This window comes from Nicrophorus vespilloides, unplaced genomic scaffold (genome assembly GCF_001412225.1).
Source record: "Nicrophorus vespilloides isolate i.1.1-1 unplaced genomic scaffold, Nicve_v1.0, whole genome shotgun sequence".
NCBI classification, from domain to species: Eukaryota; Metazoa; Arthropoda; class Insecta; order Coleoptera; family Silphidae; genus Nicrophorus; species Nicrophorus vespilloides.
The window spans coordinates 1-53576 of NW_017095789.1; the positions used below are offsets into that span (position 1 = coordinate 1).

Sequence of the window (53576 nt, forward strand, 5' to 3'; positions counted from 1 at the left end):
TGCATTTCCAGACGTTCTTTTAACAAATAGTATTACTAATGGTACAAGTTAATTGATTTATTAAATACTCAACTGTGTAACGTTTGATAATCTTCCTGAACTGTAGTACAAATTTTGTTAAGTTCAAAAATAAACATTCCATCATCTTTAATCGTCGTATCAAAGATCGTATGAAGCTTCAATTCGGCATTGATAGTATGATAAACAAATAAACCGCTGTCTTTGCTTTCATAATGACTTCGCACTTTTGAAAGTGCTTTGTGCTTTCTTAAGACAAAGCGACTCTCCTCAATTTTGTCGACGATATCGAAAGAGTATATTGAGAAATTAGCGAATACACTACTAACATTATGTTTTACCATGAGATTACAAAACATTTTGCTAAAAATATCTTTACTATTGTGTAAATACACCAGAAGAGGAATCTCCTATAAAGACAAACTGATGAATGTTGTTACTGGATATGATTAAATCAAACCTCAGAGACAGCCTTCTCAACTGCATCATCAAAATTATCATAAATATTTGTGCCAAAAGATGTTGCTTTGAAATGATTCCAATCCAGAACTGCAGGAATAATATGATCTGCATCATCATCAAGTATTTGTTGTTTGCTATCTTGGATCACAGATTTTAATACAACAGATGGATCAAATCTAAATATGAATATGCTTGATATGTTGTTAGCAATAGCATTTACTACTTCAGGACATTTTAAATTCTTATTACAAATATCAATTAATGGCTCTATTAGTGATTTGTCACTGACATCCCATAAAACACTGTTATAAATCTTATAACCCACAGTGGAATCTAATAGATTGCCTTTTCTAAGAGCAATGCCATACTCATCAGATTGATTTAATATGCACAAGAGTAAATCAGTATTCTGGAAATTTATAAAACTTTATAGATAAATAGTTCAATTTGAAAAGTTAAATATTTACAAGTAGGTTACAAACTGTTATAGCATCTTCCAATTGATTGAATTGAAATTTACCAACCCCATCAATTGTTGATATGAAATTATCAAATGCTTTTTGTTCTGCCATATTTTTCTTAAATAACTTCACTTTATTACTTCTTCTTCTTCTCCTTCCTTCCCTTCCCACAGCTTCTTCCAATTACACCAAAAATTTCCCTCTTCAAACCAAATAATCAAAATAAACGACTTCTTCTAACGAAACTAAAAAATAACTATTAAATCCAACTTAAACTGACTTCTATAAAATATGTACATACGAGAGATACGGCAAGACAGGTAAAAACATGAAAAAACAGTTCAGTACTCAGGTTCTTGGAGAGACCTCGGAAGGGCACTTTATTATTACTGCACTGAACAAATTAACTAAGTCGGACTAATCAAACTGAACGGAACTCCGTACTGCTCCGTACCCGTAGGAACAGGGACGAAACGAACACAGTAGTTTATAAACAAGGGATTCCCCTGTTCGAAGCAAAATAGAAATAAACAAATGACAAAGATTGAATTTTGTCCTTCTTTGGCGTGTTGTTTTTAGTGCTTTTCTGGTTTGTTCGGTCATCGATAAATTTAACCTGATCGATTTCTGACGCAATTCTAGTGATACTGACCAGGGGACCGTCAGTTGCTAGTTAAAAAACTCGTCCTTGGGGGGAACTAGAAAATAGTAATCCGTTAATACCAACCTTAAATAAATAAAGTATAAAACTTTTTTTATATATATATATTATTTATATATATTAAAATATAAATAAATAAAACAAAATTTAACTAAAAAATGTTTTTATTTAAGAATATTACATCATAGATGGTCCTTGTGCACATACTCCATCATCATAGAGGGTCCACATCCTATACTTCATTCTCATAGATGGTTCAAACATGAGTATTTGATCCATCGAGTCTAAAAAAATAACATTGATTAGTTGTGATTTTAATGTATTGAACAATAGATTAATTACCTCTCCAATGTTGTCCACATACTCTCTACTCATAGATGTTTCACGTTTACTCGTGTATGATCCATCGAGTCTAAAGAAAATTAATAAATTTTCTCATCTTTATATTCTCGCCGCTTTTAGTTTTACATCCTTGGACGCAACAACTATAAACCATTCTAATACACAACTATATTAATTAAATTGTTCTTAGACCATACATATAAAAAGAATAATAGAAATGTTACTTACTTGCTTGTGTTCTTGACAATAGCGAAACAAAAATGGGCGAAATAAAACAAACTTACGCATAATCACGGATAACTTGAAAAAGTTTTGTAATCGAGAAACAAACGGAAGTAAACATTTGAAATAGTTCCGAGTGGTTCCGAACATCTCGAGTTCAACCGATTCGCTCTAAAAATCACTAAAAAAATCTTCTTCTCTCTAACATATGGTAAGAGCTAATACCAACTCAAAATAAATGGACTAGTTTTTGCCCTATCCTGTGCAGGCCCCCTCATACTGACGCAATCAGGGGACCTTCAGTTACTAGTTAATTCAATGGTCGCTAGTAGTCGCTTTGGGAATAAAAATGGATGCCATGGAAGTGCTGCCACTACAATGAATCTAGATATTCGCTATACTAACCGTAAATAAAAAATATATATTAAACACACGCGCGTTGGTATATAAATATAGTGGTATAAAAAAAATTAATAAAATAATATATATATAAATATAAAATGTTTTTATTTACGAATATACTATATAGTAATTAACAATTTCAGTGGACGCAATTCTCCAATACAGAGACGTAGCCACATGCCGGTGTATATAAGTGCTTCAGGTTTTGAGTTCATGTGTAGAATAGAATTCGTGCATATTTTAAGATTTCGTAAACAGATGGCACTAGAGTGGATCTGAAAAATATCCATATCAACCCATATCACCAAATTGGGTCTATATCGCAAGCCCGACAACCGAAAGACCGTCTATTGAAATCCCGACGTCAGAAATCCCTAGTGTATCGAAATCCCGTGTGTATTGAAATACCGACGTTCGAAATCCCGACTACCATAATCCCGACAATCGGGTTTTGATTGTCGGGATTATGGCTATGGCGACTATATCGAAATCCCGAATATATAAAAATCCCGACTACCATAATCCCGACAGTGTCTCTTATTATTATAATTTCTACAATAACATTTTTAAATTATTTTATTATATTTTAAAAAATACTGAATAAAATGGCTCTTTTGCCCGATTATTAATTGTTGTTATTTATTCTTAATAACAATAAATAATATTAATTATTATTGTATTTTTTTTGTAGACTTATTCATTATAAAACTTAAGAATAAGAAATATTATATAATAAAATTAGTTTATTTTATTAACAATAAATAACAACAATCAATAATCTTATTAAGTTTTAGATTGTCGGGATTATGGTAGTCGGGATTTTGACATAGTCGGGATTTCGATATAGTCGGGATTTCGAACGTCGGGATTTCGATAAACGGGATTTCGGTTGTCGGGCTTGCGATTGCCACCGCACCAAATTGTATGGGTATTTTCAGATCCACTCTAGTGCCATCTGTTTGAGAAATCTTAAAATAATCACGAATTCTCTTTTGCACAGTTAATACAAAGTTCGATACTTTTGTTGTTTGAATCGACATCCTGACCATATTTCTAACTCTAACAAATCAGTCGGTGTTCCATTAAGTTAATATGCAATCAGATTTGCTACCATTTTTAAATGGGAACTTTGCTGTTGTTAATCAATTTTATTATAGTCAACATATGTATTTTTTTCTACTCACTGTATGTTAAGTTTGTTGATACTGCGACATAGTTTATGCACATCAGTAGCATTTAGAGCGCATTGCAATCTATTCTGATGCCTAAGGAAATGGAAAACGTAGGCGCAGTGGACCTTGTGACCTATTTTTTCCATGTCCACACGGCTACGGTCGCCCTTTAAGTACATTCCATGGAATGTTCAGAGACTTATACTTATCCTTCCAAAGCCTTTCGATCATGATACAAGTATAGAAGGTAAAATTGAATTCATGGGGTAATGAGGACGAACGTCAGAAATTAAAATTATATTTATGCATGGATGCAAAAAAATGTGTTCCTAATGGATAAGACAACACTGGTCAGGTGTACTTTATTTTATTGCATCATGTAAAGTTGCATACTTCTATTTTCTTTTAGAATTAAGAAATCAATAATATCTCATCGGTTCTGGATTATTAGAGTAAATGACTTGATGAAATTGTTTTCCAAATTTGTTCTTTAAAATTCGTTAAGCGGAATTTTACTTTAATGCATATAATCCATTTAAAAACTATTATATTGATGGTACGTGAGTAATTCAGTTCTTTTCTGATGCATTTCTTAACCGCGTTTTTAGGCAAGTAGTAAACGTGCAACAATTTATTATTAATATGATGTTTATAATTGGTCTATAATGTGTTCATAATCTGCGTGTTATTAGTTAATTAGTGCATTATTTTCTCTTCCTTAATGACAATTTACGAACAGTAAAGCACGTAACGTCCAGTAAATTGTATTTTAATTACAGAGTAACCGATCTAATTAAAAGTAAACTGCACCTATTTGCTATCAAAAATAAGCAAAAATAAGATTAAGTGGAACTTGGCTCTCAGTTCTACATCATTTATAAAGCTATTAATAATATGTATATCAATACGGATTTCATTTCGTTTACTGCTATTCTCCATTTTTTTAAGCCATTCTTGTAGCTTATCTAAATTTACCTGTAGATATTCAGATGCTACTGCTGGATTCTCATCTGATGCCAAGATTGCTGTATCTTAAGCGAATGTTGCAATCGTAGTATTGCTACTTTTAGGAATATCTGACGTATATGGAAGGTAAAGCAGTGGTCCTAAAACACTTCCCTGTGGCACTCGTGATTCTATTGGATATATATCGGTGTATTCTTCTTCTATTTTTACCTGAAACATTTTTAAATTTAAAATATTACATAACATCGAGTCGGTTATAGATAGAGCGAGGATCAACACATAAACAAAACAAGAAATAATAATTTGAAAAAAAAAATGTATTTTTCCTATATATAATCGTTAAATTAAAGCGGTTAACCCTTGAAAGGCCACATGTACGCCACCCCTTAAAAAAAAATAACTCTATATATGCATCTACTCTTAATAAATACTTTAAAATTCAACTTCCTTGAAAGGCTCAAAAATATTTGAATATTTAATTATTTTGTTAGTTGATGAAATAATTTGTAAAAAAAATACAATCCAAAACCAAATAAATGGATTTTTATTTTTCATACTTTTTTTTTTATTTATTTTAGAACTTTCTGCACTCAATTTGAAATTTCTAAGTACATATTATTAGATGAGACAAGTACGCAAGGTACATTCGACCGCATATTGCCGTAATAATTTAATAAGTCATGAAATTATATAATTCATAATATTAGTTGTTTTATGATGTTTGTCTTGGAGAGTCTATATCGCAAGCCCGACAACTGAAAGACCGTATATTGAAATCCCGACGTTCGAAAACTCGACAACCATAATCCCGACTCTATTAAAATCCCGACTATATCGAAAATTTTTACAATAACATTTTTAAAATATTTCGGAGCGTAGTCACTTCGTGCTACACTTTTATTATTAATAACAATGAATTATTATTAATTTATTTGATTTTGTTGAATTATTCATAATAAACCTTAACATGATGAAATAATCTCAATTACAATTATATTATTAATTGTTATTATTTATTATTAATAACAATTTAAAAGTCACTACGCTCCGGAATAATTTAAAAATGTTATTGTAGACATTTTTGATATAGTCGGGATTATGGTTGTCGGGATTTCGATACAGTCGGCATTTCAAACGTCGGGATTTCGAACGTCGGGAATTTGATTGACGGTATTTCGGTTGCCGAACTTGCGATTGCAACCGTGTCTTGGAATATTGTTACTTAACGTTTGTCAATCTAACGATAAAAATAAAGCGGTTATGGAATATAGTATAATATGCGAATTTAAATAAGCAGTCATAAAAATAATTGCTGTTTTTAAAACGTGATACTAATTATTAATAGTTTCTTAATATCCTGCTAAATTATTTCAATTCAATTCAATTTCAAAATTATTTATTCAATGTAGATACATATACAATGGTGTTATTATTAAATTATTTATATTGTACATCATTACATAGAAGGGGAATCCCCAAATTATTCCTGTGACTTATTAGATCTTTGGCTTTGCCATCTGTCGGCGTCGAGTGGACGGTACAAGTGCGTGATCTTCTCCGAAAGATGTCGCGTTTGTTTGACGTTTATGTGGATGCCAGCGAGCAGCTGTGGCCTAACTAGTTAGTTATTAGTGGGCATAATAAAAATTTGACGTCACAGAGGACGGAACAGCAGGCAGAAAGTTTAATGTGCGCGTATAAACCTATTGGTAATATAGGAAACACTTGTTCCATTGTATTGATGATTTCGTGCCGCGCGAGTGTGTGCTGTGCACGGTGCTTCCGAAACGACCCTACCACCGACGCGAAGGAGAAGACCCTTCGCCAACGAAGACACACAATCAGTTAATTAGTGCGCGCTAGGTGCTGTATATCACTTATATACTTCCTTAGCAGTGACTAAGAAGTATCAATTGCATAAACAATGGTTACGGCCGTCGCAAAGCAGAAGCCCCAGCGGGAGAAGAAGAAGTGAGTACCATACCAACCAACATCCAAGAATAACAAACCATCCTTAATGCAGCCATCCTTAACCCGACGTCTCGCTGTTGTTTACTTTCTTGCTTTCGGGCGATCCGAGTTTCGTCATTTGGGTTAAATGAGGTTACACAAAAAAAAAGAACATACGCGTTCCCAATCCTAATGAATCGGAATGCGTCCGACAGAGACGACCGTACAACTCGTGGTTGAGCCACAGCCGCATTCAATTGTTATAACCTATTTAAAAGAAAAAGTAAAATTAAAGTCCTGATATTAAATATATATATCATAATCATCCCTCTGTTTTATTTAAAACGAGATGCATCCAGATTGATCTGTACGGTATTTCCTTTCATGATTTTTTTTCCACTCTTGAGTACTAATTAAAACGCACTCGAGAGCTTTATCTTACTATAATCCCATTGGCTTTGCGAAAATGATACTAGTCACTCGGACTAACAATCATCGTATCACTTAATTGCAATCCAACAAAATTTCGCTCTTTCATTTTCTAGAGTTTGCATTTCGCTCAATCCACAGAACACACAGATTTGTATTATTATTACCTTTCAACCTAGGATCATTGAAACATATTTGCTTCGGAATCGAAGATACCGTTATTATCTCTCCAATGTACAAATATTTGAGTCTTAATTATTGTTATTGTCTTTTTACTTCGTTAATTTTCTCATCACTTTTTAATTATCATACACGACTGTATTTACTATGATTGTTAATATTGGGGAAGTTGTCTGTAACTATCAGGTCCTTATGAATTGCATGCTATGTAATTAAGTGAATGAGAAATGAGCTCATAATTAACAAAATAAACAATATTTGTCATTTAATTTATAGATAAATAATTAATATTTATCAAGATCATTATCTTTATTAAATTTATTTGGTATAGAAAGACTGTATAAATTTCATTTAACAATAAACAATTGTTAAAAACTTAATAATGTTTCATGTCTTTTAATTATCAATTATGTATTTATTCTTTTTAAGTTTTATTTGTTTTCCAATCATAGTAATTTATGAGATTTCTATCTAATTTAACGTAAAGATTTTGTAATTCACAACATTAATGATAACACATTTTTTTACCGCCCTTTTTATACCACCATTTCGATGCTTATCTACCACACAATGGATTTTTATTATTGGTGAGATTCGAACATGTAACTTTACGTAACATATACAATTTGCTTTATGTTTAGTTTCTTAATACGAGTGGCGGGAAATAAGTAATTTGAATACGTTACTATACAATTAATATTGATATTGCATTTGAAGTTTAGAGTAATATTATTTCATGATGATCATACAATAATTGTCACTATCTAAATACTAAGCTATGTCCAAAGTATGTTGTTACAATACCATCGACTACTGTGAAGAAAAGCTAACAAAAACAGATACTACTATCGTCTCCGTAATTTTATCCTTAACAGCAAAGTCTATAAGCCTTATCTTATGAAATTCCAAAAACAATAGATTAAAAGCCGTATGTAATTGAAATAAGTTAATATTCGTAATGTCAAAGGATATATCCTAAGTTTTATCTAGAATACTCACTTTCTCATGTATATAATAAAATTAATGTTCTTAGTCGTAGGTAGAAAGCAACATGAGTTCAATGAGCTTATAAATATTTCAGGAAATATAAACCCATTGAAATCCTCCAAATGTAAATTCAATTATATCTTCAATTGGCAGCATTTGATGAATTACGCGCTCGCCTCATAATTTTTAAATCGCTAATTATTTTCGGAGGTTTCCTGTTTACGTGTCCACTGAGTGCGGTAGAATTCCGTTAATTGAATTTCACTACTGATTCATCAAATATCTTCAATGTTCTGAGATTTGCTTTATTTCATCTGTATTGCGTTTTAGCGAATACGTCGAGATAAAGTACCACTGTTATCATGCGAATCGAAATCATTTTTCGATAATAGTTTAATGCACCCACGACTTTTATTTTTCTCGAACTCTCCCGTTTCTGATTGCTGCTTCCTTGTGTCGAGAACGAAACTTAGATTGGTTAGTGCAAACAGACACATTAATTCGTTTCTGTTTTTGTCTGCTGCTGATAATTAAACGCATTCAATATACAATGCACATAACGTTAAGACGACCTTTGATTTGTGTCCATCCAAGAAGTTTAATGTTACGTAATTGTAATTACAATGATGAATCATCGTGCGCTAATGCCAAATTCGAAATTAATTTCAATAATTTGAGAATATCAATAAAAATATGTTAAGGCAATTTTTGCATAAGACTTATTATAATCACCTCATGTTATATATCAAACTAACATGATTGTCAATGTTGTTCCATTTTTGCACACGGGTATATTATTGAACTTGACACGTTATCACGCTGATATTTTTGGATTGTCATAGATTAAGTCGAGAATAATAAGTAAATGTCCTGTATTTGTTTTGCAGCGCGAATCAATTGCAAATTTTTTATGAAGTCTGGCGCTTGCAAGTGAAATGTATCATTTTATAATTCATTATTGAGTGTACCTTGGCACGGATTCAATCCGATTGAATATAGTTCAATGACTTCGTAACCACAAAATAATCGTTCGAAAGTCTAGAAAAGTAGTTATAGTCTATAATGATTGCTAAAATAAGAATTGTATATTGTAAATGTGTGATATGTATATACAAAAGCAGTTACGTAAATCAATTTTGAGCCGTCTGATGTGAGGATACGCCAACTTGTTTCGCGAATGACTTCGATTCAAATACCGCGACGATGAGTTTGTCCTCGGTCAATGTCGAACTGATTGTTATATCATTTCGTTATATATAGTATAAATATATATTAAGTTCGTTTATAGGGTCTGCGATATCAATATTTAGTAGATACTATTAATTGGGAGAGGTTGTAGACCCCGAACATTTATTATTCTGAATCGATTTACACGCAATTCCTATTCAAAGTATACACGTGCGAATCACGACACGCATTTGTATTTTAATTGTCTCTCATCTCATCAACGTAACAAGTGTTTTTTTTATATCTGTCGATGTAGGATAGGCAACTATCATCAATTGTCACCATATTGGGTTGCTGATATTTTATTACACATATAATAATTTCATAAACTAACAAATTCCATGATGGCTTTAATTTTTCATTCCATTAGCGTAGCAATATTATGATATTGTTATTCCTTTCTTTAAATCGACAAGGATGTGTGGCATCAATTGAAAATTCTAGCCGAGACTTTCTAATTTTATTTATAAGCCACGAAATGTTTTTCGGAAGACTGGAATAGACCGGATTGTTGTGGGGACGGGAAGATTAATGTGAGATGAAATTGGTAACCTTCAGAAGGGATGGAATACATATGTGAGATACCTAAAAGACCTTTCAATTCCTAAGCTCTCTGTGAATCCAACAGATTGAATTTACAATGCATTCTCAAGTTTGTTGTTTTTTTGAGACGCAATGAACAATGTTTATTATTCTGACCTAGATTCCAGCTATTCGCCGCGGAACGAACTTATTAATATTTCTCTTTAAATAACAGAAAAATAACTTTACATCATAACAAACTTTAAATTTAATTTATTACAAATATTAGAGCCTAATTCATGTTAATATAATAATGACTTATTATTTGACGTGTTGCACGAATCAAATGTACTTTAAACCATAATTGGATTTTGATTACAATTGAAACTAGACGATTAATAAATAATCAAATGAGGAAATTGTTAATGTTGCATTTGACTAGATTTCCTGGAAACGAGGATAAACCTGTGATAGTTGAATAATGTCACACGTGTTGCAATGTCAAAGTATTTCAATTCCAGGACATTCTACGATGTATGCATTTTTATATTTTTCTTTCTACGTAAATTTTATTTATATATTTATATACGGAATATCCGATTAGTCAAAACAAATGTTAAAAAAAGCACTAAGTCCAATCGTGAAGAAATTGCGGTTTATGTTTTCGGTTGGGATTTCGGGTAATTAACTGTAAAAGTTTGAATTAATGAAGTCGAAGGCCATCCAGGCTGGTTGTAAAACGGTTTCTCTCGAATGCGGCGAGCGTAAAACTGATATACGTATTTTTTTTCTTCTCCATTTAACTATTGATCAATTATTCATGCTAAACACTCGTACTACTTTATTTGTTCAATATATTGTTTCGTTCCTTTTCTTCTACAGATCTGTAATTGCATCAGCTCTGTAATTAAGTTTTTTGTACTATTCAAAGCTACAAAAAGCAGTTTTTAGTTAATGAAAGTAACATGTAATCATTTTTTTTTTATTGTATGCAGGTTTCTCAATTACTTAATTACATAAAGAACTTTGAGTTATTTGTTTAAACATGTTTTAGTGAAAATGCATTCGTAGAAGTGGACTATCGCAGGATGAAATTCCCGGCGTCCAAAAATCTAATAAAAGAAGTTTCGGATTCGCGGAATTTCGTAATTAAAGAAAGCTATTGGATGGCGAGACAGTCCACGGATCGTAAAATGCATCGCGCTGAAATAGCGTCTATTTTGAAAGCCCAAAACCACTGAACCCAAACTCGGTATTTTCCATAAATTATCTTTGGCTCTTGAATTCCTTGAACAGGCAACCGCATTGATTAAAAAAAAGAACTTTACATTATACGTTCTTATCTATCGAAGATTTCTATTTATACGATTTTCTGGACATTGGCTAAGTGAGCGATAAAGTGAGTAATTGTCTCTGTAGTATCAGACATCAAACGATCTCGACGACTTGTAACTGCTCTGTTCGGATTTCCCTTCCGACAGCGAACACCCGGATTATACTACACTTAATAGTCGTATTTAGTTACGCAGTCTATGCAAACTATGTTTGTCTGACGTAAATAGGAAGCATAAATAAAACAATAACATCATTAGACTTGATGCCGTAACGAATGTAAATTCTAATAGCTATTTGGTTTCTTAATTTAAACGAAAACATGCCATTAAGAAATCTAATAATTGAATGTATTATTAACATTTTATTTACTGCATCCACGGTGTGGATACTTCTAAAATTGCCACATTTTCAAATTCAATGAACTTTTATTTAAAAATAAAACAAGTGATCATCTTAGATCTTTCCACTCCAAAGAAATCTTTTTGTTTCTATTTGTTTAGTTATTTATTTTAATGTTAATATTGATTTCCTTAATTGATAATGGTAAATGATAATATTTGTATGCATAGATATCAAATCGCTATTCTCAGAATCATACAGTCGTGATCATTCTAGAATATGATGTAATTCTAGTAAGACGTAAAAATGATTGTTAAGATGGATAATTGTAGGAAAAAAAAAATTTAATGATTGTAGTATGTGGTAAGATCTATTAAAAAAATCAATAATTGTAGACCGATGCCAAATATTACGTAATTAATAAATTAACGTATACTTCTAAAAAGTGTATTAAAATAACATTTGTATTGTATGGAAAGAAACTGCAAATACAGATTTCAGTATTTCTGTATCCAATTAGCAACTAAAGTTAATAAGTCTTAATTCATTTAATAAATTGCAATATAGCAGGGGTGGCCAGAGTTTTTGCAGCAAGAGCCACACCTAAACTTTTTGGTATAATAATTTTTAAAAAAATCTTAATCATAATATAAAATATATATAAAATTTGTGTTTTGTTGTGGCTCAACAAGACTCTTGAAGAGCCACAGTTTGGCCACCCCTGCAATATTGTATAATTAAAATTGAATCACAAAAAATAGTTTAGTCTTTAGCCATTTTCTCTCCAATATTAAGAATGTATTATTGTTTATTTCTTGTATTATTTCGTTCATTTAACCAATTGGATCTGGATGTGTAATACTGAAATCAAACTGAATGAAGACAGAGAAACAATAAGTCAATTACGAGGAAGTGTAGTGACGTTAGTATCGAATTATAATAAAGTCAAAGAAAAAGAACAGACGTGTTTCCGCGAATTTTAACTAAAATTGCGCAAGAGAGATATGCAGAGAGAGAGAGACATGAAAAAAACTTTCTCGAAACCGCCGCCTCCGCCATTATACACTATACCGCCGATCCTGTTCGTTGCGTTTAGTTGTAAACCGGTTCTACGCGTGTTAAAAAGAGAGAGCTATACGTATGTGGCGTTAATTAGTTCATAAAGAATTATCAAATTGCTATACGGTGAAGTATCAGCAAGAGAAGGATTAGAACAATGTGCCTAGTTATACACGAAAGGGATTTGGGATCCGACAAGAAGGGAAAGGTCCAGAACCATAAAAGGTACGACTTTCCATTATACTTGTTTTACCTAAGTCTTCCAATATGAAGGAGATCATGGGACGTTTCGTGGAATGGTAGTCGGTATTTTAATCCTCTCAGAACGTGACGCACTCTTCCTCTCAGTTTCTGCATTCATTTGATGGAAACCTCTTGAAATCTACCTGAACGAACAATAAACAATTGCACATCCATCAGACTGGAGAAGAGCGCGCCACTTGTTGATCACGAAACCCTGAGTTTTGTTTTTTTCCGTCCTCTCTCTCTCTCTCTCTTTGAAAGTCTTGGTAACACGTGGATTGCGTGCGAATTCAAATTGCAGCATTCATAAATAAATATACGGATAGATTAAATGAGTGCCCGGGGCAGCATTAGAATGTCAATTATCATTCGTGTTACGTTATCAGAGTTCGTAGAAGACTTTGGATCTGGTATTCGCGGAAACAGCTGTATAGTTATGCGCTGATTTTACATAGAGTTACACTCCAATTAACTGATGGACGAGATACACGGCACGTCCTGCGAACGGTTATTTCTTCTTCCTACCGGACTTTCAGAAACAGCACAAAAAAAATATGTTGTAATTATATAAGTTCTGAGTATTGGACACGGGACTCCGGTCTATTTCTGGGGGTCCCGGTAGAAATGTGATTTTCCGCGTGATCCCGCCGACACAATCGGAGGAAGAACTTATTTTTAGCTGGTCTTCTGAAAATATATCAGCAGACATTTCATGGAGATGATCCATTAGTTTGCGATCATTGAGCAATGTACAATTATTACACAATTATTTAAAGGTACGAATGTATGCAACCAAACATACTTGGATCAGCCGATTGCGGTTTGCTCTAAATATGAATTAAATATGAAATTGGAGCACATGATTTATATGAACTACATTGTGTGTTATTATTTCATTGAAGTTTGTCTGACATATTTTATATTGATTATTAACAATTATAAACTTTATATGGCCATGGAATCTCTAGTTGTGCTTTTAATATTGTATACTATCAAATGCGTAGTTTATACCATTTCCTGCGTACAATGAATTTAAATGTCATTTCCGTCTTAAAATAAACGCGATTATATGATTAATCCTATATATTTTTTGCACATTTTATAAGAGGCAAAACACTGACAGCTAAATATTCCCTATTAAAGATTATATTGCAATTTAATTGCTCTATTTTTATACCAAGACTATAAATATTTTTATTAAAAATTCTTCAAGATTTTTTTTTCTTCAAACACGTTTATTAAAGTAATATAGTAACTTAATAAATAAATAAGATTGAAATACGTACAATTAATACAATATGATCTTACTTTTCACTAAAATTAGAAAATTCACTATTGCTCGAAAAAAAAAACTATTACATCACAGTTGCGAATATCATAAGTATACTTTTTGTAAATAAAGTATATGACAACAACAAAAAAGTTGTTCATAACATTTAATCAAAATCAAATATAATTGAACAAATGTTATGGTTTATTATAAATTGAAGTATCGTTGCTGTGTAAAGTGGTGACCCCAAATTGACCTGAAAAGATTCCAGCGAATCGGATTCCAGTTTTCAGTATCGGTTTTTCTAGACATTTTCTCTGCGTCAGACTTTCAAATCATATAACAATATTCCTATTGTGTAATACATTTAGTAAATTGCAACTGTCGCCATCTCTAATTGACATTGCCAATAATAGAAGTATACAAGTTAATCGAGTATAATGTATGCTCGTATCGAATTTATCTTTGACTTATTGTAATCAAAACCTGATAGAATTCGGTCGATAATTCGATCGATTGACTTTCATGGCACATAAACAGCATACATATTTTCCTTGCCTTTGAGTGCATGTGTGTATATGTGATTTGCATTCAATGGAGCGGCGAAGCCATTTTATATTTCCGTTGCATCCAAAAGTGTTGTAAAATAATAATGGAAAAGAATGATTCAACAACAGCATTTAATACTTCTCTAGACCATAGAGTCAAAAACCATGCAACCCACATTATAGATAGCCAATCTATGGCGCGACTCACAGTTTGGAAAACGCTGCTCTAGACCAGCGGTCGTCAACCGGTGGTCCACGAACCACTGGTAGAAGATTCATTCAATTTCGAGTTAAATTAATATAGTTACGACTCTAATTGAGGAGTATTCCATTAACTGATTGCATATTACCTACTGAATAGTCTAAAATCAGAGAATAATGTTTTCATTTACTTACTTATATCACATGTATTATTAAAAAATACAAAACAATTTAAATGGATAAAAAAAGAGGATAACGTATTTTTGTTATTGTTTGGTGCATTTATATTTATTTTAAATATCAAATATAATCCTAAAAAAAAATTGGAAACAAAAATTCTTATCGATCAACGATAAAACGATCGTCTGAGACGCTCTGAATGCAAACAAAAGTATTGAAATTAATTCAAACATAAAACATAAATAAATTGAAGCGTTCGATTACATTGAATTCGAATTATATAATGAATTGATTTGGTTCCCATCTGGACATAAGCGAGTTTATATTTTTATGGGACTATTTTAGGAACTATTCGTATAGCATATTGCAACAGTGTTGAAATAAACTATAATCTATTTTTTGATAAGTTATTCGAATCACATCAAATGAAATTAAAAAGTTATTCTGATATCAATAATATAGTTACAATAAAAATATCTATAGTTAATTATAACATCATTATAATTAATTTATGTTTGTGTTTAATAATTAAAAGGCTGAAAGATTTAAGTGTTATTTTATATATGAAATTAAATTGGATATGAAATATTTGTGATTTACTTAATTCGTTTTTAAATTAAAAAATTATGCTTCTAGTTTGTTTACTGAATAGGATAGGAATTACATATATTTAATTAAGATATTATTCATAATGTTAAAACCAGTTTTTATATGTGATAAATCTTCCCGAAAGTAATCATTTCGTAGAACGTACTTTTGTTTGTTGTTGTAACAGCGTATATCATCTGTTTTTAAATTTAAATTTTTATTTTACTTTAATTATTCTTATCGTTTTTTTTTTCTCTTGGAACCAAGACGCCGTCACTCTGTATGTCAGACAGAGGCGGTCATTAATTTGCTTCACGTGCAGATTCCGTCTAGTTCCAAATCGACGCGTTCGTCGGTCAGCAGTACACGACTTAGCGTTTAAGTCATATTACTTAACAGGACGATAACAGTAGTTACCACGAAATCGAATTAAGAGACAATAATACGAACTCGATGTGTTTGAATTGCCCGACAACGGTGTTAGAGATTCCGAGGAATCCTCGAAAAACGTAAGTCACCTGTGAATTCTATATTTAATCTTTTGATATATTCATCAATACTCGAAATCTGTAACTTTGATTTATCATTGGTTAGTATGTTTTCTTAGGGGTTGTTTTAACTTAGGGAGGTTGTTGTGGTGGTCGGCGATCGCACTTTACGATATTAGATGGTATTTGAATATCTGGCGACAGATACATTTTAAGAACATACGTTGTCGTGAGATAAGATAGTGATAAAGAGAGACGACTGGCACGAGCGAATAGAAGGCAGCAATCAAGCAGTTCGTGTTTCGGTCGTGCGTTGAGCTAGGGGAGGTTGATCGGAAAACCTGCGGATGAAAACTTTGAGGGGAAAGCGAAAAAATACTCCGAGAGAAGAAAATCTAAGTGGAGTAATTGATTGCTTATTTAAGCGATGCTATAGTGTTTGCGGATTACGAAGTCCAGATTATGTGATCGATTGATCTTTGTTGTTATTGTTTTTTTTTGTTTTGGATTGTGATTTCGCTTGCGAAATCTAATCACGTGTGCTTTGAGCTCGGGATGAATTGTAACGAGAACGTGGACTTTACGTACCACCAGCCAGCGCCATCTGAATGCTGGTACGGTCATAATGATGATTTCCATGCTAACGAAGTTTATGGCGACCATCGTCAGCAGCAGCAACATCAGGAATTCGTGTACACGGCGGCGAGACCCATGGGTCCCGTCGCCGCCAGCCTCAGCCTCCCATGCCAGTCTTATACAAACTGGGATTATGATAAACAGTGTTACAACTACTACGCCGAGGGATGTTACACTTCTTGTCAATTTGTAACTGTTGTCGATATGGAAGACTTCATGTAAGGAAGCGTGCATCGTTTACCACTTAAGCCTTAAAAAAATCGAAAAACGCTCTGACCAAGATTATTTCGAAACGCTTTACGTCAAAAGTGGAAGCACGTGAAACCAGTCTAATCTCGCTATTATAAAATCGAAAAACTCTAATCGGTTGTCCACAATCCCGATATTCTTGTTTTCCCCCAAAATGTAAGTGAGACATTAAAGGAAATGTCTGAACGTAATTTTTTAATATTGCGACATTTCCTGTTGGCCATTTTCCATCTTATGAAAATGTTGTTTGATTTGTCTACAGTTTATGATTGAATGATTCTTTCGCGAATTCTTTAAAAACATATAAAAAATGAACTCATTGATTTAGCCGAGCTCACGAATAAACAGAGTTGCTGCAAAATTGGCAATTATTATTGCTTCGTAAACCATAAATTAGAATGCGTTACAGAATGCGTTGCAATTTGTTAATGTCTGCGTCAGTAGAAAATAAATCAATCATTTGCTTCATTTGTAGGAAGTTTTTAAATATTAACTTTGTTGATTATAATATAAGTATTTGTTGCAATGATAATGTTTTAAAATGATTTATATCTTAATATAAGGATGACTTAAATTTGTAATTAACTTAATTACGTCTATAATAAATATGAGCTTGGAGTCATTTTTAGAACTTAAATCATAATTAAAATATTTTTACAAAATTTTCCAATAGTTAAAATTCACAATGTGTGTCCATTTGGAGTTGTTTTTGTCGATTAAAAAAGGAAAACACCTTGGAATTAAAGAAGAGTTATTATAAACTGTTACTCACCAAATGAATTTGGGATAGTTGTAGTGGGATATAATAATATATATTTATACAAAATTGAAGAAGTTTAACTTTGATTCTCTGACTATTTGAAATCAACATCCTAATGAATTGAAAGATTTAAAATAGATCAATGAGTCCGTAGCTACTCGATCTTGTATATTATAAATTCCAGACTAAAAATAGACGAGATTCTTGTTTGAAAGAATGTATTTCCTGGCGATGTTCTACATTTTTTCGCGTTTTTTTAAAATTTCGTTGAATTTGTTATCAATAATAATAATAATTTCTAATTAATGTTTTTGATAATTACTGAGACAACTGAGACCGGCGCCCGTGTTTCCGGTTCTTATTTTTCCAACGGCGTTTCTGGAAAAACCTGAAACACCGAATTACGAGAACAGCGAATCAATATTCATCAAAGTCGACCTGGATGTGGTCAATGGCGAGAAACGACAGCATGTTTAATTCATGATTTTCCAAAGCAAACACCATTTTTGTCGAACTACATAATTATATCATCCGATAAACTGTAGCGTTTCCATGGTAACTAACTAGTTAATAATAATAATAATAATTACATGCGAAACGAATGGACTTATTACTTAATTGTTTCCAATGCAGCGAGGTGAAGCCTTGAATAATGGATCTAAAATTAAACTGTTTGTTCGTAGAGGCTTGCAGTTTATTTGTGCCGCTATTGGGATAATGGGATAAACAAAATACGTTCCATTATGTTGTTTATGTATCAGCTGTAAATTGAATCGAAGGTTTCAGAGATACAATTGCTTCTTTAAATGCATTCATCAGTTCTCTAAAATGTTCAACTAACTGCGCTGACCTAAATAGTACATTAACAGCAACAATCGTTCTACGAAAGGAAAGCAAAAAATTATAGTTGTAATCCAGAGTCGTACAAGGATAATAAAAATGTCGTTATCTGCCGGATAAGTATATCGAAATAATACAAAAAAAAAACGTATTAATGTGGATCACTTGAAAAATTCGTCAATTATAGGTATTCTGAAAGACGATTGAGTGAAATAGAATGGAAACGGTTATTTAATTCGCGATTATATCTACACGAACTTCTGATAAGGGTAAAATATAACAACAATCGCCGATAAATCGACGCGATCTATATATATAAGTTTTTTTTTGTTACATTATTCGTATTGACGTTTTTATTTATTTCCATGACCATAAATCACTTGATTTAATGATAAAAGGCAGAGCGCCATTTCGTGGCTTACGAAGCTACCGAAAGAAAAAGTAAAAGTTCTTGTGTGTTGTTGCCATGGAGCGCGTTTAGAAACGTGCCCGAAATTCATTCATTGCAACCATAACACCTGTCGCATCGTCAATTGGAACAGAAATGGCATCGTCCAACATGGCGAAAGCTGACACGGTTGTAAGAACACAAAGAAGAAAAAAACAAAGCAAACAAACGAACATCAGATTTCTATTCCTAATAAATTTGTTTCCACTCTGCGCCTATCATTATACGTTTGGTCTTTCACTTGCTGCTTACAAAACGATTAACGGGACCGGCAATATTCTTGGAACTGCGATCCCCGCCCAAGGCGACTTCAATTTGCGAAAAGTGTTTGCTTGTATCCAAAAACAGGAAGCGCTCCTTTATTTTCTTTCTTGATTTCGACGCCGCGGTTTTGCTTGTTTATTCATACTCTTCGATCGCCGAATCTGTTAGTAAACACAATATATTAAACAAGGAAAGCGACGGTATTATTAACGAGATTTCACCTCGAAATCGGTCGTTGCCCAAGAGTTTTTTTTACTTCGTAATACTGTAATAACGTAGAAGACTAATATGTCTGTTATTGGGTACTTCGAGTTGAATAATACAAATGTTACCAATTATGTTTATAGTTAATTGTGAGATTTAACTTTTATTTTTATTCTGAATTATTTCATCAAATTTTGAATCCTTTTGAAATAATGTTTTTGTGTTTTGTTTAATGTGTATTGAAATTATATTTCGTTTTACAGGAATAATGAGAAGCGAAAGGAGAAATGTCGCGACGCCGCTCGTTGCCGCCGGTCACGAGAGACAGAGATATTCACGGATCTATCGAATGCGTTGCCCTTGTCCGAAGATAAGGTCTCGCAGCTGGACAAAGCTTCCGTGATGCGGCTCGCTATAGCCTATCTCAAAGTCAGGGACATGATCAAATTAGGTTAGAGTTTAAAGCGTACATTATTTCGTTTTCATTTTAAAGAAACACCGATGTTCGTTTTATGTTTTCAGTACCGGAACCTAAGATGGTAAAGGACGAGACTGAGGCATCCTGTTCCGAGGAATCGCTCGTTCTCAAATCGCTGGACGGATTCGCAGTCGCCCTATCCGACGAAGGCGACTTCATCTACGTATCCGAAAACGTATACTCTTTCCTAGGCATCTCGCAAGTGAGTAAATATAAATTATGCGGTATTAATTACTCTTTGAGTTGTTCCAACCGTAAACGACGTAATTTAATTGAGTTCTTGTTGGTAGGTCGATCTGATGGGACAAAATGTATACGACTATTGCCACCCGTGCGATCACGACGAAATCAAAGACATTTTGTCGGCGAAATCGCAGCAGGTCGGCGAAACATCAAAGTCGTTCTTCCTACGTCTCAAGTGTACCCTCACCAGCAAAGGAAGATCAGTCAACCTCAAATCCGCCACATACAAAGTAAATACTTTTTAATTAATCTAAACAGTAAACTTACCTATATTTCAGACCTAACATGTCTTGAAGTTAAGATAAAAATATAGAAATATGTATTATACAGAACAATAATTCAATATCGTCATGAAATTATATCGTTTCATAATGATATTATTGTATTATGATGTTACTTACACCGAAAACCTAATGCCTGATAGATGACGGATTTTTGTCGGGTGTACAAGGTACAAGTTGTGTATTTGTATTATGATCCGCTATCGTAATTAAAATTATGACATAATATTTGAATCTGAAAATGTATGCAACCAAACTGACACATTATTTTTATTTAGGTAATACATTTTACTGGGCACATGCTTCAAGAAGTGGATGATAGCAAGGAATCGGCAGAAGGATGTAGTAGTAGTAACAGCAGCAACAATACCACAGCGAATGATGGCAGCTTCAAGAAATGTCTTGTGGCTATCGGGCAGCCGATTCAGCATCCTTCGAATATCGAAGCACCGCTCCCCAGTCAAACTTTTCTCACCAAACATAATATGAACATGACATTCACGTATGCCGATGAAAAGTGTGTACATCCAAAAAAAACACTTTTGGACAGCGTTCTTATTCGTTATTTATTTTTCAGAATGTTAGAATTCCTGGGATACAACCCCGAGGACCTCATCGGGAAATCGATTTATTCGTATTCTCATGCATTGGATTCTGAAGTCATCACATCGGCCTACAAATGCTGTAAGTAATGTTACTGTTAGAGGATTTATATCAGCCACTGTGAATAAATATCTCATAGATGTTAATCAACAAAAGCAATGGGGATAGTCATATTCATTTTTCTTGAAATTCATATTCTTTTTTCTAGTATTTTCTAAAGGACAAACTGAGACCAGCAGATACAGATTCCTTGCCAAGACCGGAGGTTATGCCTGGGTTTTAACTCAGGCCACGCTTATCTACGACAAAAACCAGAAACCACAGAGTGTCGTCTGCGTGAATTATGTTATAAGGTAAGAACTTTATTTTATATTTGCGGTATCGCTTGTAAAGGAGTCCAAAATTAAATTTATTTTCTATTTTAAATGGTCACATATATTTCCTCACTCAGTTTCGATATCACTTAAAATTTTAAATTGGCTATAATTTTTCTTGACTCCTTTAATGTTTCGCTTCCAGCTCGATTCACGCGTATATTTGTGATTATATTGAAAAATATGTGCACAATTTAATTTGTACCGTGCCTTTCGGTTACTTCCAATTTTAGAGAGAGAAACAAATATAACGAGAGAACAAAGACACACACCCAAGAACAAATAAACATTCTTTATGTTAGTTGAAAGTATTTATTCTTAAATACGATTCTATACCATGAAGTTAACTCACTTCATTTCGACGTAAGTATATTGAAAACTATTGGTTATATTTAACAGTAACAAACATGGAACCTATGTGACATAAAATGTGAGCAATAGCAAATATTCAATTGCACAAACAAATTTGGTTGCATTCAAAATCTAATACAATAATTATGTTAAATATATGAAATAAAAAATACACATTGTGGGCTATTGACCAAAGGTCTTTCCAACCAATTAAATTGAATATTAAGAATTTTGATAAAATACTATTCAACTCAGTGATTCCTAACAGTGCACAGCGAAAAGTGAAAATTCTGATATATTAACATAAATTTCTTCATGAGATAGACCAATGTTATGACTTAGGACGCCGCGGAAAAATATTAACTGATAAACTTTGAAGTTGTGTTTAGTAGTTTGACATTAAGACGAAAGTTTAGTTTGTTTGCATTTTTGTTGCTGGCTGTGGGTGATGGCAGCTGCGAGGACATTAAACGTTTCGCATACATTGGCCCCGATGGCCTATTTTTAAAATTGCAACAAGCGTACGTTATTTTTATATTTATATTTGGCAAACAGCTTCCCCCGTATTAATCTGAATGCGCATCATCGCGTATCTCGAATTATTTTATTTATTTATTTCCATATTGCTATTGTTGTTTCTAATACTCCGCGCGACGTAACCTTAACCTTATTGCGTTATAAGCTATTTTTTTTTGGTACACCCCGTATTTATAGAGTGTGCGTGCGAGAGAAAAGTGGGTGGTTTATAAAACGGCGCGAGCCTTACGTGATTGGAAAAGGCAACCTCGTAAACAAACATATCTATTATCGGAGGGCTGCGATTTGGACCGTTAATCCGGACTATTCGGATCCGGACGGCCCCATTCGCGGGGTGTTCATTAGCTGGTAATGCGAGTATGACATTTCGAAAAGTGACTCACGTCATTTTCGACGTGGATGGTTTGCTGATGGATACGGAGGAGCTCTACGGCGAAGCGACCCAAAATGTTACTGCCAAATTTAACAAGCAGTTCAGCTGGGAAATTAAGAAGAAAATTCTAGGAATGAACGCAATGGATTCCTCGAGGATTATCATCGATGACCTGCTGCTGCCCGTGGACGTGACGGAGTTTCTGAGACTGCTGCAGGAGCAGTTCGATGTTCTGCTTCCTAAAAGCGAACTTCTACCCGGTGCAGAGCGACTAGTCAAGCATCTGGCCAAGCACAAGATACCGATTGCGGTCGCCACTTCGTCTCGTGAGGCCACCCACAATTTGAAATCGAGTCGACACGCTGATTTTTTCCGGCTCTTCCATCACATCGTCATGGGCGGTTCTGACAGCGAGGTGACTAGGTGCAAACCCAGCCCAGACATCTACCTAATTTGTGCCAGAAGATTCTCGTGCGGCGTAAAGCCTTGCGATTGTCTGGTGTTCGAGGACGCGCCAAACGGTCTGCAAGGCGCCCTTGCCGCTGGTATGCAATGTGTGTTAATACCCGATAAAAGGATGAATAGAGAGCTCTGCAAAGGTGCTGCGTTAGTGCTTGAGAGCCTTTTGGAATTCCAACCAGAGGTCTTCGGTCTACCCGCTTATAAGTAGTCATTGCATATTTTAATGAAAACATCGGGTTACATCTTGAACCCAGTATCAAAGTAACTCTCAAAAAGTCTGCAAAAACTTTGAAGATATATAATTAGTGGATTAATTGATTTAAACAAAAAAAAATGTATCAATAATTGAACAACCGTAAGTTGTAATTTGAACATCGAATCACTTTCTCCCAGTTAATCTTTTTTTATACCGTTATTGCCACACCTACTCTAATCTTATCTTTAGAGTTTTATTTTTTTTTATGGATTACCTGTCGATGATCAATCAATAAATCAAAGAGTCTATTCCGATATCACTAGAAGCACTTTTATTTTATCTTAGACACGACTAGCTCCATACTCAAATTGTCTAAATACGATATATAGAATTTTCCTAACATCCATAATAATGTATCGTTTAGCTAAACTTAAGCAGAATCATTTCATTCTCGTTATTGTTTTTAATAAGAAAATTGCACGAGAACAATTTGCAGCGCGGCTCCGATTGGTGATCACAATTTTAATGTAATTCGCCAAAACTTGTCAAAGTGTATTTTTTTCTATTCCATCAAGGTTTTGATTATTTACGTACTCAATAGATAAAATAAATTAATTATGTAATTCCCACTAATTATTTTGATTGAATTATATCAAACAATTTAATTACGTTAATTAAGATATTTGAAAACAATTTAATTACAAATTTAAAAAAAAATTGTCGAAATACATTGCTATTTTATTAACATTTTTCAAAATGTACTATTATTCGTGAGTTCATTATATTTGATGCATTTCGTGATTTAAAAGAAATACTTGCTAGTGCGTAATTTATTGAACGTGTGATCCATTGATCCACTTGTATCTGCATTTATAAGTTGCATTAGTGAAAGTAAGCATTGAAACGTGCATGTTGTAGCATAATGTTCTTATTATATAATACTTATTATTATTATTATTATCGGCGTCAGCACCATCATTATCATTTTGAAGCAGTTGACCCATCGAGGCGGACGCAATTTAAATCAATGAAAGGTAATTTATCACAATACCGATTTCATTGGCAATTGCCGCAATGCGTGCGTTCGGGGCAATTTGATAAAATACGATGATAATCGCGCTAGCTTGACCCTCTCTTCCTCCCCGATTAGGTCCCCCCAAATTTTTGCCAAGGTCATGTGAGATACCAAAAAATAATGGCACACATTTGCTTGCTGGTTTGTACATGCTTGCACAAAGTGCATGGTTTCGCTCTAGTTTTTTTTTTATCTTATTTCGCTTTCAATCCGAATCCAGAGCTCGCCTCTAAATTGCCTGAATTGACGGCAATCAACGCGAGCTATTCGTTACGCAATCCGCGAACAGAAAACAAGTGTCGCGTTGCGTTGACGACCGAGTGCCGTTGCTCGTTGCGTAACGAGATTATCGCGCCACTGTTTTTGCTTATCAGGGCATAAACCCGAGAGATGCATCTCGTTATTCGTATTACCAATCCTGCAATCGAGATATCACGCACACTAAATGATATTAACTATATACATATCAGTTATAATTTGCCTCAATACTATAAACTAATTTTCTTACTGATTATATAATTGTATATTTTATATATCTATATATATATGTGATATCAATTACTATTACTATTTTTAACTTAATGCAAATTTAGAATTATTAAGCAGATCTTTTCGGAATTATTTTTGATATTTTTCCTTGAGCCCTTTTGACCGCCAACGTATTGAGTAATTCTTGTTAATAAAACACTTGTAATTTTGATCGAAATGGCATGTTATCTGGGGATTGACGCAAGAGTCCCAAAGTTCGGATGTCTGAAAACATCTGAAAATGCATCACTGTTTGATTACGCAATGGTGAGCGGCGAAATGAAACCGAGTTTAATAAACGCAACGAAAGTGAATCTTTTTTTGGCAGATTGCCTTTGACCTCGAGCACGGCTATATTTATACACATATTTAAAAAAAAAAACAACTTTAGAATGTATACCAAAACTCTTTATTTTATTGTGTTATTAATGTAAATTATACATACTTTTTTCTTAATTGCCTTGGTAAATGGAAACAAGTGGAGGTCATGATAGGCATCGAACGATAATCGAGATCAGCCCATCGTTCCATCGGCAACGACGACGACAACAACAACAACGTTATCACTCGAATTGATGCTGATGTTGTTTTGTACGAAAGTGATCTGAGCGTGTTACAAAATAGCATCAAATGAAGATGATTATTTTTCAGTTCGCTGCGATAGTCGTAATCCCGAAGCGAATCTGGAAATTGATTACCTAATTAATTCGAATAAATATATTTTTTTATCACTTTCGGAGTATGGTCTTATCAAATATACAAATATCATTATATACAAAAAAATGATTGCAAAATCTCTGTGGCAACCAAGATTCTCTACTTTTAAGTAGTAACGTTTTAACTAATTTAACAAATTTTAAATAATTAATGGAAACTGTGAGCTTATTCCTTATTTAGTACAACTTCGATTTTCGGGTCTCATTAATGAATGATAAAATTGTATTTTACATTATAAATCTACTTAAATTGTTTACAAATGTTATGTTGTCATTATATAGTGAAACAACCCTTATAGTTAATGGATGGTTTTTAATTATTAAGTCCAAAACTGATATTCAGCAGGATTTGTCAGATGAAAAGGGTTAAAGTATTCAAAAATTATGGACGTTTGTGTGGATTTAATTAGAATATGCAATGCATGCAAATTTGCTGCGGAAAATCACTCGCTTTGCATTGTTTCATAGTTTTTTTTTTATTATTTTAATCGGGGAACGGAATTTGTTTCTGGTTTGTTGCAAGCGACACGATTTGACGGATTCGTAATTGTCGGATCACGAGTTGTACGACCGAGGGAAGGCGACACTCGATCGACGAGCGAACGTACAATCTCACAATAGCTGCGGCAGTCGAAGCAACTGCCTCCGAAAACCTCTCCTTTCTTACATATAATACGTATTAAGATATCGTTATAGTATATCAAGTTGGTCTTGATCCAAGACTGGAACCTATTTACCTTGGGTGTGTTGTATCTCTTGAAAACCGCGAGTGACATTTCTTAACTCTCTCTATCTCTCTGGACAGTCCATTCTACATCTGCATTTAGTTGTGTCGCAATTTTGGAAAACAATTGGGGGTTTCTTTCCAGTGAGATTGAGTGCAAAGATGAAATATATGCAGAGTTCCAATTGGCTAGCGCCAGCATTGCATCTACCCCTGAACCACCAACTGATGTAAAGACGGAGACTACTATATCCGTGCCACAGAACATCAACGACATCGTCGATACAGCCGAATTGGTAGTTCCAGAAGTTATAGAGGAAGAGCAACAAACTTTACCTTCGTCCAACACTGAAAAACCGGAATCTACCACCGAGAGGCTTTTCCATAATATAGGAAACTACCTGGAAGAGATTAGAGGTTCGTCACAATCGCCCAGGCCACTGACGGCCACTTCCAAAATATTCGCTCCCAGAACGAAGGAGATGAGCAAAGGATATATCACATTTTCGGATGAGGAACCGGGCATCACCAGTAAGTATCACTGAAACAGCAGCCGGACAACCAGTAGCAGCATTGACCAAACGTTTTCAAAAGAGATTCAGTGCGTTATATGTGCGGCATTGACATTGAATCTTTCAAGTACAGATCTCAATAATATCCCATGGAGGGCAATAAACACCTGGCTGAAATGTCGCCAATTAAAATTAGCGCACGGCCTCCTTCACAGTATTGCATAATAAATAAATAATACACGCCAAACGACGCAAATGCAATTGATCCAAACAATTCCATACAGTCCAAAAAACAAGGTGCGATGATATAAATCACGGTTCAAAATAGAACAAGGAAAATTAAAGAAACATAATCGCATTGTTTACAAATTATCGGTGTCTATTATAAAAATATTTGAAAGTTCGGTGAGTGCTGCAAATTTCCACCTGATGACATACATCTATCAGTGACACATGTGTAGTATCTAGAGATACAAGAAATCATCGTATTAATAAATCATGTATTGTCTGTTTACAATTCATGAGTAATTGAAAATCTCATTCGATTAATTTTATATCATATTTACTATTATAACTGTTTCGAATGAATTAAGTGCAAGTGTATTGAGTATCAATCAAGTCTTTTATGAAGCGAAACAAGTATTAAATGTTATTTTTTCCAAAGCTTTAAAATAGAATTAGAGTCAGTAGTAAAGTTTATTTTAAACGACATTTTTCAATATAAATCTCTATGGAATGTCACCGTAAATAAATTATTGAGTTCATTTAATTTCAGTGAAGTATGTTTTTTTTTTAAATCAATAATATCCGTTACTAACTCGTTAGAGACAAAGTAAAGGCAAATATAATAGTAATAGCTTGTTTTGAGAAAACATGTGATTTCACTAGAAATCTTTACATTTCTACTTGCAAATTCAAAAGTCCAAGAAGAAAACGTGTCTTCTGGCACATACCAATTTTTTTAGACTTTGAAATACTGGTAACAGGTATATAATTATCGCATAAAAAACATCGATTCATCCTTGAAACTAAAATCGAGGTTATTCTCGTACATTTTTTTTGCGGTGTTGAATTAATTGCAAACTAAAGATAATAAAAAAAGTGTAGTTTATTGACAAATACGATTATTATTGGTATAGCCTAATTTAGGATTGTTTCTTTTACTCAGAAAATAGTTTTCTTTAGGCAATTTATATGTTCTATTTAAGTTAGTTATATTTTGTGTTTTATGAGAACAGATAATTACTATCACTTATCAATAATAATTTTAGTATTTTCAATGAAAATTGGAACATTTGGTGGAGACTTTGGACAACTGTATGAAGAAAAATCTAATTAATCAGTTTATCTCGAAATAAGCTTATTTACGTTTTAAAATCGGCGATTGTGAAAATCTTATCAACACAAATTTGGACTTGAAAAATATTATTAACGAGTGTTTTATATCGTACAAAAGAGCACATGACTGTAAAAAAGTGTAAATGGAATGATCAAGAATTCCAAGGATATAGCTTCTGTTTGGTCCACAGCATTATAGCTTTTTTTTATCCATTCATTTTCGTTTTCTTTGCGTTGTATAAGTACGCGATTTACAGTTATTTCGAATATTATTACCTAAGCCGTAATTATACTTCTACGGACAGGAGTGTTTCGATCACCGCAGAACTTCCTGTAGACGCGATGGAAGGAGATAGATGTGAAGGAAGTACGTGCGAAGAAAAACGAACCCGCTAAAATTAAAGTTATTAAGCCGTATGATGATGCAACGTTCCTGGTAAAACCCCAAATTAGGAAACATGTTTTTTTTTTGAGAAATTTATCTAATTCCATTTGGGGTTTTACGTTTTGATTAGAATTGAGTACACAAATCGAATGAATCAAGTGGATTTTGCAAACTTTTTATAGTCATGAATACATGGAAAATTTAAACCTAATTTAAGTATTTCTCCATATACATTATACGCGAAAACCGATTTATGTACTGTTTTAATAAGAAATTGCATTTATAATGAAGAGCGAAATTTGGCAATGAGTGGAATGTTTGGTTGTTTGCATAAGCTGGTTAATGGTCGCAATTGAGGACAATTATAATGATCGATGTTTTTTGTAGTGTTGAAAGACGAGCCTGAAGATTTAACATATTTAGCGCCAGAGGCTGGTGAGGTGGTGAGTTTAGGTGATCGTCTCTTCAGTGAGACTTTCTTGAACCTGGTGAACATGAAAGACTCGAAGGACGATAACACTGAACAAATCGGCTCAATGCCGTCCGAAGACACAAATCTGTTTGACGGCTTTTTCGATTCGTACTCCGCTATCATAGGGGATCCGTTCATATACAAGAACGAAGGGTTATCGCAACTCTTGTCGCCAGATCGCATCGTCAAGGTTTGAGTTTCCAGACTCCAGTAGCGCAGATGGGTTTTCTTAACTATTCATATTTTAGAGTTCGGATTGCAGTATGCAGTCCTTAAACAGCCCAACGGACTCGTTCAGTGACGAAGACCAGATGTCATCGTTCGTGACTTTGATGGAGGAGGACATGGATATGAAGGCTCCGTATATACCCATGACTATGGGCGAAGACCTGCCGTTAGTCCTGACTAACGACCTCATGTGGAGTTCGAATGTTGAAAGGCCTGCAAGGAACACCGATCCTCCTAAGACGACGTCCAGTCTAGCGCAGTTGCTTAGTTCTGGAGTAAACAACAAACGTCCGATCAGGAGTAACGACCATGGTGGAACCATTATACAGAACAACACGTCTGCGACGACAGGAAGTAGTTTTAATGATTACTATGACAAAGGTAGCATAATGCGATAGTAAATAGTACTGATGATTTAATCAAATCTTATTTCAGGTCAGGTCAACTGGGATTTGTCGAAGGTAGTAGCATCCACAGGTATGCAATCCCATAAGCGCTTGAACTCGACAAGCTTTGAGTCAACCTCGAACAAGAGGACGAAGTGCGAACCGAAATCGGGCATGACTTCGGAGCTGCTGCAGCAGTTGATGTCTAATAACACGCATAGTGGGAACCGTTCCAGGGTAGCATCCAAGGGCAAGAGCAACTGGTTGCTTGATTCCGGCGGTCCTAAGGCTGCCTGTGTCTCTCAGCCTAGCGAAAGTGTTCTCATGAACCTCCTGGTAAGCGGCTTCGACATCCGAGCGGGCTACATATGCCTAGCGCCTAGAAAGAAGCTCTGAGTCTGAGCAACAGTGATACAGAAATACAGAATGATAAAAGACATTTGCCAGAAAACAAAACAGCTCCTTCTGAGAATGAGCTAAGGTCACGTGTCGAGAGGAAGATGAACGAAAATTACTTGTATTTTCGCACCTCAGAAGCCACAAACATAATTACTACCAGATTTAATTAAGTAAAAGTTCAGGGATTAAGTCGTTAATATAATATACTGCCATGCCACTTTGTCTCCGAACATCTAGTTTACAAAACGGAACATTACACCTAATTCGTTACTATTATTATAGAATATATATTTTTATCTATATGTTATATAAAAGTCGAGCGTTGCAACGTTCTTATAATAAGTATATACAAGTCTTTATTTTTTACATTTAGGATTAAGCGAGCTGTGATAGATTAAATATATAAAGATACAGAAACATAACATGACAATTATTTTAACAATCCTACTCCTACCTACTCTCATAAATAAAATAAGAACATGTATTTTCATGTTTAATGTAAATATAATTATTTTAAATTATCCATAATTCTCAAAAATACATATTTAAACTTCAAATCTGTTTACAAGATGATTAAATAATGACATGCAATAATAGCTAATACGTAAACTTCCTAATAATTATAGTCGTCAATAAAATGAGAACACTACAATTCTAAAATATAAAATGAAATAAAAATTCAATAAGATGAGTAATTCATTTGAAATGTATACGTATAAAAAATAGTAAAAAAAATGGATATTTGGAAATTACTTTATGAGATAGGTTTATTAGAGAGGATTGTAAAGATCTAGTAAAATATGATGAATAGGTATAGGATACAAAGTGGTATTTTTTTAGTTGAGTTACCTGGAATGTCTTTTATACATCTATTTCTGTTTATTTTGTTTGTGCAATATATTTATCTGTTATTTTCTTTTTTATTTATTAAATTAAATTCATTGTAATGATAATATTGTCGTTTTTTAAGGAAATGTCGTCTAGTCCGCAAAACTTGAAGGCTGACCGATTGATAAGCGACAGGGAATTGGAGGATTTTCTGAGGGCGCAACAGCTAAAGTTGGCAGCGAGAATAGGAGAGCCTCAAAGAAGCGACGGGGGCGGAAAGAGGATTCTGCGTCGGGGCATCTCATTGTTGAGCACGGACGGGATTCCGTCCCTCTTTGACCTGACCCAACAGGATTACGAGGTTAACGCCCCGGTAAACAACTTCCTGCTACAAGGTGACGACCTCCTGCAGGCATTAGATGCAACCGGTAACATTTAGCTGGTGTAGAAGCCGCTCGAAGAGGCGGCCGTGCTTTGAATCTTTACGGTTTGTCCCTTCGCTACGGTAGTGTTAAACACTTAGCATTAGGAGTTTGCGTTTATTTTAATTGTTTTTTTTTTATAAAAAGAGTTTATATATACAAAATGAAAGAGATAAATGAAAAATTATATATATTATATACAAGCTAAAAGATGGAAAATCAGAAGCATTTCATAGAAAAAAAATCGAAAACAAATATAAATGTATGATGTAATCAAGGATGAAAGAAATTCCTTCCTTTGATACGACCGTGGGTGATACTAGTAGGTAGTAAGCAATAAGTAAGAGTGGTGGTGTGGATAATTTGGAGTGTTTAATCAACAAAAAAAAAACGAACAAGAGGGTATTTCTGACTGAAAGAGGAAGGCGAAGGGGCAAGGATTGCAATATATACGAAACCGTTTAACAAACGTATTTTCAGTTTTCACTTTGAACCGATACTCTTTCTAATTTCACAATTCGCAATCTTTCATTATCATTTTAACGTTTATTTTTACTGCCATAAACTTATTTTTATTATTATTATTATTACCATAGCTGTAAATACATTAGTTACTTGATAATTATTAAGTGTTCTTATATTTTGTTTTTTTTTTTGCTTGTTTCCGTATTATTAATCAATCACTATTCTTGAGAGAGAGGTTCTAGTAAATAATAAATAGTCAGCAATGTGTGTTTCGTTTATTTCACCATTCAACACCACCGGAAGATGAAATCCATGTGTTTTTATTATTATTGTTATATGTGTTCGTGTCGAGAGGATTCAAAAATCTTCATCACATTTTAGATCTGTTAATTATCATTACTATTAATTTAATTTTGTAGTAATTCTAGATCATGTCTCTGAATGGAAAGCAACAATATTGTTTTATTTTATTTTTTATTCGAAGTGTAATTTTATACGTTTTTACCTACCAATTTTTTGTTGTTACTGTAGTACAAAGTATTGTAGTGCGTAGTACATTTTTTTTTTCACAAAAGATGATATTTTGATACTAATTTTGTCTATGTAGGCGGTAATGTCATGCAAAATCATAGAAGCTATATTTACTTGAAACATATACACTATAATACTTATACATATATAAATATATATAATTATATACACTATTATGTTAACGAAAGATCATTTTCTCTTTTATGTCTAGGGTTATGGCAGGGTTCAATAAAGAACTTCTATTAATTTTTAGATAAATTTGATATACCTTTTTCTACACCTTTAACTTTTCTCAGTATTTTCTAGTAAGTTTTATAACATTGTCGTCATTTTCATTGTTTGAAAAAAAATAAGGTACGTATTTTTTTTAGTTTCACTTTATCTAAATCAAAACCAAAACTGTATTACGAACTTTTAATAATAGTCTAATATGTGAAATATGATGTTTATAAATGCATTGTTTGAGACTACTGAATTTGCACTTTAGTTTTTATTTGATATTAAAATAAAATATTATTTTAATATGAATGTCTGATTGTTGCCAAGTTCAGTGGAACCTCGCATAACGAGCAAAATTATTGTAAGAAAAATGACTCGCTTAACGAGTGACGATGAGAAAAAAGTCCCGGATTGCGCACCTTCATCATTTTTAAAACTTGTGTACACATATTATGTGTATTTTTGAATATATTAACAATCTTCGATGTTCTTTGTCATCTTTGTTTATAGCGGTTTATACTTTGCAAATATAATTTGTGTTTGCTGTTAATGCAAAACACAAATATATTGTGACCAACCATTATTATAATATATAAACACACTATATACGCTTTTTTATATAAACTGATATTAAAAGTATAAAGAGATCTCAAGTCCCCGAATTGATACAAGTAATTTAAACAAATATAAACTCACTTCACCGTGTGTGAATTTGAAAACAGTTGCATCTTAGTGTTGTTTGTGATCACAAAATTTCCAAACTTATATTCAGACATATTATTTGTGTTTTTTTTGTGCAAAATTTAATAACATTTGCATGTCTCCGAATAAAAAGCCAAAGAATAAAAATAACCATAGATATTAACAGCAAAATCATGAAAAATTAAGACCAAGTTATACTTATTATTCCGGCATAGAACTCATTATCGTAATTTCACTATACGCATTAACATTTTCAAATTAATTACACTTAAGTATTTTATTCCTGTCACTTCACATAGACTCGCATTAGAATAGAGACAATTTTGGTAATTGTATTGATATTATAATGGAAAAGTACACCTGATAATTGTTGCAATACTAATATTGGTTCAGTAGCGATTAAATATTGGGACAGTCTATTAATTATTTAATTAATTAATGGTAACTAAAATAATGCGTAAACGTGTTTGAGGTAATTGGATCAATTCGAGTGGAGCGTAAATGTTACCGCATTGTCACGTCCGCTTCCGCTTCAGACATGAAAAAGTAAATAAACATGCAAGAATTGCTCTTTGATGCTTTTGGATTATTAAGTTAAGGAAAAGGAGAGGGAGAAAACGAACAAAGCGTCGGAAAGTACGAAGGTATACGTAATCGATTCGCTATTGTTAAACATCGTACCATGTCCCCTGGTCATTGCATTACATTTATTTTTTTAGAATTTCTGTTTTCTATTATCATTACTGCCCTATTTCTGCTACCCTTTAACCACCCCACTGCAATAATATTGATCATGCCAAATAGCTGGGTATTATTTTGGATCGCAGGCTTACATGGAAAAAACACATAACAACTAAACGTAAGCAATTAGGAATCAAATTCGCTAAATTATACTGGTTAATAGAGAGAAGATCGCAGTTGTCACTAGAAAACAAAATTTTAATATATAAGGCAGTTTTAAAGTTTATCAAAGTTATCAATCAAACAAAAGTGAAATCTCTATGTTTAGTGAGCGATATCAAAACCGGTTAGAAAAGCACCCCAATACACTAGCTATAAATTTATTAGACAATAGTGAAACACCCCATAGACTAAAAAGGTATAACATTATTTGTTTTATTGTTAGAATTAATATTTATTTATATTAGATAATTGGAAGGTTTTCAATGGAAACTATTCCGCTCAGTGTTATATTCTGTTGCAGTTCCAAAACTATTTACTCGTTGTCAGAATTTGGCAGATGAAGTTTTAAGACACGTTTAATGTAATAAAACAAACGTATAATAAAATTTAAATATTTTATATTACTTTTTAAAATACAGTAAAAAAAATGTTATTTTGTTATAAGTATTTGCTTTATGGCCGATTGTAAGTAAAAATAGATTATTAAAAATAAAAATATATACAGTCTAATGTTTAGACCAGTGATTTTCAACCGTTGAGAATCTTAGGTAATTAAATTATTTTCCAAAGAAGTTCGAAGCACTATAAATGTTCATATCAAAATTAAAAGCATTGAGATCTAAGTGTACTGAGGAAGTTTAACTCAAGTGCTAAGTGTGCTTTGAGAGAAAAATGTAGTAGAACTGTAATTATTTTACAGATAATTAAGTATTAAAATCAAATCTCTCAAATGCATAATTATATAGTATTAATATGTTAAAAAAATTGAAATGAGTTATAAGTGTGGATGTTTAAATATATTGAATTGTTAAGTCATGCGACTAGTGCAATGGTGCATATTTATTCTTTGCCAAATGAGGTCTTTTGGCTTCGATTCCGTTGTTCAGATACTTCTAAAGCAATCTCTTATTAATGTTTATATGTTTTCCAAGAAGTTGGTGAGGATTACTTCAATAAAGCAGTAGCATTAATATTTCCGGTTTTGGAATCGTCAATAAATCAATTTTTAATTAATGTAGAATGTATTTTCCTTTCCTGTTTAAATGATCGTTAGTATTTGGTAGATTCATATACTTGAAATTTGTTGTTGAATTAATATGAAATGGTGATGGAGGTGCTATTTCAATTTTATTCGTTGAGTGAGGAGAGCGACGGCGAGGGGAGGGAACGATCCGCAATCAGAGGAATATTAAAAGAATTTTAAAGGCACGTCTATTATTCCGAAGCGAGATAAAAGAAGAGATAATTAAGGAGAGCTCCTCGAACAAGGTGGGTCGTTATTATTGGCCTTCCGCGCGTTCTCCGTCTGGCCCATCGCCATCTCCCTCTGGCATTCAGGCGCAGCCAGTCGGGCTTCATCCCAATGGGCTAATTGATGAAGTAAAGTCATTCATTACGGTTTGATTGTTAAAGGGGGGGCCGAAGCTCTCGTTGCTCGACCCGATGGCCATGGATGGATGGACTGGTGTGCATGTGCATCCATGCTGTTTACTAGGTAGTTGCAATACTGCAAGGACTCTGAGATCGCACGAGAAAGAGAGAGAGATATTGAGTGAGAAATATACGAAGAGGGGCGGAGGCGGCGGAGAGTTGTGCACAGTTGTAAAAGCGGATGCTGTGGCCCCCCGGATTTTCAAATATAGAACGACGCACACCAGCCCCCCCATAAATCACCGCCGATCCCAACAACAATGTCCGAAGCGAAAGGAAATCAAATTTTCAACTATGAATTACAACCTCCGTCTCTGTCCCACCGAAAACCCACCCTGCGTCCTATTTAATAATTTCAACAGAAACGAGAAAAAAGCTTCTGCTCAACCAGTGTAATTTCAACACACCACGTATAAAATAATAGTAACCATGAACGTACAGTTATTATTTGCCATTGAAACTTTCAATTTCATAACAATCATAATTTAAGGTTTATACTTTTTTATCAAGCATTTGTATATAAAAATTGGAGTTATTGCAATAAATGAATCAATTATTTGTGCAATAAATTAGTTTATTAAAGATTTAGTTTCAATTTGTTTGAGTCCATTTGAATCTACAGTAATTAATTGTAATTGTTGTTACATACACAAATAAAACATAAAAAAAACTTTATAGTATATTTTCAATTCAATATTTTGTCCAATATTGAAGATGTTTTTCTAACTTCGTAGTACGAAAGGTGCACAATTATTACGGACAAACATTTCCCATATAAAATTTCTTGTTACTAGTTGTATTTTTAAGAACCATTCAGAATATAAAATTTCTATTTCATTTCACCTCAATGGCCCACTTTCTTTCTAAATAGTCATTCTTCTTTGAAATCCCAGAAAGGTAAATATATACCTATTTTCAACGTGGCGTGAAATATCGCTCAATCACACAAAGTTTTAGGAATTATTTTTTGTTAACAATAACAATAAAATCCGGAGGTATTTTTTATATTGCCTTCATAATTTATGTAACTAATATTTTCTGAAATTGTTTTATATGATATCAATCGTATATCCAGCCCTTGTTATGTACAGTTACGGTTTTCTGCTTATTTACACTTTTCATACAAAAACTTAGGTCGATGGCCTTTTAACCAAAATTAGGACCAATAAAAATTTCTAAGTAAATCGAATTGTTTATAATTGAGATAATTCTATCGTTCAGTTTTTGCTGACATTCAATAATTTTCGGCAATTAGTTTATTATTTGTTTGATTGAATAACAAATAATCTTTCAATTGTTAGTCACTTTTGAGTAAAATCAAGTTTTCGGCAATTAGTTTCTGGTTTGGAAAGGGCTATTGTTACGTCCTTTATGGAACGATGATGAGATATCGCGGAGTTGAGCTGAGTTCGTGCTTGAATTAGTTGGGCTACAAATTTTCGGGACCAGAGATAGTTTCAGTTGATCCCTGCCGCTGGCGGCGATGGTGGTTATCAGTCAGAGCCGCCCCCAACGCATTCATTATCTCTCCCTTCTACTCTCTCTCTCTCTGTCCCACTCGCACGCATTCGCATATCATATACAGGCTTCAGACTACAGGGATCAGCATTTGCATCCATCTCTATCCAACATCCTAAATATTAGTCGCCTGTCTCCCACGTTCTCTATGTGTGTACACTAAGTACTACTATGTATGTGTGTTTGAGATATTGTGTGCTCAGTTTAGTGCGGAGATATCTAATATCTCCTCTGAACTGTTCTGCATCGTACGGGTAAATGAACGTGTGGTGGAGAGTGGAGTGGAAGAGAGGAGACCAGAACTGATGATGGCGACGGGTAACAGCCTTATGTGAGATCCGAGCTTCCGATAAGAGGTTAATGGCATGCATACGACAAAAACACCCCTTGCCTCATCGTGCAGAAGGCTCCTCCACCAAAATGATCATCATCATCATCATCCTCACGAATCGATCTCCTTCCAACACGCTCTCTTACAAAACTAGAAAATTCATTGCAACAATTCGTTTAATACTCTTGAAATTTTAGAAAACACGCACACTCCATAATAATCCCCCCCATTTGTTCTTCCTTCTATCTCACTATCTCCCGTCCCACTAATAATTGTAATTATGCAAGCTTCGTCCAGGTAGACTGGAGAAACCCCTTCGTTGTTTTTTTTTATCCGTGTTTCGCTTCTCCGCTGCTAATATCCACGTTATTTACTCCGACGCGCCCGGCAATTTAACTGTACCCAATTATCTAACGTTCAAAGAAATCAAATCCAAAAATTAATTGCTTTAACTGCGAGACGTCTTCCACTTCTACCATTATTTCGATTTAAACATGAAATAACATTCATTAAAATCCTAATCTCCGGCTCGCAATTATCGCATTCATTATTTTCCATTTTACCAAATACATATTAAGACCATAGATAATATTACTTAATAACTAATTACAATTATATTTTTTTTATGTCGTGTAATTTTATTCACATTAACTTCAATAGTATATTGATGCTCTACAATTCTACTATTTCCATTCACTGTGAATCTGCTGCTATCCTTAACACTGTCATTATCCATCGACTTGGCTGAAGAAGGTTCATATGCTGAACCTCATTCATTTCACTGTCCATCTGTGATGAACGATGGCCCTATTGCTTCAAGCTCCGTGAGGGCTCACAAAGGGTCTGCCTTGACCAGGATTTAAACATGCGCCCACTAGCTCGTGGGTAGGGCGATTACAATTATATAGTTTGTTTTTTAATTCACATTTTCAGTTTCATGTGTTTCAATAATTATTCGCGAGTTAACTTTAGAGCAAAATATAGTTTTATAAGCAATAAACAAAAAATATAATAGTCAATAAAAAGAAAATTTTCGCAGTTTAGACTTCAGCGCTATATAATATTTATTGAAACAGTTACTCCAATCGTAAAATAGAAGATGAAATTATCTTAGAAGTAGTATCTATATGGAGATTTATCTTTATATTGGGCAGCGTTTGTACATATTACTTGTAAACTGAATTTACCATGAAGGAATGTTGGAAGAATATACGTCTATGGCATTAGAAATTGTTAACATTTATTGTTAGGTCTCAGGCAACTAGCACAAAGGAAGATTTAATGGGAGTCTTCATAGGAACAGTTGTAAATCTTGAATAATGCATATTTTTATATATTTAAATATTGTATAATATATAACTTTGTAGCGTTTATTACAGTTATATAAGTCATTTTGAAATATTGTATTTTTTATTTGTGTATAATAAAAATAAATACAGTGAAAATAATTTTAATTGCAGCATTTAAATTACGCAAAAGTAAACAATATTAATTAAAATACTATCATGCGAAACACAGAGGCATTGCATGGGGCTATTGACATATGTATTTCGACCAATAAATGCAATATGAATAGAACAAATTAAATGTTGTGTAATTTAATGTAAATTGAAACAATTTGAATTTAGCTTGGAACATTCCGCTATGCAACGTTTCAGGTAATATTTGTAATATTATATGTAAACCGAACTCGTGTTTGAACAATAAACAATTAGCTTTTGAAACGGTTCCATCATTAATTTGAAACGCGATTGTTGCCTGTACCAAAAACCCTGGAACATAAAGCACACATCCGTCCGTTCTCCCCCGCAAAAACAGACGAAACGTATAGAACATGGTCCATAGATTTAGCGAATTTCCAGTGGAAGGCGAAGGACGAGGGGTGCCCTTACTACTCTTCCATTGTTTGCTTTAATGAGATTTCAGCCCGGGTTTTCACAACCCGGTCCCGGTTGCTTCTCTGGCGCTCACTAACCTACCTATCTTCCTCCCTTCAACCCGACGCAAAACCAGCCCTGTCCAATCCAACCGACTCTCACGTCGAGTTTCAACTAATTGCCTTATATACACATCCATATAAAGAGGGCTTCGAAATTAGTTCAAAAGCGGCGCAAACTAAATATGAACAGAGAAATGCAAATAACCGTTTCCACTCCTGTCCCGACAAACAGACAATCAAAACGGGAGGATGAGAAGAAGAAACAAAAATAGAAAATTAAATACCAGAACTGTGACCAGCCATTTTTTTCTGTGCTGGACATTTCGGAGTTTTGTTCTTCACTGGTCATTTGTTTTTTTGTTTTTGAAACAGAATAGTGATTTCTTGATGCGCCTGGTGTCGACGTCGCCTAGTCCCGGTGGCAATCGCAAGCCCGACAAACAAAATACCGTCAATCAAATTCCCGACGTTCGAAATCCCGACTGTATCGAAATACCGACGTTTGAAATGCCGACTGTATAGAATTCCCGACAAACATAATCCCGACTATATCGAAAATGTCTAAAATAACATTTTTAAATTATTCCGGAGCGTAGTGACTTTTAAATTGTTATTAATAATACATAACAACAATTAATAATTTAATTGATTATTATTTCATAATGTTAAGGTTTATTATGAATAATTCAACAAAATCAAATAAATTAATAATAATTTATTGTTATTAATAATAAAAGTGTAGCAACATTTTCGATATTGTCGGGATTTTGATATAGTCGGGATTATGGTTGTCAAGATTTTGATATTGTCGGGATTTCGATACAGTCGGGATTTCGAACGTCGGAATTTCAATAGACGGTCTTTCGGTTGTCGGACTTGCGATATAGACTCGCCTAGTCCACACGCCTACCTTGTTCTTTTTTTTTTTTCGAGCATTAGTTAATTAAAAATGGTGAAAAATTGTATTATATATCTTTCGGCTAAATCTATCTATCTACAATTAATGGAAATAAAATTTACTAATTAGTGTAAAAATATTTGAATAAATAAAATTAAAACATTACTTTCATCGAGTGATCATTGTAATTGAGAAATAATTAATTACCAACCATAAATGCAATGCAATGCAACGAATATGAATTTGTTACCAAACTCAATCAATATCAATCTAAAATTGGAGTAATTTCCGAAAAATACAAAGCTGATTTTGCACTTTTTATTGAAAGCAAAATTTGGACAAAAAAAATATTACTAATACTATTATTTTTTTCTAGTAAGAATGATTTCATGCAAGCACGTTAAATTTAATAATTACAATATCAATACTGCACATTTGGATACTTTTTCGTCTGTAAATCAATTGATTCTTGTTCGTTGGAATCAGTTTTTTTTTTTCTAAAAAAAAGTGATTTTACTTCGAAGAATCTCATCGTTTTTTATAAAGTATGTTTTAGAGGTCATAAACTTCTAGAAACTTTAGTAAATCTCTCAAATTTAGAATAATGCAACTCAAATATATCAATTGTCCTTCTATTCGACAAAAGAAACGTAAGTCTCAGTTAAAATTGTATTGCTCTATAATTTGCAACGGTTCTTCTTTATGATTAGAGATTAAACTTTCTGTTGTTTACCCTTTTCTAGTAAAATTATGTTAAGGATAAAAGAAACTTTCTCTTATCACAAGAAGTGTAATTTTTGAACCCTTTCAAATCTTCAACATAATTGTGAAACTTTTCATTTATTATTTATTTACAATTTTTTTGGGACACAATTTTTTGTTGTAATGTATTTAAATTTGTACCTAAATAAAATGTAAATAAGCGGTCTTTTAAATTTTACTGGTTAAAGGTATAATTTGACTAAGGAGTAAAAGAAAATTTAAAAGTCGACCAGTTTTTTTTTTTCATGAAATTCGAAGCTTTTTATACTCCATAAATCACTTGCTATTCTACTTTTCGAATTTGAAATAAAAGGGTGATCGTTAGTCCGCATGGGGTCCTTCTGAAATATTGTAAGGTGCTGGCGTAAGTGGGCCTCTCTGATTAGACCCTCGGGGATCGGGGGAAAAACGGAGAAGGGTCGTGTCCCTGGTTCCAAAAAGCCACCCCAGTTTAAGTACGAAAAATAACAATAAAAAAAAAACATCCCCCAGTTGGACCCGAAACTCCGCTTCTCCTTTATTATTAAGTCCTTTTCTCGCTCTCTCTCAATATAATACCGTGAGCGAGGCAAGATGGAGAAGAAGGGCGGTAAATGAATAAACACTAACAACCCTTTTAAATTTCTAGCTGTATATATTTTATTCGTAAAAAAATATTTTTTTCTCTTGAAATGAAATACAAAGAGAGAGAGGTGAGAAAAGAGAGGTCAGACAAAAATAAAGTGATTGTGTATGTCTTCTTTGCAATTTACGTAATTCAATTGTCGAGTCCGGACATGGCTTCACGGAAAAGTCCAAAGTTCGCAATTACAAAAGCTTTGTTTCTGTGAAAGATTAGATATGGCTGCAATATAAACAAGTAAGAAACGAGGTAACTTTGATATGTTCGTAAATCAGATACTAAATCTTAATCAATTCATATAGATCCGACTAGTCTAAACGCATAATTTTACATCTTTTACATTTTTATTTCAATATCGTTCCAAAGCGTCATTCGTAAGTCGAATTTGTTCGTAAGTTGGGAGAATTTTAAAAATTTCAAAATATACTTATCATGGTTTTTACTTTTGTATATGTTTAATTTCGTATTTCTGACTGCTTAGATTTGAAAAAATAGATGAAAATAAACAAAATACTTACTTACAAATACTTTTCAATGTAGACAAAAGACACAAATGCAACAAAACAGATAGAGTACATTTTCCAAAAATATTATATATTATTATAGAAATTATCAATTTTTGTTTGGATTTTTCGAGGACTTTAATAAAACCACATAAAAATTGACTGCACTAAAAGAGACTTCACTGTATATTATAACTAATTTCTTAGAATTCATTTTAAATTGTAAATCCGGACTGATCGAAGCCGCAGTATGCAAAGTATTCATGCAATTCACACCTCCAACAAAACAAATAATAAACAATGAAAGGTAAATTATAATAAAATGAAAAAAAATCAAAGTTTCTTCATTTATATATAGATACTGACACTGACATGATTGATTTGATTTTTGTAGTTTCTTTATTGGATAAAATTGTTGACTTTCGGCTATTTACAGGGTGGTCATGGGCCTGGAACGTACAAGATTTTTTTTTTAAGTTGTGGTTTACATAAATTCATTAATTCAAATTATAGAGAGTCTAATTACTTTTAAGTAACAAACAACAAAATATCATACTTCATCTAGGAATGCAGCAGAATAGATTCATTCAACTCATTTGACACAACGTATTTACAAGGAAATATTTGATATTAATGTGGTCAACAAGTTTCAATGATAAGAAGCAAACAATATTATACTAGGATTACAATGTTACTCACGATGTGTACAACTTTCTATCTCGTGCCTAGATTTAACTGATTGAAGTTTAATTGTGATTTATTTTGTAAATTGTAAATTAATATGTACAATTTATATTGCTAAATATATTACTTAATGTCATATTAACTACACATTATAAATAAACATAGATTATTCTTATTAGCATGCAAATAATGAAAGTAAACTTTCATAAGTAAGGCATAATTTGGATTTTGGGAAGTTATTAAAACTATTTTTAAATCGATACGACAAATGATCATTAAATTCTGAATACAAGACAAAATGAAATTTTGTCAAAATGCAATTAAGATTTTTTTTTTATTCAAATTTGTGGTAATGTGAATATTTAATTGGTAATTAATAATGATAATAAACGCGGGTTTATGGAATAATTTAAAGCTTTAATTAATGTTTGAATTAAAGTTTATTAATAGACGGTGAAAAATATTCTGCAATATATGATCGTTTCGTGAGTAAATAAAAAAGCTGAGAGACGTGTACATAAATTCGTCCAATTTATTTCACGATTGTTTTTTTTTTGTGTTTTTGTTTTCGGGTTTCTTCCTCTTGCCTTTAAATACGTCCAAAATATGTCCATTAAACGTAATGACGACGGCGCGACACGCGTTACGTAATTACAGAGTATTGGAGCCCGTTTCTGTAATCCCACATACACACTCGTGTAATTACGGTTTAATGATCTGCCCCGACTTTCCCCTCGATCGTAGACGTTCGTCGGGGACGTCCGGTGTTTCTGATGGGTGTCGCCGAAAACGAATGATATTCCCTTCTTCGACTTCGATCGTCATCGAACGCTCTGAATCGGTTCGTGTTATGAACCTTCAGTCCTTTCGTTTCCAGGTTTCCGATTAAAGAGGATTCACGCTTCAAATCCATTCATTTGTAGCTGTTTACATTACTTAATCGAGACCGAATCGATATACTTTGCCCACATGATTTTTTGTTTTGAAAAAACATTTAAAAAAAGAAACAGATTTATATCACATAAACCGTTGGCAATCGCAAGCCCGACAACCGAAATACCGTCAATCAAATTCCCGATGTGCGAAATGCCGATTGTATCGAAATTGCGACAATCATAATCCCAACTATATTAAAATCCCGACAACCATATTCCCGACTGTATCAAATTCCCGACTATATCGAAAATGTCTTCAATAACATTTTTAAATTATTCCCGAGCGTAGTGACTTTTAAATTGTTATTAATAATAAATAATAATAATTAATAAGCTAATTGTATTTGAGATTATTTCATAATGTTAAGGTTTATTATATTAATAATAAAAATGTAGCACAAGGTGACTACGCTCCGAAATAATATTAAATTGTTATTGTAGAAATTTTCGATATAGTCGGGATTTTGCTATAGTCGGGATTTCGAACGTCGGGATTTCTATAGACGGTCTTTCAGTTGTCGGGCTTGCGATATAGACCCCATATGAATATATATACTTTGTTTCTGCCTTAATGAGAATAATTGCTTTTGTTTTAATATATTCGATTTTTGTTGGAACAAATAATTGTGAAATTCGACGAAGAAATGATATTATTTTACCAAATAATAATTATTACTAAATATTTGCTCAATGTATGTTTGCATTTTTTTTTACAATTTTACCTGACAACGTAATATATTGTATAGCACGTCACACAATGCACATGACTAAAAATCATTATGGTTTATTATGAGAAATGCAAAGTGCGCTAACATAAACTTGTTATAATATACCACAATTATTAAACTTCTATAAAAAACATATAAATAAAATGATAAATAATTATCAAATTGTCGAATAAAAGTATTTTTTCTATAATATTATCTAAAATGTGATTAAATTCAGTGGTACAGTGCTGAAACTTTATAGAATTACATGGTTGTCCGGGAAGTTCGTGCCGATTTTTCACAAAAATTCAAAAGAGATATTCTCGATCGATCTTCATACCATTATGATTATTGGCAGACATTTTTTTGGCTGAAATAACCAGCTTTTGGCTTTCCAGTAATAGTAAAGTATCAAAGTTTCTTCCATCTTCAAGAGGGTACTAAACTAGCACAAATCTTTTGATCTAAACCAGTGATTCCCAAAGTGATCTATATCGACCCACAGTAGACCCTCTGTGTGATAACCTGCACGGGGTCTACAACAACGAAAAAAAAATTTGGGGATCCATGAATTGATCCACGATACTGGATCTCAACATACACTGATAGTACCTATTTACTTATATTATACTATCTTATAATATAAAGACACATACATTATTTATAAAAGTTCCAATGAAGTAAAAAAAATATTATATATGTTTATAAAATTGTGTAAGTTGTAGGATGAAGGCATTCGCTTTGTGGTCGCAATACATTTTGAACTTTATAAACATGGAATATAGCGAGGAAATTTTTAATTTCCTTTCCATCGTCATACCTAGTGGAAAGGGGGTTCAGCGCTGTTACCAATCTCCTAACGAAAAAAAGAAACAGACTGGACATCATTAGCCGAGGAGATTTAAGATTAAACCTTATAAAATTGACGCCAAATATTGATAATTTATTATTAAAGCATCAGGTTCATCCTTCTCACTAAATACATTTACTTATTGCTTAGTTTATTTTATGTTACGTATATTTTATATAACAGATACAAAATTTTATTTTGAGTAGTTTTAATTTAAATTCAATTAATAAATGTATAAAACTTAACATGTATTTTTACTTTAAGTTTTTAACAGTAAACTTCACTACAGTTAGAACTTTACAAAAAATCAATATCAGGTAAATACCCCTCTACCCAAAACCAAAAAAACATGGCAAGGGGTCTACGATACAAAAAAGTTTGGAAACCTCTGATCTAAACTAAACACGGTTGAAATGTCACCTTTCGGTATATGTACACAAGTCATCTGTTTTTAACAATTCTGATTTATTCAATGACATCACATTATCATATAAAGAAGTTATAAAAATGAATAAAAAGACACAATTAATTATTATAGATGTTGATATTATCAATAGTAGATTACTGTAATTATATAAATTCTCTGATAAGATGCAAATTGTAGATGTGTATTCATTCAACGGATAAATTATTATTGTTAAGACTGAAGTTCTATTTCAGTATTATTTATGTTTGTTCAGGATGGTCCTATAAACTTTAGAGAAGGATATTTACAGCGATGGAGATGGAACAAGAACAAGGACAATGAGAGTGTACCCAATAATAGTTCTTATGCTACAGGCAAGGAATGTAACGGCGATTTTATAAATACTTGTGGAAAAATATATCATAAAAAAAGGAGAAAAAAATCTTCGATAATAAAAAATATATTGCCTGTAATAGGTTATTTCGAAAATAAATAATTTATACCTGGTAAGCAGATGTCATAAAACCTAGGTATTGACACACATTCCAAAGCAGTGGATATATCGAAGAGAAAATTATAAAACCATTCATTTATTGCTTATATAAAAACCGTTATATAAAATTGAATAAATTTAATATATTAAATGAAAATGTGTTTTATTATAGTTGTGAAATTATATAATATATTTTGAATGAAATCGTCACTTAAAAATGTCAGTTACATAATAAAGATAAGTATTAGAGAAAACATCTTTAAAGCTGGTTCAAATTAACTCTTTGAGCGGTGCGCGGATACAAGCAATGTACCAGCTTTTGAACATGCCTTTACCAGGAAATGTCCAGGAAAGAGGAACTATCCTTTAATTTGGTTGGTATATCAAAGGATGAATCTTGACAGGCCGTACTATTCGATGTTGATTCAGTTGACGTAGTTGTCTGATTCAGTTGACTAGAAATTTGTTGAGTCTATAAATTTAGGAATTTCTGGCCCCTCAAGGAGTTATAACGTACGGGTCTATATCGCATGCCCGACAACCGAAAGACCGTCTATTCAAATCCCGACATTCGAAATCCCGACTGTATCGAAATCCCGACAACCATATTCTCGACTGTATCAGAATCTCGTCAACCATAATCCCGACTATATCAAAATCCAAACTGTATCAAAATCCCGACATTTTAAAATTATTTCGTAGCGTAGTCGCATTGTGCTACATTTTATTATTAATAACAATAAATTATTATTAATTTATTTGATTTTGTTGAATTATTCATAATAAACCTTAACATTATGAAATTATATCAAATACAATTAGATTATTAATTGTTATTATTTATTATTAATAACAATTTAAAAGTTACCACGCACCGGAATAATTTATAAATGTTATTGTAGACATTTTCGATATAGTCGGAATCTTGATACAGTCGGAATTATGGTTGTCGAGATTTTAATATAGTCGGGATTTTGATATAGTCGGTGTTATGGTTGTCTGGATTTCGATACAGTCGGGATTTCGAAATCCCGATACAGTCGGGAATTTGTTTGACGGTATTTCGGTTGTCGGGCTTGCGATTGTGATTGCCACCGATAATGTACACTACATTAATTTTATTTGTATCATTTACGGCAATATTTATATGTTAATTTACTTTCTGAAAAAGTCTGAAATAAAATATAACTATTTGTAATTTATTTTTTGCTTATATAAATAAAGGAGAATAAGTATACTCTCCTTTATTTATATGCGAAAATAAATGGTTTCAATATTTTAACTCGATGTTAATTAATTATAATGTCACCCATTAACCGTCTGAAACGTAAACCTCAGGTATAAATTACAAAAGAATCGATGCATTTCATAAAAAATGAACCTGACCAGCGATAATAATGATAATAAATGATGAAGATTAATGTAATTGGGCCACGAAACGTCGACTTTGACGTTTTGGATTACTGCCGTGTCTCCCGGGATAACGCGCGTATTACAAATGACGTTCGCGTTTTGTTTTCCGGGCGCGTTTGCCAAATTATCGTAATTTTCGGGTTTCGCTTGGCAGCCGTTTCTTTTAACGAGGGCCAATTTGAAGCACACATAACAGCCGAAAGGAAAAATAAAATACTTGAAAAAGAAGACAACAAAAAAAAAACAACAAGAATGAAAGAAAAATACAAAAATAAAGCAAGGCGCAGTTCGTAAATGTTAACCTCACACCAGCATTACCAGATTCAAATTTAAACCCGATCACTGTGTCTGATAATGCGCTACGAGATACCAATCCCCTCGCACACATGAAGCAATGATTGTTAGGTAAGGCGAAAAGTTGGAGAGATTCGACGCGTTTCCTTTTCTTTTTTGTTTTGGTTAATTTGTAATTCAATGTTGGCAACGCGGCGTATCTATTAAATATTTTATGATGGCATTTTACAACGCGATATATTTACTTGGAAACGCGTCTCCGCTGCGATATTCCTGTCCTCGTCGCACTCAAACATTCATCGAAAGCGCGGTGTCCATTGAGAATTTTTAATTGCACATTGTATGTGCGTGTGCTTCGAAATCCACGCGCAAATATTCACAATTGGACACCATCACAATATATAATAGGAAATCCTGTCACAAAACCGCACTCACTGTACACACGTACAAGCAAGAAAATATAACAATAACATCAGCAACAACAATCGCACAACCAACGTGAATGTCGTGTTATCAATTGAGCTCTTCTGAACAATCTATTCTGTTATGTACATTATTTTTCAATACGAATTTTGATATAATTCAATCAATTGTCCATCGAGCGGCTTGTGGAAGAAAACCCAATTAGTGACGCAATTCCTAAACAACAATAAATATGTATTTCCTTTGATTTCTAGAAATTCGCATTTTGCTGTGTGACTCACGAATTTCTTATGCGGATTGTAAAACTTGCTTATACACTATGATTCAACAATAATAAGCAAGAGGCATTTAAATCGCACGTTCTAGGAAAATATTTTCCTTTTACATCAAATTAAACAAACGAGTTACGTTACGTGAAAAATTCTTATTAATACAAACATCAATATTTCATAACAACTTCATTTTATAAACATCATTAAGATTGAAATTTCCCATATATTATCTCAAGTTGTTGTATATTATATAATTTGTAATGTTTCAGTCATAGTAACTACATAATGAAAGAGCAAATATTGTAAAGTATCAACATGATAAAGATTTTTAAATTACACTAAAATGGTTATCTATTCGATGTTTTGTTCGTAAAACTAGAAAATTAAGTTTTCTTGTTTAATGGTTTCCAAGGAAAGCCAATTGTTGGGCTGTCTCTTGAGGAACTATGCTCTAAAATTGTATAGTTCTGCGTTCGAGGGATAAATGGAATAAGTTTCCAGTTTCCCGAAACACGCATAGCCACACAATTGCATGAAATTTCAAAACGGGAAAATGAATAATGCATGTATCCAGAAGGCGACACACGGACGATTCAATTCAATGCTGAATGTATCCCCGATATAGACTGTGAATGTGTATACTGTGTGTGTATGTATGTATGTATAGTATTCGAATATAATAGAGGCAATAGACACAGACAGGATGCCCGAATATTCTAATGAGTGATTCTAGCGACTTATCGCAAGAAAATATTGAACAGTCTGGCATCAGCATGAATTATGCATTGGGCTTCCATTGAAACTGTACAACGGCCGACCGGGCCCGGTCTCTATGAATAATGGAGCCCAGTTGGCTTTGGAACAATCGGACAATTCCAGAGTTGGAAAATTAAGAAGAGGACGCACAAAGCAATACGCAAATTCGCTGTCGACCGGTCAGGTGGAGAGGAAAAGTGGAAATAAAACAAAGCGAATGGTAATCGATCCGTATCGGATTCCGAGACCGAAAAACAGACACATGTCAGATGGGATGCACGTCTTTTGTTTCGTCTCTTCGGGTGAGGTTACATTATTTTTTCGTCCTTCTTCAGGGGATTTCCAAAATGTGTCATTATTATTTCCCCCTCCCCCCCACCGAGTGCAATTGGTCCAATGACTGAACAAATATGAACTGACTGACGAATGATGGTGGATGGGAAACGTAGAGAGAAAGAGTAAAAGTCCTAGTGAACTTTTTCCAAAGTTCGCCCTTTCCGTACTATCCGGCATATAAATCTATACAGTTATAAAGAGATAAAGGGAGAGCGAGATGGGCGTTAGCTCAGCAAAAGGGCACTCGATGGCGCGCTGCTACGTTTGCTAAAAAGAGACGAACGTATTGATACTGTGAATGTGCAACAGAGAGAAGCAGAGGTAGAGAAGAAAGGTGCGGTTGGCGAGAGCTGCTTTCGTGCCGTGTCAAGGTATTCATTCTGTCCCTGTCAGGTTGGATAAGCCGCCGCCGCCCCACGACTACAATAAATATTCAAAAGGGATTTTCTAAGGCATCTCTCTCTCTTACATTCGCGCGCTTACACATACACACCACCTATATATAATCCCACATCCCAAAGCAGCACAAAAGAATCTTTTAGGAAAAAAATAAATAAAATACATACACGACCCTCTTTCTCTTTTTATCTTTCTCTTCCCCTCTCCCTCGGACACACACAGTCTTTCCCCAGCAAAAAAAAAACTGTTTATGAAAGAGACCCCCAGATGCCTGGCAAATTTATATTTCATTATTCCCGAAATCAGATCAGTCGTACCTGATTCTAGTTCGAACAAAAAAAAAATGTATAAAACGTAATTTACGCTCTCCCGGTCTTCAAAGGGAGAAAGGAGGAAGCTTGCAACCGTTTCTCCTACCCTCACAGATTCAAAATTGTACATTACACTAAATAGAGAAGTTGGCCATGGAAGGGAGGCGGGATCGAATCGCCTTTGTTTTCGGTGCTCCTTCAGCCTGTCAAGCGCAGAACGAATGTGTAATCTTCAAAATTAAAGGAATGTCAATCAAACGTCAAAAACGGACGGCGGGGGCCAGATGTCGCCCCAATTGTTGTCGCAATTTATACTGGAAAAAACTCGTTCCACAAAAACCCTTCTAATCCCAATTGGTCCAGACAACATACACCAAATTATTAATATTGACATGTTACTCATGAATATCCTAATGTACATCTAACAGTAGAAACGTCAAATTGATGTATTGATTTTTTTTTTAAATTTATTCTAAACATTTTTTTGTGAAAGAACAATCTAATTGCAATAGCACTTATTGAATAACTTAAGTACATAATTTGATCTTATTTATTAATACCAAAAATAGTAAATATAGGTCAATGCATTATTTGTGATTAAAGTGGATACTCGCTTAACGAGCATTTCGCTTAACGAGCAAAATTAATTGTACGAAAAATGACTCGCTTAACGAGTGACGTTTCGCATAACGAGTGACGATGAGAAGAGAATTCCCGGATTGTGCGCCCGCTACATCATTTTTAAAAAAATGTGTACACATATTATGTATATTTTTGAATCTGTAAAAATCCGGATTTTTTTAACGAATTAAACTCGTTAAGCGAGGTTCCACTGTATTAACATTGTTCAATTACTTATCAATAACATCAATTTGAAGTAAAGTCTACGATCAATAGCACTTCGCATATATTAATTATTGTAATTTCGGAATATTACAGTTAATATATTTTATTTGTTTCAAAATGTATCCAAAATAATCATGAAACTTAAGTCGAGTAATAATAATAAAATGTATAAGGATAACGAACTAGAAATGTTGAATCTTATCAATGATTAATTAAGTAAAACCAGATATAATTTGTGGATGTTTTTCGAGGCGGACACAATCCATCATCAGTTAACTTATCTATAAATGGTTTCCGATAATAAAAGTATCGAATGGGATAGAAGGAACGAACGAGTGAAAGAGACGAAGTTTCCGTTCGGTTTTCGGTTTCTGTTTGTTCCTTGGGCCAGAGTTGCCCTCGATAATTAGCGAAGCCCCGTCAGCCTTCGAATGTCGTGTCGTGTCTAATTTCCGTTTCCCGCATTTTCCCGTATCAATTTTTGAACACGAAATGCCATCCCACGCGATCTGCAGAAATAATAAGGAGATCCTCTTTCATAATGTCTAACACATTTTAGTTTTAGTTAACAGGAAAAACGTAAAGTCTTGCTAATCTTCATCAAATATTATTTCGACACTAACATAAATATATTTATGATCTTTATTGCTTTGAATAAATATAATTTTACTTTATTTATTACGAAATTTTTGTCTCGATATTTGAAAAAATTGGTAATAAAAATGTTCATTTTTACAATTATTTTTTTTTATAATTAAACTCGAATTTGCGACACACGTTTTTTTTCTCCTTTCCAACGGTTTCCGTTAACAAAGCGACTGTAACATATATTACTTTTTATTGCATGATCATGATATAGGAGAACAGTGAAAGTATTATTACCTATGTAATTAACTGTACTTTTAAATATAATTTTTCTTCTGGCTGATGATGACTAATGAAATAAACACGTCGATGCGTGTCACGGACGTCGAAGTGAGTAAAAAAAAATATGGAAAATTCAAGAAGCCATATAATTAAAAATAATTTAAACATCAATTTCTTTCACATTTCTTTTTTTAACTCATTCGCACGTCAATGCGTGCCATGAAAGTTGTAAGAAAACGAAAACTTTTTCAACTCGTTTACAAAACATAAAAGTTTAAGACAATATTAAGTTTATTACACAATATTACTCATATAAATTATTCCTAGTTTGTTATTGTTTTTATCAGGTTAGTTCAAATTTTCATGTTATTTTATTTTTCGGATCAATTCTTCATTACTTTTTTTTTCTTAATTAAGCTTTGTAAGATAGATTGCTTTAATAATAAATTAATAATCATCTTCAAACGTTTACTAACAGATTCTAATATTGGATGCAATAACTGAATATTTTATGCAATTTAAATGTGATACTTTGAGTCCACATTACAAAAATAATCCACCCTTTCCTAATTATTTCGTATTGGTCTATATAAAATACAAAATAAGAACTTATTGCATAAATAAAAAATGTTAAGTTTTAATGTTTTCGTATGTTATATTTTGTAGTTTGTAGGAAATATAGTAAGTGGATAGTCGTTTTTTAAAACGTATAATATATTACAAGTATGCAGTTGGCTAATGGAAGAGGGAAAACCATTAGAAAAAAGTATCTTAAAAGGTAGATATCCTATTACATGCTAATGCTTGTACATTTATTATACAGAATAAAAGTCGCACACGATAGGATGTGTTTATAGCATTCATCAGAAGTGAGCGAGTAAATAATAAAATAGGTTTTGCAAAGAACGTAAAAATATTGCAGATGTTGGCGGAATTGTCTTCGTGTCTTCGCAGTTTATTTTGGTTTCATTCAGACGCTTTAGGGTGGAGGAGCAGGGAGGTGAGGGTTCTCTTGTGCTAGCCTAGCATTAGCTTATTTTATTCGGATGCACGAGACTTTCGTTCCCGTCCATCTTCCCTCTTCATCACGCTCACGCTCCGCGCTTTTGAAATGTTTTACTATTAATGACACGTTTCACATCTTTTCCCAGAAACGTGCGCTTTTCATGAACAGATGTATAGCATATAACGCGCAT

At 33.2% G+C, this 53576-nt stretch overlaps 1 protein-coding gene, 1 long non-coding RNA gene and 1 pseudogene across 5 annotated transcripts; 2 read left to right on the plus strand and 1 right to left on the minus strand.

The window, feature by feature from the left end:
• Window positions 1–1772: 1772 nt before the first annotated feature.
• LOC108564189 lies at window positions 1773–2407 on the minus strand. The gene is made up of 3 exons (XR_001891127.1): window positions 2173–2407; window positions 1945–2099; window positions 1773–1886 (listed from the first exon to the last, which is right to left on the minus strand). It is a non-coding gene; the product is annotated as an uncharacterized LOC108564189 (long non-coding RNA).
• A 3870-nt stretch (window positions 2408–6277) lies between these two features.
• Window positions 6278–32759, plus strand: LOC108564231 (hypoxia-inducible factor 1-alpha-like). 4 transcript variants are annotated; one of them, XM_017923232.1, is made up of 12 exons: window positions 6278–6677; window positions 19917–20104; window positions 20176–20333; window positions 20422–20604; window positions 20934–21172; window positions 21233–21339; window positions 21467–21611; window positions 26740–27125; window positions 29217–29491; window positions 29550–29910; window positions 29965–30251; window positions 31285–32757. In XM_017923232.1, the coding sequence occupies exons 1-12, from the start codon at window positions 6631–6633 to the stop codon at window positions 31579–31581; spliced, it is 2673 nt and encodes an 890-aa protein (XP_017778721.1). In that variant the 5' UTR covers window positions 6278–6630; the 3' UTR covers window positions 31582–32757. The 4 variants fall into 4 exon arrangements, with proteins under 4 accessions (XP_017778721.1, XP_017778701.1, XP_017778711.1 ...); XM_017923212.1 differs by lacking the exon at window positions 6278–6677 and adding an exon at window positions 12771–12959 and having other exon boundaries at window positions 31285–32758; XM_017923222.1 differs by lacking the exon at window positions 6278–6677 and adding an exon at window positions 16093–16273.
• LOC108564248 lies at window positions 21619–24136 on the plus strand (annotated as a pseudogene).
• Window positions 32760–53576: the final 20817 nt, after the last annotated feature.

Bases quoted from the DNA above. Each gene is read 5' to 3' on its own strand.
- LOC108564231 (XM_017923203.1), top strand. From the start codon at position 16,808: ATGAATTGTAACGAGAACGTGGACTTTACGTACCACCAGCCAGCGCCA. The intron at 21,612-26,739 runs GTAAGAACTTTA...GTTTCTTTCCAG, and splicing joins TGCGTGAATTATGTTATAAG to TGAGATTGAGTGCAAAGATG. The intron at 29,492-29,549 runs GTTTGAGTTTCC...TTCATATTTTAG, and splicing joins CGCCAGATCGCATCGTCAAG to AGTTCGGATTGCAGTATGCA.